We start from the raw sequence: 69,163 nt of genomic DNA on the forward strand, positions 1-69,163 counted from the left end.
GATCATCCCCCTCTATTCAACTTTGGTGAGGCCTCATCTGGAGTACTGTGTCCAGTTTTGGGCCCCACACTACAAGAAGGATGTGGATAAATTGGAGAGAGTCCAGCGAAGGGCAACAAAAATTATTAGGGGTCTGGAACACGTGAGTTATATGAGGAGAGGCTGAGGGAACTGGGATTGTTTAGTCTGCAGAAGAGAAGAATGAGGGGGGATTTGATAGCTGCTTTCAACTACCTGAGAGGTGGTTCCAGAGAGGATGGTTCTAGACTATTCTCAGTGGTAGAAGAGGACAGGACAAGGAGTACTGGTCTCAAGTTGCAGTGGGGGAGGTTTAGGTTGGATATTAGGAAAAAAATTTTCACTAGGAGGGTGGTGAAACACTGGAATGCGTTACCTAGGGAGGTGGTAGAATCTCCTTCCTTAGAAGTTTTTAAGGTCAGGCTTGACAAAGCCCTGGCTGGGATGATTTAATTGGGGATTGGTCCTGCTTTGAGCAGGGGGTTGGACTAGATGACCTCCTGAGGTCCCTTCCAACCCTGATACTCTATGATGGAGTAAATTGGCACCATTGTGAAGGCATTGTAGAATTCTCATTTATCTTTGTTGTAATTTACTAGATTGTCCAACACCAACCAAAAAACCTTCAAAAGTTCTATTTGCTGTACTTTAAACTGCATCCAATCTTGTTAAATTTTGAAGAAACCACATAACCCAATATACATGCCTGTTTTAGAGTTTTTGTAGCTTGAAGGGTTGTCTCTTTCACCAACAAAAGTTGGTCCAATAAAAGATATTACCTCACATACCTTGTCTCAGTTAAACAAAGACTTTCTCCAGACTCAAAACACCTGCTACTCCAGAAAAAAAAATAGACAAGCTACATTGATGTTCCAGGTGTTTCCCTATCTGAATTTATTGCCTATTGCATGAAACAATCATGGCAGAATTCCCTTATGCCTAGTGCATGTTATTTTTAGACTTCACTTGATTCCTTGATTTGTCTGAAAAAAAATTCTAGGAGCTTTAACCAATCAGTTTCATGCTTTTGCTACTAGGTAAGTAACTAGGGACGCAAAACAATCCACTGCGCAACTGATCATTTTCAGGTGAAACTGAAATAGTTAAGATGCTATTTAGTTACCCTTCTTAAGTTGTCTTATATATATTTGAAAACATTTTCGTTCATATCAGCTTAATACATATGGAACTGAAGGTCACAATCCATAACAAAACCAAGTTTCTGAAAAATACAATCAATGAAGTTTGGAAACTGACATGCAACTCAACAAGTGACCTAGTGTGCTTTGTGGGGTATTAATTAGGATGAGATCTTACACCACCACCACTTTTGTGTGTGTTTTTTTAAAAAAAAAAACACAAGACTTGCTAGACAAAGTGTTCTCTTTCAAAGACAGACATTCCAGCATGAAAGGGGACCAATATACTTTCAGGTTCATCTTCATTAAAAGCTGGAGCATATATTTGTGCTAAGTACAGCATGCAATTCTTGTTTTATCTTTTCAGATTAAATAGCTGGCATGATTTATGGAGTGAGTACATGTAAACACCATTTCTTAAAGAAGAAAGAGGAGTTTCATTTAATATATACACAACTTATTTTAATCATGTACTGAAAATAAATTACAGGAAATAACTTTAAAATGCAACAGAGGACAATAAGTTTCACAACCAACATTCCCATTGATTTCCCGGGGTGAGAGATCGCAGTGCTCAAGGCAGGTAAATATCACAACTATATCAAAAACGTCGAACTGTTGATGCATTCACACGTTTACATGAGCCACAAGCATTCCATCACAGGGACTGTACTTAGCCTACCGAAGAACCAGGTTTTGCCATAAACTACAAAACTTTGATACAAAATTGTATTTATATATTTATATTTCATGTACACGCCCTATCTGACTTCTTAAAAATAAAAACTCAACACGCTGTACAAACCACCCTCACTCACTGCTTCCTAGCTGTAGGCAACTTTTTTTGGATGGAATTGCCCTCCAGGAACGTCAATGGTGTATTATTATACGCACGAAGGCTAAACTGCAGAAAAAGACAGCTCAGTTTCCTGATGTGCCTCTCCGACAAAGTGTGTGAATCAAAAAGGCAAGACAAATGTACACTTGGAATCACTTCCTTAGTTACAATAGTTAGTTCTAATGTCATTTTTTGTAAGGAACCAACATGCATTCGGATAACACTGGTGTAAAAAGCAGTCAAGCAAGATCCTCTTTATACAGTGGCTCAATAATGGCTTCACTGACGTTTCAATTTGACTCTTGATACAGTGATTTTATAAATCCTCCAGAAGTTAAAAGTTCCAATGGGATACTGGGGGGCTAAACACACTGTTACATGATTTCCTTGTACACATTTGACAATTACTTCCCTGAAATATCCTTGTAGAGAGGATACGTTTCCATTGCACGCCAGACTGCACCATCTCAGGAAAGGCGGAACGTCACTCACCCTGGGACACGTGCACAACACACTAAAACTGCATGTAGAGTCCCCGCACTTACCAGTCTCCATGGCACTGGTCTGTCTTAGAAGCAGATTAAAGAGAATGCTTAATGTTGACAAACTTATTTTTCACACTTGATGGCACCAATCAGTGAAGCCAGTCACACTAAACTACTTCTATAGTTGATTGTAAACTTTGGTTTATTTTTATTGAGTTCTCATTGTACAGCATGTCTAGGATGAGAGGGCAGAGTTGAAGAGGAGATGAATGGTCAGTCTGTCTTTAATCGGGCACGATGAGACACCTGTTCGGTCAGGCCTGCTTTGATAGAGTTTGTTACAGACTGCCTCATGTTATCCTCCATCAAATTATCACTCAGGGGCTTCAATACCTGTGGTATGAGAAATGTGCAAAATAAAGAGGAGGTAAATAAATAACCCTTTAAAAATATAAAATACAAGAATTCAAGTAATGAAAAAATTAAGATCTTGGAATCTGAAAAATAAACAAGAACATGATGCACTAAAGGAAATGGTGAAAAGCTGTGCTGCTATAGTAATGAGGTGAATCATGAACAAAACCGATCTCCTCCTACACAGCAGCATTTCACGGAATTCAAACCACTTTACAGTTCCTAGAAGATGGCTGTGCAGTTCCATACCCTATATGCAGCATCAATCTGGTATGTTTACAGCATTTATGCAGACCGGCCCAGACGGTCCTGCTTATTGTCCTATATGTGTAAGTGTGAACACTTCAGATACAGAAAGAAATGTAAAAATACTGTCTAATTTTTCTTCTTGTTATTGTTGGACGAGAGTCGCTGTCGCTGCGCTGATGTAAGAACACGGCGAATCATTCGACGTCTAACAACTTCAAAGAGTTTGGAACACACCTAAAATATGAATTCAGTGGTTAGGAAAAGGACTCGCAGCAAGCAGCAGGAAAATAAAGGCAACTAATTAATAAGACTAATTGCTGCTAATTTCTCACCTTCCTGGGATTCCTCTGAAGCAAAGAGAAAAAAGAAAAGCAGAGAGATTTAGAAGTGGTCAGTAGCAACAACATGCATGAGACATGGGACAAAGGAATCCACCTTCAGTTTCAGAATGATGATGGGCACATCTACACTACAGCTGCTGCAACTGTACCCCTAGAGAGCTATAGTGTGGACGTTTCTTACATTGGGAAGAACCCATCCATCACAGATGTAGCTAATCCATCTCTCAGAGGTAGGAGCTAGGTCAACAGAAGAATTCTTCCATCAGAGGAGCCACGGCTACACTGAGGGCTAGGTTGAACTAACTACAGCTCTGAGCAACACAAATAGGTCAATCTCATTTTTAAGTGTAAGCCAGGCCTTAGGCTAGCAATCGGAGAGGAACTGGTTCTTATCTCACAGTATAATGCATAGTCCAATGGCAATGACAGGTGTTGTCCATGACGTTGCACTCCGTATGTTTATGGAAATATGCTTACGAGTGTGGATATGATGTAATTGGAATATGCTTCATGCAAAAGATCCCTTGTAAGGTATCATTACAAAGCTTATAATCTACTGAGTGTGTTCATCTGATTTGTATGCATGTATCAGTCTTATACTTTATATTTCTAGCTTCAGATACAACTCTGAGGTCCTATTTCAGAGTAACAGCCGTGTTAGTCTGTATTCGCAAAAAGAAAAGGAGTACTTGTGGCACCTTAGAGACTAACCAATTTATTTGAGCATGAGCTTTCGTGAGCTACAGCTCACTTCATCGGCTACATCCGATGAAGTGAGCTGTAGCTCACGAAAGCTCATGCTCAAATAAATTGGTTAGTCTCTAAGGTGCCACAAGTACTCCTTTTCTTTCTGAGGTCCTATTGTAATTATGCAAAGTGTGGGCCATTGATGATGGCTTACAATCTTGATGGCTCCCATTGACTAGGACAATTGGTTGTAAATGGCTCTGTTTACTTGCAAGCCCTCCTGTGTTCATGTAAGCCAATCCAGAGAGAATGATGGAATCCATCTTAAACCTGGTGCTTTTCCATTTAGGAGGGGTGGGGATCCAGAGACACAAAAGATTCCTGCTTTGTGCAAAGCTATAAGAGGGGGGTGGGAGAGAACAAACAGGTGGTCCCAATCATGAGAAAGCCACTGCTTTTCACTTAAGATGCCTGCTGGAACTAACAAGGAATGTACTGAGGAAAGGATTGGGCCCAGACTAGGAAGGAGTCTAGTCTGTGAAAGAAGCTTATGGGAACATCTCTAAGGGTGAGATTTACCTGTAAAGAGTTTCTTAATGTATTAGGCTTAGACTTGTGTGTTTTGCTTTATTTTGCTTGGTGACTTACTTTGTTCTCTGTGTTATTACTTGAAACCACTGAAATCCTACTTTTTATACTTCATAAACTCACTTTTGTTTATTAATGAACCAGAGTAAGTGATTAATACCTGAGGGAGCAAACAGCTGTGCATCTCTCTGATTTAGTTGGGGATTGGTCCTGCTTTGAGCAGGGGGTTGGACTAGAGGACCTCCTGAGGTCCCTTCCAACCCTGATATTCTATGATTCTATGTTCAGTGTTATAGAGGGTGGACAAGTTATGAGTTTACCCTATGTAAGCTTTATACAGAGTAAAATGGATTTATTTGGGGTTTGGATCCCATTGGGAACTGGGTTTCTGGGTGCTGGAGATAGGTGACCTGCTGAGCAGTATTTGGTTAAAGTCTGCAGCTTTGGGGGTGTGGACCAGACCTGGGTCTGTACTGCAGCAGGCTAGCATGTCTGGCTCAACAAGGCAGGGTTCTGGAGTCCCAAGCTGGCAGGGAAAACGGGCTCAGAGATAATTTCAGCCCATCAGGTGACAGTCCCAAGGGGGTCTCTGTGATGGGTTCGGTCACAGAGTCTACACTAGAAAGGGTTAGTCAGTACAGCTGTACTGGCAAACCCTCGTAGTAGGAATGGAGCTTTCACCAGCAAAAGAGTTCCCAAGCAAAGTAAGTGACACCAGGAAAAGGCTTTCATGCTAGTATAACTGCATCTATACCAGAGTCTTCGTCAGCACAGCTAGGTCAGTTAAGGGTGTGATTTTCCTTCACATACCCTGAACCAACATAGCTCTGCCAGCAAAACTGAAGTGTTGATTTACTATGACCTGGTCTCTTCCTTGGAGTAAGGACCCAACCGCATGCTTAGAAACCCTAGTTTTACATGTGAAGCTGATGAAGTCTAGACTCGAGGAAGCCACTTCAAGCTAGGACAAAACAATTCTGAAGTCGGAATTTATATCAGACTGCAGGAGGGTATGGATTTTTTCAAAGCTTCAGGAATTAGGACATAGAAAGTAAATTACGAGAATTTAACTGATTTCCTCAAGTTACAAACCTATTGTCTAGTTTTGCTTCCTGCAATTTAAGAAAAAAAAATCTGTCAAAGGTAACCTACATAGTTAAGAACAGAGATTGATCATCCTGCACATTGCCCCGTACCATCTCACATACAGTAATCCTGAACTGAGATTCAGTCTTTAAACAACCAGTTTCCATTGTAAGGCCTTAAGTATTTATTTTCTACCTCACACAACTATTTGCTTGTCACTTTTTAGCATCACCTCTCTCATCTGAGATCTCAGCACAAGTCATTGCCTATTTTTACTCAAAGCATCACATCCACTCTACTACAGGTACTAGAACTATAGAATCTCCAGTAACCTTTCCTAAAGGCATTCCCTATTCAGTCTCTGAAAAGCAGTCAAAAATCCTATGTTCTAACCTCAAAGTTGGACCCATATAGTTGGCCAATCAGATAAAGTAGTCACAAGATTGGCTTGAGGCTATAAAGGCAGAATTACATGTTCCCAGATTAAGAGTTGAATGAAAATTCATCTACCACCATTTGCTACCTTAATGTAAGGTCATATCATATGTTAGCTTTAAAAAGAAAGGCAAATTGTTCCAGCCAGTGGTTCTCCAACTATTTACCATTGTGGGCCACATATGCAGCTTTCTGAGTTATATGGACCACATCCACGCAAAATATATATTACTTGTATGGCCCTGAGAATGTCGCATGGGCCACAGCTGTGCACTGATTAGGCCACAGGTTGAGAACCACTGGTTCCGGCAAACGTTTTTACGTGGGCAACTATACTAGCCACTATGCTACTCAAAATAGTAGTAGTAATGTTTAAAACAGTCTGTCTTCCCAATATGAGAAAACACAGCCATCTCTCCTATGGAAGCTGCTGCAAGCTGGACTCCTTGCAGGTATTCATTACCTCTAATTTTCTTCCCTGCAGTCTTTAATTAGCTTTCTCTTCAGTGCCATGCATGCTGTCCAACAGCAAGGGGATGACAGATACAGAGATGATTCTGGGCAGTGTTGTGGCATCACAGTTCTTGCTCCAGTAAATCAATGGAGTCTCACATGCACCATATCAGAAATGAAGACGTTCAACAACTTCAACTTACCTCTCTAAGAATTCTTCACCGGGTTTTCAAACTTACCTTTTAGAGAAAAGTAAACAACAAGGATTTTTTTAAAAAATCCTTCCACTTTTGTGCTACTCTCAGAACTTAGTGTCAGCAAAGACCTCAGGTAATTAGACACTGGATGATATCCTGGGCTGGTTTTATAGTCTAATTTCTCCAAGGTATCCTCCTTGAAAGTTACACAATGTCTATACTTCTGAGTTCATTTTACCTTCCAGAAGAACTTGAATTCTTTAGTCTGCTCTAGAACAATTTTTGATTAACAGCATTAAACAGAAATCGTAATTGGCAAGTTCATCCAAGAAAGGACACTTTCATAGTTCAATAGATACCAACCTGTTCCCATAGTGCTTCAGCGATTTGATCAATGGCTGTTCCAACTTCTCTGAATTCCCCAGAGTACTTAACATATGCCCAAGTACAAAGGGATATCAGTGCTAGCCCCATGACGAGATTGCACAGGCTAGCGATGGAGTTCATACCAAGGAAGCCAGTCAGTCCTGAGATGATGTACATGGCAAACATAACAGCAAACAGAGTGGCAGGGGTACGAGCAGCATAAAAGATGTTTTTGCCATCATTGTGCTTCACAAAGTTTGCATAGATTTCATCCAGCTCCGCCTCAAGCTGGTCCTGGTAGCGACGGCAGAACTCCTCTCCTCCCATTTTTTTCACAGAACAGAACTGTCTGACAGCTGACTCCTTAAAATCCTGGTGCTGTCTCTCCAGGTCTGACGGAGCAATGTAAGGCTTATCTCCTCCACAAACCTGTGAGAAGAATAACCAGACGTGAGGGGTCAGGGTACAGCAGGAAGAGCTTGTGCTGTCCAACGTTGCATTCGAAACAACAAACCATTACCTGCTTGATGTTCGATCCTTAGAGGGCAGTAGCTCGAGCACCACACTTGCCTGCAGCTGACCACGGTCAGAACACTCCAAAGCTCAAGGTAAGCAGTTAAGACACTCCTGCTTCAGACTGAAGCTTAAGAATCAGAAATGGCCTCGACCATCTGGTAATGTTCACTCTAACATGACTTTATATTCTCCAGCATCTTTTGTTGGGGGTTTTTTGGCAGGGGGCTCAGTGGCAGCAAGGAAACTGTGGACCTGCTGTAACATTCACCTTCACAGAATAAGTACACAGAAGCAAGTCTCTCCTTTTAGGTGAAACAGAATCTCAGAACCTCTTGGCTGTTAAAACAGGTGGAAAAGGGGCAACGAACTCTAGCCTTCGCCTCAGCCTCTGTTTTGGACCTAGCCGGGTTAACCTACCCACGGATGCCATCTCGGCCTCGTCTATCCCCAGTTTTCACTGGGCTGCAGCTGGGCAAAGCTATCAATAGTGGCACAGGCTGTAGCTGTGCCTGCAGACTTGGGAAGACAGCACTGCATCAAGCGACACTGTTCACTTAGGGGTGGAAAGCTAATGGCCCAGAAGGGTTAGAAACATTCCCTCCCCCAGTAAAACCAGAGATTCTGCAAAACGTGATGGCCCCAGCCTGGGAGAGCTTCCCTTTCTCCCTACAGAAGAATGGATTTTTTTAAAACCCTGCTGGCAGCTGTGACTGCATCCTGTAGATTTAAATATTCCATATCAGAAACTTGATTTCACAGGACTCTAATGGCTCAGAGTCTGAAATATCAGTCAGATCTCTGAAGGTGCCGTCTCTTCATTTCTGGACTACAGAAAGTAATCAAGTTGCTTGGGGGAGCAATTTAAAGGGATTCACCAATCTACCTCCAATTAAAGTTATGTGATTTTCTGGTCTGTTAAAAGGACTCGTAAGACACCGCTTGCACGACTTCAAACTACTCAATTTCCACCCTCAGCAGCCTGGTTAACAAGAACAAATCCTAAGCTAGGATGCAAAGAGATGCTCTGGTTCTAAATGATCAGATGTGGAAAGGTAGCTAGCTTGATGGATCAGCCACTGTACCACCTCCAGCCAGACTAGGAGGCTACTGGGTTTAGCTAATGTAAGCCACTAGGACTGTACAACCAGTGTCTCATGAGCTTGGTCAAAGCCCTAGCTGTGTCCATCTCTCTGCTTGTGTTGCAGCCCCAGCCCCCTCTTGAAGGGGGCAAGTGTCCATTGCTGCCATGGGTCCTTTCCAAAAGAGCTTTTAAAGGAACAGAGGAAATGCTATAAAATCATTTAAGTGAAACCAGAAAATGGGACCCACAGCATGGAGTGCCTCTCACTAGTCAGTTGAGCAAAAGATGACCGAACCAGTTATGATGCAACAAACAAGAACCAGAGGCTGGGGAAGCGTTCTTAAATCTGCTCAGAACTTCAGCTTTGCAGTATTCTGAAAAGTGTCCAGCCCAGAAACACACATCCATAAGAACAGCTCTTTCAAAGTTGGGATGATTTCAAACACAGCAGATTTAACAGGTCTACCCAGAATCAAACACACTGGGCCATATTCTGAGTTCACAAAAACAAATGCTGTCAATTCCTTGGCTCTTGGTAAATTCAGCAGTGTGTGAAGACAGACCGCAAGGAATACGCCAGCTGCCCATCCCATAACATTACCTTTTCATGAGTGCATCAGAGACTCACTAAGGGCAAGCAGGTGATTTGAATGATAAAGGCCTCCCTCTGCCTGAGGAGGTACTTGGGCATGCTCAGTTTCCTATTCAGTGAGTTTGCTATGAGCAGCTTTACTGAACAGCTGGGCTGCTAATCACAGCACCCTGCCTTTACAATTCTGAATTTGAAGCCATGGTCTTCAGCAAGTCGACATGTCTGGTGCCATATTCTGAAGGACCATGCAGGAAAGATGGGTTTCACTCCTGCTCTCTTGCACCTGGGTAATGGGAACCAGGGATACGGGAGAGAGGACAAGTACCTTGTGCCCCAGGGACCCTTTCTGGCAGATGATGGAGCTAGTCAATGCTGCTCTAAGGAGTCCCATCCAGTTTTCTTGAGGTAAAAAGGTGATCTGGGAGAGACTTAATGCTCTCAAGGGGAGATTAAGGACAAGAGTTTATACCAGCAACATGCACCTGCCCATCCATCCTGCCCCCTTCAAGGGAGGCATAAATCAAACTATCATTCTGGATTGTTTATCCTAGTCTTCTTTCTTTACATGGCTCCTGCTAAAGATCGGTCTGTAGAAGAACTCCTCTAATCTCATCCTGACCCTCTCCAATCCGGCATCTGCCCCTTACACTCCACCGAAACTGCTCTTGCCAAAGAGCAAGATGAACTTTTCCACACCAAAGCTCAGAACCAGTACTCTATCCTCATCCTCCTTGACCCATCAGCTGCCTTCAACACCACCAACCACTCTCTTCTTGAAGTCTTGTCCTCCTTTGGCTTCTGTAACTATCCTCTCCTGGTTCTTCTCCTACCTCTTTAATTGCTCCTTCAGTGTGACCTTCAGAGGATCCTCCTCATCCCCCCATCTGGCTCTCTGGGGTGATTCCAGAGGGCTCCGGCCTTGGTCCCCTTCTCTTCTCCCTCTACACCTTCTCTCTGGGTAATCTCATCCACAAATACAAATTCAAGTCTGCTGTTGACTCTCAGATCTCTCTCTCTATTCCAGAACAGTCGTCTTCTGTCCATACTAAAATTTTGGTCTATTTCTAATATCTTGTGGCTGTCTAGCTGTCAGCACAAGCTAGTCACAGCTAAAACAGAACTCCTTGCCTCCTCCCTCACCTTCTCAAACACTGTGGACAGCACCATCATCCTTTCAGTCACTCAGGCCCATAACCTGGGCATCACCAGACCACTCTAGGTCCTCACATCCAGGCTATGGTTAAGTCATGAAGATTCTTTCTGCATAACATCTCTAAGCTAGGGCCTTTCTTATCCATCCACAGAGCTAGAACTCTTGTCCAGTCTCAAATCATCTCAATTACTACAACATCCTTCTTTCTGGCTTGACAAATGTAACCTAGCTCCATTTACCTCCAGTCAAAATGCTGCTGCAAAGATAGTTTTCTAGCCTGTTGTTTTGACCATCTCTCCCCTCTTTGCATCCTTCACTGACTCACCCTTCTCTATCACCTCAAACATAAAAGTCGCTTGTGTTTACTGTCAAGGCCGTTAATGAGCTCTCTCATTCATTATCAACGTACTGACTCCCACCTTTGATTGGCCCGTGATGTCAGCATCCATCAACCACAAGTTACATTCTCAAACAAGTCCCTTCATGCTTCTTCCCATGCTGCCCCTCATGCGCTCGCCAGCAGCCTAACTGTAGTGAGACCATTGCTCATCAAGATGACCAATATGGCCTCATTGTTTCCTTGTGCTTCCTTGTCTGTATCCACCTGTTCTTCCTTGTCATACTTAGATTGTAAACTCTTTGGGACAGGGACCGTCTTCAGTATTTATACAGCACCCAGCACAGTGGGGTTCTGGTCCATGACTTGGGCTCCTAGGCACTATGGTAGCACTGATAATAAAGACTTAATTAAAACTAGTGTTAATTAAGATAAAGACCAAAACAATTATTTCTTCTCTGTTCTTAGTGTCAAAAGTTTCAGACCCATCTGTCACACCAAGACTTGGTATAAAAAATGTTCAAAGTTATCCAAAAGATGTTTATAAAGACTTGTTTTGTTTAGCCACACTTATTTTGTACATAAAATATAACACTTGGGAAGTTCCTATGGAAACAGGATCTGTAAGAAAACATCTGTTCCTGTTTATTCCTTACCTGAAGTCTAAATTCTCCAATATTTCAATCATCTCCATGGCCAGTCATGACTTCAGGTGAGAAATAATTCAGCTCTTTTATAACAATTCATCTGAAAACCTCAAAGGTCTTCACAAAATGGGAATACTCCTACTCCGTTTTATTACATAGGTATTGCCTGACTGGATCAGGCCTGGAGTCTGCCTAGTCCAGTATCCTGTCTCTGACAGGCTCCAGCACGAGATACTTCAGAGGAAGGTATAAGAACCCTGCAATGGGTAGATGTGGGGTAATCTGCCCACATTAGGCATCATCCTGATCTCTAATACAGAAAAGACAGGCTTAAACCCTGAAGCATGAGGTTTAGTATCCCTTCCAAAGATTTTATCATCTAGAATTATCATCAGTGATAATCTTGATAACCACACGTACCCAATCTTTTTGAATCACGTTAAGTTCTTCGCCTCTGACTTTCTGTGGCTGTGAGCTCTACAGTCCATTTACAAATTGTGTGAAAAAGGATTTCCTTTCATCAGTTTTGTATTTACCACCTTTTAGTTTGATTCGATGGCATCCCCTTGTTCTGGGGTCGTGAGTCAGGGAGAACAAAAATTCCTGATCTACCTTCTGGGTACCATTCATTATTTTAATAGACTCATTCCCCTTTAGTCTCCTTTCTAAGGCAAATAATTCCAATCTCTTCTCTCATAGGACAGTTTTTCCATGCCCTTCTTGTCAACCATCTCCAAGCTCTCATCATCTGCAATGTTGGGAATCATTAAGAAAGGGATAGATAATAAGAAAGAAATATCATATTGCCTCTATATAAATCCATGGTATGCCCATACCTTGGATACTGTGTGCAGATGTGGTCGACGCAGCTCAAAAAAAGATATATTGGAATTGGAAAAGGTTCAGAAAAGAGCAACAAAAACTATTAGGGGTATGGTACAGCTTCCGTATGAGGAGAGATTAAGTATGGGGCGTTTCATCTTGGAAAAGAGATGATTAAGGGGGGGGATATGATAGAGGTCTATAAAATCGTGACTGATGTGAAGTAAATAAGGACGTGTTATTTACTCTCTCATATAACACTAGAACTAGGGGTCAACAAATGAAATTAATAGGCAGCAGATTTAAAGCACACAAAAGGAAGTATTTCTTCACACAACGCACAGTCAACCTGTGGAACTCCTTGCCAGAGGATGTTGTGAAGGCCAAGACTATAACAAACTAGATAAATTCGTGGAGGATAGGTCCATCAATGGCTATTAGCCAACGTGAACAGGGATGGTGTCCCTAGCCTCTGTTTGCCAGAAGCTGGGAATGGGCAATGGGATGGATCATTCCCTCTGGCGCACCTGGTATTGGCCACTCTCAGAAGACAGGATACTGGGCTAGATGGACCACTGGTCTGACCCAGTATGGCCGTTCTTATGTCCTTATGCAATATCCTTTTTGTGGTGTAGTGGCCAGTACTGCACACAGTAATCCAGAGGTGGCCATGGCACTAATTTACAGTAGCTACAGGAGCAGATGAACTCTTAAGTTGATGCTGTTTTCATGGGCACATGCTTCACAGTAAGTGAAAGACCTTCTGATATCTATAACATAGATGTACAATTGTATTTCAGAATTTCCCACATGGTGTCAATGGTTCTGTGATAAGTGGCTTTAAACTGTTGCCCAACTTTGTGGTCTGAAGATTGCAGTGGGCCTTGGTAGTGTGTTCACTATAAAAGAGTACCTTCACAATGGAGCTTGAAGTAGCATATGGTGAATGAAATTGTTAGCTACATGTAGCTATTTGGAAGAAATGTTTTGGATTTTGCAAATACTGAATATTTAAGTACCTTTTAATCTTCACATTTTACGGCACATTTATGTTGCTCTATAGCCTTACAGAAAATCATCAGAAATCAAAGTAGTGTAATATCTCCAAAACCCAAACAATTTTTTTTATATTTTTTAGTATGAACACTGTACGGTGATACTACTACCAGATGTATCTGTTCATTCTACTAGCTGCTTCGTATCTTTTTAATCAGCAGCTGTTAACAGAATTCTCAAGTCATTTAGCATGTAGAGAATACATCTCAATCCCACCCCCCCACCTCACCATCAATTTCCTTCTCCCTCCTTCACGAGTGATCTTGTAACTTTTGCAGCATGTGTGATCTTCACACAAGGGAGTCCTGATGCTCAGCCAATTTGTCCATTAATATGTTAACCGTGTAACTGTTTAACACCACATTACGCATAACTCTACAACAGAGGCCTTACTACACGTACCACTGCCTTAATTTCGTAATCAACATACCTGCTCCATGCCTTTGTTGTAGGTGTCTTTTGCTCCTGCTACTGCAGCAAGATTGTTGGCTTCAGCTGTTGCCTTCAGAAAATGAAAGCATACAGATATTGATCAAGCACTGCACATGGTCGTATCTGACTTGCCAGTAACATTAGTTATACATTATGAAGCACCAACACCTTTAACCAGTTTTGTACCATTTAATTTTGAATGTTTACCCATTAACTTCAGACCTGAAGAAAACCTTCCTTGTGAACAGAAAGGATCTGCTGTAAAATAGATTAAAATAGCTCACTAGAAGCAAAGATTTCAGCCCTGGCACTCTAGAAAAGCTACGTATGATACATCCATATACCTGTACATGATCTTTCCATCATGAGATAGGTATGGAAGAGACTATTTTGATGGTTACCAAATGGAAAAGGATATCCAAATTAATGTTAGAAAGCGGTCAGGAAAAAATTCCATCGCTATATAAAAGGCAGTTTCCCCCCTCCCCTGAGTGTATTACCTCTGGTCAGGTCACAGGCCTGCAGTTGCGGGCTCAGAATTTATAGTAAGCAGTGTCTTTTGGGGTCATGCATGTGTCCATGTCAGAGCCAACCAGTCTAAATAATGTTACAGGAGAGAATGTGGTCCCATCCTCCCCCTGAAAGTCACAGGAGGAAGGGAAGTGGTGATCCACTGGAGCCTATCCCTTGTCTTTGGATCTGAGGGAGCACTGGAAGTGGCTTTCTGAACCCTTACACAAGTCCAAGGAGGAGATGGTTCCTTGAAGGGGAGGGTACCCAGAACAATTTCAGATTCTAAACCAAATAACTCCTCTGGCTTCTTTCACTAGAGGGGCTTTCAGCCCTCAAGACCCAAGAGGTAAAGCCAGCATAAAGTGAGCACCTCCCTTGTTGCAAGTCCTAAACCCTAAACAACGTAAGCATTGCACACTTGAGCAAGGCATGACTGGACGGCACAAAGCTCAATCTAAATCTGATTTTCCTCTCTGGATCAGCCATGGAGGGGAATATTGGTACAGTTACCTTATCTGACACAGACCCACAGAGTGAAAAGTGGCCTGACACCATGTAATGGTGCAGACATGTAACTAACTAAGTGCACCTATCTATTAGCACTAGATACTAAGCTAATAAAAATAATACCGGAAACTGAGTCAAAATGTAGACAACATGGCAAGGTTTCGAAGGAGTGTATACGCTAATGTACAGCAGAACCCCAGTGGCTACCACTTCAGGTGGTTCTGAGCCCACACAAGTCCCCAAAGTGGGTAACTGCCTTGGCCCTTCTTGAAGAAGCACAGCTCCCTGGGTGCTAACACTTCATTCACAACCTTCAGTCTCTTGAAGAAATACAATCCTTAATGATAGCACAGAATTTAATTTTTATTTCTTCACTTCGCTTATGTTCAAAGGATAAGGAAATACCTGGAGCATTGATTTAGGATGAGGTAGCGCCTCTCCCTGATAGATTTTAATGTAAGCCTGAAAAACAAAACAATTAAATTTTGTTTTATTGATTTTTTTTTACCTGAGCATTTATGATGGGAAGAAAGCCAGGGTCCAAATCAGTCCTGCATGTTAATCCTAAATATTCAATTAAGCAAATCTCTACATGTAAGAGTAAAATAATCTACAACTGACATTTACACGTTTCCCAACACTTTAATCCCTTTACATTCCAAACCCCTTATAATAAATGCTGTCCCTACTAATCTCCATATTGAGTGAATCAAAGCAATACTGTAGTGACACATGGCAATTAATATGTGCTTTTACCAAGATTAGAGCTATATGTCTATCATGGTATTAAAACCACTTTCTACTTCAGTGGTTCTCAAACTTTTGTACTGGTGACCCCTTTCACATAGCAAGCCTCTGTGCACGACCCCCCTTATAAATTTAAAACACTTTTTAACATATTTAACACCATTATAAATGCTGGAGGCAAAGTGGGGTTTGGGGTGGAGGCTGACAGCTCGCGAGCCCCCCCATGTAATAACCTTGTGACCCCTTAAGGGGTCCCAACCCCCAGTTTGAGAACCCCTGTTCTACTTGCTTCATTTGAAGGTTCTTCTCACTGACACGTTTACAATTTACACACACACACACACACACACGCACAAAGTGAGTTAGGGATGAATCTTGGAGTTTTATTTTATTAAAAATACATCTCTGTTCAGAGACACCGCACCCCCCTGTTCAGGTGCGTCTGTGCATCACCAGGGCTGAGGCCTGCCGCACAGAAGAGGGTTTTGAAGAGAAAAGAGGCTACTACTGTTTCAAGGAGTGGCAGCCTGGAGCTCATCAGGGAAGAATGAGCACTTATGCCCCCCACATACACACACCCCCAAATGTATGTGGGGGGAGTCTTTGGAGGGCTGGGAAGAACCCCTCTTCTGAAAGATGGGGGGGGAAGACAACCCTCCTCCCCCCCCCGTGCCCTCCCCAGAATCTGGAGCAGCAGAGAGTTACATCCCATCTCCAGGAGGTGAACAAGTTTGGGGTGGAGGAACACTTATGTCCCCACCCCGGTAGGAATAAGGGATAATCTGGGGGAAGGTGAAGAAACTACCAACTTTGGGACATGGGAGACAACTGTTGGGGTGGCAGGGTGTGCTAGGGAAGCTAAGTGGGCTGATTACAATTGAGCTGGACCTCAGCTCCCCACCCCTAAGAGCTTCAGTTGTCCTTTGTCTGTGCCTAGGAGGAAAGGAAGAGGACAACGCACTGTGTCCAGTCTGCACACTCCTCAGAGGTTGGTGAGGAGCAACGCCCTGTATGCAGTGAGCTGGGGAAGGAACTTAGGCCTTCTGGGTCAGATTAATGGGAAACTGGGACTCTGGTCAGCAACATGGAGTTCACTGCTTTGGGCCAGTGCACTAGCTAGCACACTGAACTCTTTTGTTGTTCCTCCTGTATTCTTCTTCTCCTTCATAGTTATTCATCTCTAGGAGTGGGGGAGGGAGAGAAAGATGGGATTTCTCCTTCCTCTGCCATTAGTCCTGGTCCCTGATGCTGATGTACAGACCTCTATGCTTGGAGTGGGACTTCCACTTTCAGAAAGGAAGTCAAAGAACAGGGCACCTGAGCACCCAGAGTTTTATGTTATGAGACAAGTGGCCAATCTGCACGGAACTCTTCTGAATAACGTACAACATGAACTAAATCAGAAGAACAGCAAAGTAAAGCTCTCAACTTCACTATTTTCTGACTTAAGGCTGCCCTCCTAATCTTAGTTCTACTCCCTTGTGCCTATATGTTGGGAATCTTTATTTGCATGATCACATATTAGTCTTTTCACAGCACCCCATGTCATTCATTGCATAGGTTGGACAGTGCAACGTGAATCAGGCAGCTGTTCTTAAATATTTATATATTTTATCCTCACTTTTCAGGGTGTGGTCTCTTCCACATTCACTAAACATTCAGTCCCTGAACTAAGTGCGGTAGAGGTCCTATGGAGAAAAAAATCTGCATGCAATCATGTAATTAAAGACTGTCCTACTACACTGGCTCACCAGGGCCAGGGTTTTGGTTATCAGTGCTGCCTTAACTTTGGTATTTCCTGACTCAAGTGCTTCACTTTGAAACCGTCACATTCTTTTAATGTAGATTTTGATCTGGAATTTCCAAGGGGATTTTGTTTTAAAGAGAAGTTTGATCATGAAGAACTATTTGCTAGGTAGCAATCAAACATTGCTGGGTGTGCATAGTGTGCAGAACACAAAGGAAGGGTTGCTGCAGGGCCCCTGCCTCATGCCCTACATGCCCTCACAGATCCTACTTCGCACACCCCCTCATATTACAAATTAAGTTCTTCAGAATTTACCCACACATGCACAAGTGGAGCCAACACAACATGTGAGGTTAGGAAAAACAACCCTTTTCTTCTCTGACAACAGCAGTGCGCCTGCATGATACAGACGTGTTTAAACCCTTGCAATTTTCCCCAGGTCACAACAGATTTTTCACCAGACCACCAAAAGGCACACTGGAAACTTAGGAACTACACACGGCTTACTTGCAAGTTCCTGCTGTAACCCCTGAGACACCACAAGCCTTCAAAGGTGGCAGAAGTGTTTTGCTTTGGTTAAACAGCAGCAGCATGTACTCCCTACACATACCATTAAAAACAGCTATGCCATCTTTATTCTAATGTTTCAAAGAAGAAGAGTTCTCAGGTTGAGAGAGAACATGGACAATTTCAGCCCAAAAATTTGATTAAGTTATGAGCTTGGAAAACAGGCCTTCAAATGGAAGTGCTTAGACAACTTTAATTACAAGTGTAACTACACACAATACCTATATTTAAAGTTATATCAGGACCAAGATTGGCACTTTGCTCTAATTTGTCTCAAACTCAGTTTAAGGACACGAAGTAATAATCTCTATTCAAGAAAAATATGTCAGATTTGCCTTTTGGTCCTACACCTATCTAAAGGCACAGCCAAAACAGCAGCTCACTTAGGGCAGGTCTATACTACGGGGCCCAGTTGAACTAAGTTACGCAACTCCAGCTACGTAAATAACGTAGGTGGAGTCGACGTAGCTTAGGTCAAACTTTTGCGGTGTCTATACCGCGCTGTGTCGACAGGAGAAACTCTCCCATTGACTTACCTTATGCTTCTTGTTCTGGTGGAATACCGGAGTCTATCAGAAAGCAATCAGTGGTCGATTTAGCAGGTCTTCACGAGACTAACTAAATCGACCCCCAGTGGATTGATCACCGCATGCCCTCAAGTAAGTGGAGACAAGCCCTTAGAGCTGTACTGGTGGAAAACCATGCATACCAGTTTCAGCAGACGTGCTGAAATTAAAGTCAAAACTACCTAAAGCTCATCAGTGAGTGGCAACCTAGATACTATCATCTCTTCTTTGGGAACGTATTCTAAAATTAGGATAAATTTGGTAAGGCGTGAAAAAATAATTAGTACAAGAGTTTGCCTACCTTAAAATATTCTACAAGATCTCTACAAGTCACCTTGGATCCACTGATCTCTTTCTCTACCAAGTTTTCAGGAGCAAGTAGTAATGGAACCAGATTCCGCAGCTCTCTCTTGAAATCATCATCAATGTCTGGTGGAAATTGAATCAGCCGGAGAAAAAGGTGGTACGTCTCAATTTCAAGCAATAATGAGTTTCTCCTCTAGAAAAACACACTGACAACAAATCCCTTTAAAAAAACAATGCTTCCTGACTCAGAATAATTTGCTTATCCTGAAGAAATTTTTAGGGCTTAAAGAAACACTTTGACAATTGGAAACTATTGTAAAATTAAAGTAGGGTTTTTTCCCTTCATCTATATAGTACTGGAGTAACTAGAATAAATTCTTTGAAGACCGCTCACAGTATAACCGCTCAGGTCTCTGCTCCCAGCACATAATTGGTGGGAACTCCACAAGATGCAAGAATTTTTTCTCCTACACCACCCTTTGGCACATTAGCAACTTCTCACCCACCAAAATGTGAGTGGAATTCCTAGGATTCTGCTTGTAAATCCTCTGATTTTAGGCACCGCATAATCCCACAGCTGGCCATCTTGGATAGTGTTAAATCTGCAAGGTTACAGCCAACAGCTACCTGAGAACTTAAAAAGCAACACAGAACCAGGAAAAAAATAATCACTTAATTCCTCCATATGTTTAACAACCCAAAAAGAGAATATGCCAATGCACACTTCTAAGTTTTACCTTTCAACCCCAAACTCTTCAATAAATTTAAGGCAAGATTTAAGGCAAGTTCTATGCTACAGCAAAACAATTCCAGTGATATATATCCAAAGCAAATTAACACAATGGAATGCTTCCTACCATTCAACCTCCCATCAAAATTTGGATTAGTCGCAACTTTAAGACCAGGGTGGGGCAATAGGAAACAGCCAAGGTTGCTGAAACATGAGCGAATATGCTTCCTTACGTTCTGTAGCTCTTCGTGCTGGTTTTGCTTTACCTGAAAAAAGCAAAGTAAGAATTCTAAATGGCTCTGTGGAGCTGACTGCAAGATTTATAATTGAATTTAATGGCGGAAAGTTTATGAATAGATTTAACATAGTCTAGCCTTTTTCTGAACTTCTATAAAAATTTAGATCGTACAAAGGCAATCACTTGATGTCACATATTTAAATATCATTTGTATTGAGAAAATAGCAAGCAGAAAATATTTAGCCAATCGTGTGTAGCTATCTCAAACACAGAACAGCACCTGAACTAAGGAACCAGTGTGGGTTTTGTAAGCTGTAACTTACCTGCAATCGCTTTTCTAGAAATTTTTTTCCTCCTTCCAAGCCATACGAGTGTTCATAAGGATAGCTCCAATCTCTGATTAAGAACATTAGTGTCTACACAGAAGAGTACAATAATAATGAATGGTTAATTTAATATTCCTTATAGCTGCAGAAAATGGCAGAGAATCAAGAATTCTACATCTGCGGCTGGTAATTCAACAAACTATAACCCCAAACCTGATTAAGCTGAATACAAGACGCTTGTTACTCCTCTCTGCTGTGAGAAAGAACAGCTGAAGGAGCACCTTCAAGCTAGCATGTACTTGTGACCTTTGATAGCGAAAAGGACACTCTCACCTGTTACTCTAGTTTTTCTGTCTCTTGCCAGCCCAGATATAGGAGTGTGATCCTCCCTTCCATCAACTGGAGACATGAAACAGATCTTATAACATCACTCCCCTACCAAGAGGGGAGCTAGCTGGATGGCACTAGCTATGTACACTTACAGTATTTTGCATATTTAGTTCCTAAGTAAAAGCTAGGACCTAGTAGAACCACAACACATGGAACAAAAAGAAGGATTTGGGAGACACCAAATTAACAGAGAGAAACTGCAAGGGAACCCTAAGATCAGGATGTTCACAGTCCCTTGGTTTAAGCCTGCCTGGAGCAAGCAGATATGAGCACCAGAGCCAGAACACCCATTCACCCTACAATTTGCTATTAAAAGATCCACTGTGCTGAAACCCTGGCTTTGTCTCTCCTCAAAGATCACTGCTTCAGCATAAGGCACAAAACAGGATTGCCAGACAGTGTAATATTGTTGACAACACAGTCTGTTTAGGCTTTTAAAATCTAGCATGAACTATGTAAGGGCACCTACAAAAGAAGAAGGAACTTGAGAGGTTCCAAGTCCTCTCACCTCCACAGCCAAATGGAATGGGGTGAAGCTGAGCTACAGCTCCTATGTAGTCCCACATTGAACATTTGGTTCTGTACATGAACACGTGAGAGTCCTAAACTGCTTTCCAGAGGACTTCAACATTGGTAACTAGTGCACACTCCCTCAAGAGTGGGGATCTATACTGCCATAACTCCAAGGAGAGTAAGACAATTTGAAGGATTTAGTGCAAGCTGTTTTGGAAATAGAGTTAAACATAAAAACCCATCACTACCTTAGGAGGGCTAAAAAGCAGAAAAAAAATTAAAAACACTTTGTATCTTTAACTCCTTGTCAGATTTCCTTCAGCCTTTTCAGAAAGATTCTATGCTAGCCTAAGTTCACCTACATGAAATTCCATCAGGCAGTTACCATGGTTTGATTTTTCACACACATCTCACCCAGACCTATAAAAAAAGACTACGAGCTTCAGCCCAGCTAATTTCTCTCCATAATGTAAATTAACTGATTTCCTACCCTTATGAACAGGTGTTGAAAAACTAGGTCAGCGGTTCTCAAACTGTGGGTCGAGACCCCAAAGTGGGTTGCAACCCTGTTCTGATGGGGTCGCCAGGGCTGGCTTAGACTTGCTGGGACCTGGGGCCAAAAGTGAAGCCTGAGTTCCACTGCCTGGGGCTGAAGCCCTGGGCACAGGACTCGGGTTACAGGCCCCTTGCCTGGGGCTGATGCCCTTGGACGGTGGGGTTCGGACTTTGGCCTCCACACCCTGGGCAGCAGGGCTCAAGCGGGCTTCGGATTCAGTCTCCTCTCCTGGGGTCGTGTAGTAATTTGTTGTCGTCAGAAGGGGGTTGCAGTGCAATGAAGTTTGAGAAGCCCTGAACTAGGTAATTATGTAAAAAGGTTAGAGTTTAGAGTATATATTACCTGAAATGGCTTTTGGTAAATTTCTTCCATAGCAAGTCTTCCATACTCTGTAAACAACTATTAAATGAAACTGTTAAGAATAATGCCACATACAGATTACAAAAAGAATTTGTGTTGCCATTAAGAATACCATTTTTTATCAATGGTAAAATTAGTGGCTTCCAATTTTTAATTGAATTATCAAGAATAGCCCTGAAGTTAACCCTCGGCACCTGGAGGATGGGAATACCAATGTTCAAGAAATTGCACTGAGGGAGGACTATCCTTTCCCTGGTCTCTCAAGGAAGTCTGCATGTCATTCCAGCAAAATACACTCCTCTTCATGAAGATCTCCCCTCCACCTTCCAATGGTCTCTGAAAAGCCCCCACCCCGCATAGGCTTCCAGCTTCATTATCCAGATCATCTGCTCTCACATAGCTGTTACCTTCCCACCCTGTGGTTTCTTAAGCTAAAGGAGTACCCCTGCCCAACCTCTCCATCCAGGCCTCCCTGGGCAGCCACCATCTGACATAGCACGCACCCAACTCCCCCAAGGAGTGCCCCTCCAAAGTGCTGCACGTTGATTTGGGTTTCTACAAAACATTCCTCATCAGAGGCTCTAGATGCCTGACATCTCTTACAAATAAAAGCCAATTTAGAATTGCAGCAGCTTCACCAAATCAGAAAGGACAGACCAACCCTCACACCAGCCAATGATTCCTACCCACCAGATACCCTTCCCAGCCTGCAACTCCTCCCTCCCTTTTCAAGAGCATAGGAAACAGACACAGCAAGCTCTGGAGATCAGCACATTTCTATTTTAGCTTGGGAAAAGGGGAAAAGAAGGGGATCCAGTTTGCACTCTTCACCATACAGTTGGACAGAGATATGGTCACTTCGAATCATAGGACTGGAAGGGACCTCGAGAGGTCTTCTAGTCCGGTCCTCTGCACTCAAGGCAGAACTAGGTATTATCTAGACCATCCCTGACAGGTGTTTGTCTAACCTGCTCTTAAAAATCTCCAATGACAGAGACCTCAACCTCCAGAGTCAACATACAGACAACTAAAGCTGATCCTTGAACACGTATTATATCACAGCAAGAAACTCAAACAAGCCACTGCCTTTTGCGCAAGCTTCAGTAACAGAACTGATTAAAGGCGTAGCCCCAGGCAGTGCAGTAGTCTACATGAGACTACAAAGGCTTAGATTGTGGTTGCGAAGTGTGCATTCAAGAAAATGATTGCAGTCTCTTGGCCAGGTGCAGATGGAAGAGAACCATCCTACTCACTGCTGCTATGTGATCTACCAGGAGCAACAAGGTATTAGACTGCAAACTCTAGTAACAAATAGTAGCACACACCCTTAATTTCATCTTCTCTTCTAGCTGCTTCCACCATCTTACCAACATCACTCATCTTGTATAGCTTGAGCTTTCAGCCAGCTTGTTGGTTCAATGCAAGTAAGACAGCTGGATGTCATCAACATAGTGAAGATACACAGTAGCCTTACATCTCCTTACTAGCCCTTCTAGTGGACCCATGTCCATGTGGGACGACTAGGGAAAAGAGATGGAACCCTGTGAAACCCAATTCAAGAGCACCTTTGACAGAGAAGAGCAGTTATACAAAACTAGCCTCTGGAGCCTCTCAAAGACAGGAATGAAACCACATTTGGGAGGCCCCCAGCCTACTTCCATTGATCATAAGGTGGCATTGATTTGGCTGTAAACTCTAGCAGTATCTAATATAAACATGGATTTACCCGGGGCCTATTCCAGCCACCATGTCACTCTGGAAGGGGACAGGGCCCATAAAGTGGACACTAGAGGGACACAGCTGATGCTGCCAAGTACGCAAACAAGGACCTTCAAGGACAAGCCACAGATTCCATTTCCCTAATACAAGTATCTTCCTGCCCCCACCTCAAGGCCACTGGAGAGAAGAGCTGACACGGCTCATATCCTATCAACCCCAAACTACTTCCTCCAACCTGTGATTGCATGCGTCTCCTATCCCCCTTTCCAACTTCATCCACCAGGCAGTTTCCCCTCCCCAATCATGAATCTCACCCTCAAGGTTGACAACTGGGATCCAATCAAAGTACCAAAGCCACCTGGGAAATCAGTTTCCCTTTAACCTCTAAGAAACTGCTCAGTTCTTTTGCTCAGCTTGTACTCTGAAAGGTCAAACAGTAAGAAGCACTTATGTATTAGTTGTGAAATGCATTTCAAAAATGTTTAATTATAAGTTGGCTCCTACTGTTGGCAGCTGTCACCTTTTGCGAAGCTGAATGTGTCGGGGAGCCTGGTATCAGGTGACGTGTTAACCAGTTTCAAGCTGTGGCAGGGGCCATGGTCTGAGCAGCTGGAGATGGGAGACAGAGGTTTGGCTAACACAAAAGCCAGTCTCTTCGGGACTTCATATTTATTTGAAAGAGACCAGGCTCGTGTTCCATGCACAAAACCAAAACCCAGCAACCTCTGGCCACTCTCTCCTCATGTGACTTAGGAAGAAGAAAACGCAGGTTACAAACAAGACAATTCTTCCATCACTTGGACAGCTTCTTGTCTGTCTACAGTCTTGCCCACACTAAAAAGGTGTGCCACTTTAACTAGATAGGGGTAGTTAAAGCAATACAGCCCCCACAATGTGAATACACTTATCGGTGAAAATGCATCCACACTAGGGCTTGCACTGATAGAACTATTTCAGTAAAACAAAGCAATCACACTATCTAAACACAATTACACTGGTGCAAATATCAAGTGCAGGCTAACCCGAAAGTTCCGAACCTTAATCAGACACAGCTGTGCCTAATAGTATCCCAAACTGGCAGTGCCTCCCTGAGCCAACTGTGACTCCTGCTGGAATTCATCTAAAATAAATCCATCAGTCCCCTCGGTCTGATTTGGCAGACCCTCTGCTTAGCAGCATCGCTGGGTAGATGTGCCTCTTAGCCAGGGAGCCCCCTCCAAGGGAGACAAAAAGACTTTCACACCCCATCACACTAACTGCCTTTGCTTTACCAATACCTTAATTGCTTTTTAAAAGATCGTGCTTACAACCAGTTGAAAAAAAAAATACATTTAACCTGATCCAAAAGTTGTTTACAATCCCTTAAACAGGGTTCCAAGAGTTTCAGATTGCCAAATCAAGCAAAATAGGAAACTGAAAAAATTCTATGAGGACAGCACTTCAATAAAAGCCATATTAAGTAAACTCAGTTTATATGTACCTGCAAATGTTGGAGATCGTCTTCTTGAATGTTCTGGGACAAGTTGTAAACCTGTAAGAGATATTGCAGTTCCAAGACTTAGCAGAAGAAAGGTTTATTCTTTATCTTTCCGTAACACAGATTTAGTCTATAGTGGAGAACTTGAGTATTCACACCACCTCTGCTGAGGTCGAAACAGCCAACGGTCACTCTTTAGTCAAAGTGGTATCACGTACTGCATTTTCAAAAGCGCCACCTGGGCATACCAACGACTTTGGACATAACTGCTGTTAAGGGTGATTAGTTTCCTAATCCTAGCTCGTAAAAGTTCTTCCAAGAGTGAATGAGCTGCAAACTTTTTTTTTATTTTATTTGCTGAACACCCCCCCCCCGTTGAATAAGAGGGGCACACGTTTAACATTAGCAGCTTGAAACTCAACTCACCTCCCTCTCTATCCCCAACTCAGATTGCTTGGGGCAGGAATAGGAGATGCCTCAGCACATGCTACTGTGGTAATGTTGCATCAGACAGAACCCCACTGGTGTTGGCCCACATAGAGCTGGATAGCTCTTTGCTATATATTGCTTGATTTTGCAAAGTTCTGTTTCCTTTACTTTTAAATATCCCAGCTGACATAGAACTTTGCCAACATGGCAAATAAATCATTACCTCTCCTGAGCCCCCAGGATTGATGAGACAGTACGAATACTGAATGTTGAGGCATAACTCAAAGCAGAGTTAGTGATCTATGGCTAGATTTGGAGTCATACAAGCCAAGGGTTCAGGAGAAAAGGATAAGATAATGTATTAAATGCCTGATATTGTGGAAGGTCAGCACAGTATTTCAAGGTTGTTAGAATGCTCTGCAATGTACCTCTAATTAAAAAAGTGAAACCCACAAACCAATCTTCTGAAAGACTGATATACTATTGTTATTTGCAACAAGCAAGATTTCCCTTTCTGTTGAAGTAAAGTATCATTCCCACCCCACAAAAAAGTTTACTTTGTGAAACTGACTATACACAGATTTCAGAGTAGCAGCCGCGTTAGTCTGTATCCACAAAAAGAAAAGGAGTCCTTGTGGCACCCTAGAGACTAACAAATTTAAACTTATGTTCTAATAAATTGATTAGTCGCTAAGGTGCCACAAGTACTCCTTTTCTTTTTGACTATACACAAAGTATCGAATGCACCGATTCCTGTTTGTATGGGTCTTTGGACAGCAGCAATGAAGGGAAAAGCCAGTTAAAAACAGACAAGACTGTAAAGTCATAAAAGGTGACGGGGGACTCCAGGGCAAACATATAGTATCTCGTTTTTTAAAAGTGGACTAGATTTCAAGTTGACAGTGTCTCTGTAAACATAGCTACAAGAACTCATTTTTTATTCTTAAATGTTAAAAGTGGGTAATAAAAATGATAGTGTGTTTTTTCCCCTCATGACTTAAAATTTATACCGATAGATTGAGAAGATGCCTTTGAAGGGTACTGTCACCTCCTGAGAGGCGGGATTCTGTATATGTAGGTATTTGTTAACAGATATATACAGAGGCCTACATTTTCAAGAGTTACAAATGAATGAGTGTCCAATTTAATACTCCTTAAAAACACCTGGTCATTTTTGAAAATTTAGACAAGCCTCAAAACCGTATTCAAGAGACATACTGCAAGAAGTTTGACAGAAGTTTAACTGTCGCAGCAGTAGTCCATTTACAGCTTCTTGTGCTGGGTCAGCCCTCCCTTTGGATAAGCTGGGCTGCTCAGTGATTTTTGCCATGCATCTTTGTGGAGGTGTCACTACATACATACAACATATATATATATATAAATAAATCAATTTGGGATTCCCCTAGTAGAATCTGCAGTGCAACAGAACTAGGGACCTGAAATGGGGGTAGTGTTTGGGTAATCTCCGCTCCAAAGAGAGATTCATCTGCGATACTCTAAATGAGCGATGGAAATCTAAAAGGTCTGCCTATCCCTTTAAGGCAGGACTACAGATATATTTTTAAGATGTCTTCTAAGCCGAAGAGGTTTAAAAGCTGCCATTTATCAGCACAGCTATTCTCACCTGGACAGAACTCGTCATGGTGCTCAGAGCAAACACCGTCGCACAGTCTTTGATAGTGGATTGGCTATCGAAGGCACCTTGGGTATCCATAAGTAGTACAGCCACCTAAAGATTTTTAAAAAGCAGCAATAATTAACCAAGATGTTATGGTTTCACCTCTAGGCTGCTGGGTCAGATCCAGTTCAGGTAGTGGAAGTCATTGCCCCTCTGTTGACTCATTAAAACTGCGTTGACAGTCTTACTTCAGCTCCCAGTGGACAGGTGTCCACAACTCAAACCACTACCCAAGAGTGACACCCTTACTGGCATTCTGCAGAGAGGCCAAGGATACACAGATACAGAGTTAGCCTCTCCCCCCAAAGTATCCTCAACCTTGACCAATGAGGCACTCTTACAGGGCACTGTAGCAAAGCCGACCCTTACTGTTGACTGTGACACACCAGAGGACTTCAGTCTCTGGGGCTAACACTCCAGCATTTTTCATGAACACTAGATGTGTGACAAAGCTTACTTCAAGAACATATGAAACAAACATTTTCTGAAGGAAAACTAGCTGTTTCCTGCTAAGTAAGTTGACAATTAATTAAGTGATGAAACAGTGAAGCAGTCTTGACTCCAAAATGCATCTACTGTCTGATCCCCTAGATCTTTGAAATAGATTCATATTTCCTTTTCTTTCAGTTATAAAAGGCAGAAAAAAAAGAACAAATGGGTAACATTACACAAGCTGCTAGAGACAAGATCCCACACTTTGACCATTCTACAATCACAGAACCAGTCAGCTAGCCCTGAGTTAAAAATCATGGAAGTTACAGAGGCAACTCTATACCACTCAGGATGCAAGGTTCTTTCTAACATTCACTGAGGCCACCATCTACTTAAAACTTGTAACATTATCCAGCCAATGAAGCTGCCAACTCTCCCTTTGGGCTCTAGCAGTGCCATGCCTATGAAAAATATCAGTCAAGAGCTCTGGGAGGCGGGGGGGGACAGGCTTAAGAAGATTTAATCCTTGTTGTCAGCAGTCACTGCATATTTCACTACACACAATGCAACACGTGAACCCTTTGCTTCACTGTGAAGAGGTTATACATAAAACTTAAATCTCAAGAACCACACATCCAGAACCATACAGAGAGGGATCAACAACTTCCACACACACTTAAAGCCTGGCCTCCAGGGATTTTGTGGCCATGTGTACATTCCACTGGAGCCTAACTGCAGGCTACGACTGCGTCTCACTTTTGCAGAATTCACTAGCTTTTTCTGCAGAATACTTCCAGTTGCCAGAACATTTGGCTATGCACGACGGTCAACAGCAGTCACTTCTAGAAAGCCTTCCACAATAGCCACAAAGTATCTGAACAGCAACAGGGTGGAAAATATAAATATATATATATTCTGGCAAAAGGCTTTGGATCAAAGCTAGAATTTCTCCCTTTCCTCCCTCCTGTACACCACCCCATCTCATAAATAAATTGAAATTTTATTCTTAGAAACTATTAGGATTAATACAAAGAGGGTGACTGAGAAACCTGGGGTATCTGACCACTTAAAAAAAATTAATCATAACCAAATTCATGAAGGCAACAAAAGCTTAAGAGGTCATAAAGAAGAATGAGTCCATTTAGTCATAGAAATGCTTACCTTTGTCCCATCAGACTTGTCAATTACAAACACTTCGCTCCAAATCTGAATGCCAGTTGTTTCTCTTTCACATCCACCTCTCCATGTAAATCCAGTCAATGGCTCGTTGTTCCCACCTATCCAACATGAGGAATTCTGTTAAGAGAAAGACACACACTTACTCAACAGCAAGAGGATCACTTGTAGGATTGTATTTTAGCACACTTCCATATACTTCTCTGGTTTCTTAGAACAGGCTTTCAAGTTACAAAAAGTATTAGAAAAAGAGGTTGCTCAGCTGTACTTGGAGTCTGAGATAACTACCTGCAGGTCCTGTGGTGCTCCAACTCCCGTGTCTTGACTGCTTCCCTCGAGAAAACTTTGGCCTTTAGGGTTGTCCACATACCCCCACCCCATAAGGAGCTGCGACCAACAGTTATTTCATAGAATGATAGAATTGTAGGACTGCAAGGGACCTCAAGGGATCATCTAGTCCAGTCCCCTGCACTCATGGCAGGACAAATATTATCTAGACTATCCCTGACAGGTATTTGTCTAACCTGCTTTTAACTTTCAACTTTATACCTTTGACTTCAGAGTAGGGATGGAGAGTGGGTCATATGGATATGCACAGAACACCTCAAAAGAACTACAGAAAGACTCATTACCTGTACCATTTTGAGTGCATCCACGGCTGCAGTATTGAAAACACCTACTTCACTCTAGAAGGGGCTGAATAAGGGAACTTCAGCCTCATGTCCCTAAACACATTTGTCCCTACATCCACTCATCAGGAAAATAGATTTTAGCCCCCTCGCCCCCACCCACGCCTCACTAAAGCTCACGAAGTGCTCAGGTCCCACAGCGAGAGGGGAAATACAAGACCCTCAAAGGGCAGACAGACTACTAGAAGCACCCAAGAAGAAAAGAACAATGGTAGTGACCAGCAAGTGCTCCACAAACCAGTTTGGGAGTTGCTGTCTAGGTTTCAACCTGCCCCGGTAATACTTAAGAGCTCCCTTTATAATGAATTTATGAGCTAGCATCTCCCAGTAGTGGTCAGGATTCAGGGAAGTAAACTGTCAAGAGAGTGGTAGGTAGAAGTCAGAAGCTACCTTAGAAAAAAATTTAAGGCGGGGACAGCCTCTCTGTCCCTGCAGAAAGAAGAATCAGCCAGCAGAGCCCATACTTCAAACTGTTCTAGCTGATGCTCCTGAGAAGAGGAAATCAGTCTTCAAAAACTGGCAGCATAAAGAGCAGTGGCTCATAGGGGAGAGTCCAACAGTTTCATAAGCACCAGATTTAATCCACAAATGCATCTGTTTACATAGAGGTGGGAAAGAGCAGGAAGAGATTATTGATGAATCTTTTCACTGTGGTGTGTCTACATACAAAGAGGTAGATGGTAGGCATATACAGGAGTCAAGTCAAATCTTAATAAAGGGACGGCTTGATTTTAAAGGTTAGGAAATGGCCCATTGGCAGAAGACTAGATGCAGATGTTGAATCAATTTATTTTCCCTGCCTGTGTCCCAAGAACCCCTTACTGGCGGCTAGCCAGGGGGTTATAGGAATATCTTCTGGTATGTACATCCTGGTTCACCAAAAAGCATCATGTGAGGTCATAAACAAAAGCCGTGGTCACACTGGTCATTAATATTATTCTGACATGTATGTACAGATATTAGTGTGTGTGTGTATATAAAAAATATGATTTTGAAGTCTTTATCAAGGCATTCATCACCCGCAGAGGTGAAAGACAGGTTTTCCTTCAGACAAGAGGTAAGAAATGTCTCTCTCTTTTGGGATGTAAATTATAGGTGCCGACTTTCCAATCTGCTGGGGGTGCTTGAACCCTGGCTCTGCCCCAGGCCCTGCCCCCAACTCCACCCCTTTCCCCAAGTCCCCATCCCCACTCTGCCTCTTCCTGCCCCCCCTCCACCAAGTGTGCCATGTCCATGCTCCTCCGCCCCACAGCCTCTTGCACACCACGAAACAGCTGATCCCAGTGGGCAGGAGGCACTGGGGGGGAGGAAAGGGGAGGTGCTGATCGCAGGGCCGCTGGGGGAGGGGCTTCCAGTGGGTGCTTAGCACTCACCATTTCCCTGCGGATGCTCCAGCCCTGAGCACCCATGGAGTCGGCACCTAGGATATAAATTAAGCCTATTTACAGAGGAAGGTAAATTTTAACAAAGAGATGTTAAGTCAACAAAGAAGCACCACACAGCAAAACACAAGCCCTGTCTGAGGACAGACAATGTACTTTGAGGGCACATGCACGAGGCAAAGATGACACCTTGTCATCCTGCACCTAAGAAATAAGTGGACAGCACATTTACATTCATGGAAACAGGACCTCAGCCAATCTGGTTGCAAATGCTGCAATGGACTTTGTGTGCGAAGCTTCTTTAGACAGGATGTTAACCTGTTAGTAAGTAAATATATTGGAAACAAACCATTACATGTAAAACAAATCATAACGTGCTTTCTAGAGGTTAAACTTAACTATCACTTGAATCTGGAATGTTTGATAAATACCTTTATAGTGAAAACAAGAATAAGTTTAAGTGCTGTGATATTAAGCAATGCGCTGATCCTAAATTGAATCCATACAAGCAGGAGCGCACTGTTCCTTTGGGAACAGCAGACTTGATAATTCTGTAAGTAGCCAGCGTCAGGAACTGGTAGCACAACGGAATGCTTCAAAGGGACTGGGGTGCACCAATTATTAAACTGCAAGGCAAAGTCAGGGCTGACATAGCCCAGAGGAGAGTGCTTGAGTGACTAACAGGCTGGTGCTGTTAGAGAGCTGATACCCAGCTAAGCAAAGGCAAGACTCCCTCATGCTGTAGGCAGGGGTAACATAACTCATTACATATCTTTCTGTAACTGTTGTTCTTGGAGATGTGTGTTGCACACGTCCATTCTGCTGCAAGCGTGTGTGCGCCTCAGGCATAGCTGCTGGAGATTTTTCCCTTAGCAGTAAATGCTGGTGGAGCGAAAGCACCCTCTGGTGCCTCATGCCACTGAACACAGTACAAAGGGCCATGCTGCCCACAGCCCGCCCCTCCCCCCCAGTTACCTCCTACCAGAAAGACTGATAAAGAAGGGACAGAAAGGGAGGGGTCATGTGCAACACATCTCAAAGAACAAGAGTTATAGAAAGATACGTAACCATTTCTTTGGGTGATTGCCTCCCACTGTGCCATCTTTCATCAATCTAGAGACTCTGCCGGATTTGGACAGGTGGTCCAACAATCCCTGTTCATGTAGGCTCCGAGCCCACTTCCACTTCAAACATCGTGTGAGCCACCTACAGTGGAACAGATGTGCAAACATGTGACAGGCAATCAGGTTTCTCCGTTCCAAATGTCCAGTATGGGAACACAAGCCAAAAAGGCCATGGAAATTGCCCAAGACCTGGTTGAGTGAGCACCCATTTTACTTGGAGGTGCAGAATCAGCCAAATCGGGGTCTCTCTCTGAGACACACACAAATCCAGGAAGAGATCCCTCTGGGTGGATAGTAGGTGGCCCTTTACTCTGTCTGAAACTGCAACAAACAGCTGAGACAAAGACCTGAAAGGCCTAGTCTGATCCAGGTAAAAAGCCAAACCTCTTCTAACATCTGGAGTATGGAACTTTTCTTACCCATTACTTGAATGAGGCTTTATTTTCTGACTTTCTTCCATCACACTGCCTAAAGTCAATCTCTTCCATTTTGCTATATACATTTGTCTGGTAGATCGCTCTGGTTCAAGATCTGCAGCACTGGTCTGAAGAGGGTGAAGGAGAGGTCATTCTGGACTTTGAAGTTGTGGTGTCAACTCTGTTAGCTCTGAAGTAGCAATTGTCTAAACAATGGAACACGGGGCTCTCTCTCAGGGCAAACCCAGTTAACATACTAAACAACAGCTGCAGAACTTGAAGGCCTATGGAACACAGGCTGCTATTCCAAATGAAGTAAGTTTCCTTATTTGAATCAAGCAAAGATGATTAGTTGCCTTGCTCCAATGTTCTGCATGTTCCTCATTTGGTACCAAGAAGTGATACAGGCAGTCCTTGGACTTGTGACAATTGGTTCCTGAAAATCACGTCTTAAGTCAAAATGTCGTAACTCAATTTTCCCATAGGAACATCGGATCGACGTTCTTCAGAGGAATGTAAAAAAACACCATCTCCCACCCCCATGGTGCATTTAACTAGTTGCACAAGGGTGTATAGGTGGGATCAGTTATCCATCTCTTTTGTAAAATCCAGATACAGTTTTGGTCTGACCACTACAGAATAAAACAAGACAAGCGGGGTGGAAAGCCTCCATATTAGATCTAATCACAGAGGAAAATACCCAAACCAAATTCAGGTTTTACTTACATGGCGCTATTGGCCATACAGATGAATACAAGATAATGAGGTCATGGGTATGGAAAAGCTTACACTCCAAATTTACAAGAGAGTTATTTCACCTAACTCTTAGTAAGGCCTTAAACTGTGGCAATATCTTGCTCTCTTCCCCAAAATGCTCATTAATCAGCACATCTGCCATTATTTTAAAGCAGCAAATAGTTTGACAGCAGCAATTTGAAGTGGTCTAGGATTGAGTGTCAAGATTTAGGATGAAATCTGGTTCCCTTGAAGTCAATGTCAAAACACCTCATCAACTTTCGTAGGGTCAGCATTTCACCCTTAGATTACTTTTTAAAAAGGCAACAATTTACCCTGGTTCTCACTGTCAAGGACTGATGAGCACACACCAGAATGCCTTTGAGGCCCCCTAGCATGGCAGTTAATTTTGTATTACATATTGTTTCTACTGTCCATGGGAGATGGCTGTTCAAGGTCACTGTTCAGTGAGCAGATGAAAGATACTTGAACACATGTGCACTGTTGTTAGCTTATATAAGTACTGATATGTAGATTACAAGTTTATTTTCTGTAACTGAGAAATCTAGAACACATTTAATTGCTCTTAACTGCCGTTAAAACTTTGCCACTCTTCCCCTTACTTAATTCAATGTCTGAATTGAAGCCATTTATCTTCTTTTTAAAGGCCACAAACTGAAACAGTAAACAGTCAAAAATTACAAGTATTATGCAATCATGCTTTTTTAAAGTCTGAAATATTGTTGCTATAGTGAATTAGTCCACCTTCTCCACAAATCCATCTTCTTCCATGCTGCACCTTATACATATAGCATTCTCCCTCATCTCATCTGGAAGCCACTACCCTCTCTCAAATCCTTCCTCCATGCCAATTTCTGCTGTGACACCAACAATAAGTTAAGCTAACCACTGTAGGAAACAAAAATACTTACAAAGAATATCTGAACATTCTTCAGAACTGAATATCAGTATTACTAATGCATCACACGTCATAGCTTCTGTCAGCTGTGCTCACTGCACCCAGCAGGGGCTCCATGCATTCTTCCATTCCTCCCCATAAGATCCCTGTGGGCCATCCCGCCACCCCCTCATATTTCAGGGCCTGAAATGCTATGTGCCCCTTTTCCTTCTTCCTCCCTCACATGGCAGAGGTCTGTGTGCACCCCTATTCTTCCCATGCCTCCCCCTATATTAGGATACCCTAATTCCCTTCCCTGCTATCCGCTGCCATTATTCTCTTTCTGGGAGGAGATAAGTGATTCAGGATGTTCAGAGCAGAGATGAGATAGAGGCATTGTTATGTTGCAAGGAATTAACAGGCATCATCAACCAATTCTTTGAGACAATTGCAGAGGTGCTTGCAGATGTGCTAATCTGATGGTCATGCTCCATTTTTCCTCTTTAGGTTCCCCCAAAATCAATAGGGCTCTGGTTATTGATGCCCAGACTATTCCCTGAAATACTTGAATTGAATGGATGCTATATTCAAATGTTATCACATTACAGACAGAGAAATGGCATCATGATGAGTGTAAGGCCTTCACAAGCTCCACCAACTTGACACCATGTCAATATTTCTGGAGTCAAAAGGGCAGGGTTTTGGGGTTTTTTTGATGGTTTACTGTTTTTTTGTTTTTTTTTTTTAAAAAAGAGTATGGTATATAAACAAGGTCGCCAAAGCAGAGAGCTAGCAAATTAGGTGGTATCTTATTTATTCCTGCAGGAACAGCCTTCAACTACTCACCTTGTTGTACATATATCTAAGCATGAAGTCCAGTAGAAATGATTTCCCTTTGCGGAAAGCCCCTGCTACAGAGACAACTACTATATTGAGATCTTTTATGTGTTCCTGAAGCAAAATGTTCTCCAACGCCTCTTCATCAAGTTCAAAGTTATGGTCATCTTCATGCGCAAGAACAATTTGTATAGGGCAAGGCGTCTTCAAATCTGCTTCATCTTCCAAGTCGACCAGGGCATCAGAGTCTACCAGGGGATCCTCCTCAAAACTCTTATCTAGAGATTAACATTTGAAAAGACAATTAGTGAATCAAGCTAAACATATAACACTTTTCTGAATTCTGATAATGAAATTACAGGTCACATACTTTTGCCAGACCTGACGAACTCTGTAGCTCAAAAGCTTGTCTCTCACTAAGAGAAGTTAGTCCAATAAAGGATATTTCCCCACCCACCTTGTCTCTCTAATACCCTGGAACCAACATGGCTACAACACTGCACATATACTTTTGCCATGACTAATCTGATGACTCCTATGTGGATATTTATAAGGGAAAGACTGATACAGGAGAATCTGGAAGGGAGTACACAAAATGCTATCACATGCACAGTCAACTGAAAAAACTGGGGAATTTTGTCTCGATAACTTTCCAGTCATAGCGGGAACAAGTCCTGTGGCACCTTATAGACTAACAGACTTATTGGAGCCTAGTCTATGAAGGTGCCACAGGACTTTTTGATGCTTTTACAGATCCAGACTAGCACGGCTACCCTTCTGACACTTTCCAGTCATAGTAATCATGGGTTTTGCTTGTAAGCACACTAGGTACCAAAATTTCAGACAAGTCTGTTTTAAAGTTTATAGTGGCCCCTTTTAAAGGGAAGTTTATTATGATCAGAAAGTTTATTATTTGAGCTTTTGGATGTAAAGTTTGAGCTAAGATTCCAAGCTAGTTCTTGTTGAGTCTTGTACAGTGTGAAGAAGCATAATTTAATTTTTAAGGCTCCTGTCAGACCTTTTCACCCCGCTAAAGGACCGGCATTTTTTAGTCTCTCCCCTTTCTCTAGCGAGAGAGGCCTGAGTGTGGTTAGTGTTTTGGGGTAGTGAACTGAATAGAGAAAGTGTAGGCATGTGTGAAATTTTAATAGAGAGTTACAAGTTCCCTTAAGGGTCAGATGCAAATAAAATTTACTTTCCTTTAGTTAATTTATAAGCACATTTACAATATCTAGACAAATAATTCATAGTTCAGTTATGAGACAGTGCTGCTACCCTAAGTGATAAAATATTTTTTTTAAAAAACAATTGCTATCTGCCCTTTTTTCCAGTGGCCTCATTTTGTAAATTCACAGCAAGAGTCGCACGAAAGCCATGGCGCCGCTGCCTTCCTACTGCCGACTCGCAAATGCTGCCAAGCAGCTCATTTTAAGGCCAGAAATAATTAAGTGTTTTGAATATTTCTGCTATAAATAGGGCGGATGAGTTAAGTTCCAAAGACTTGTTTGGATATCCAACAGGAATGAGGGGGAAATGAATATTTAATGCTGCGCCTCCCCCCCCCCCCATCCCTTTCTAATTACAGAATTTCTGTTTCTTATGTTTGTTAATTCTGGATTGGTTATATGAAACCATAAAAAGGCAAAGGACCTGAAGCTGCATGGCTACAAGGGAATGGGGAGAGAGAAGATATTCTGGTGACCAAGAAACCCAAGAAGTGTCACAGCTAATTAGACCATAGGTCTATCTAATCTTAGATAGCCAAAAGAAATCAAAGGTCTGTTTATGGAAAGGTTTATATAAAAGGGCAAAGGAAGAGTCTTTCCCATTAAATGGAAATATTGGAAAGCTAGTGTTTTGTTGTGTGTTTAATTGAAGAGGAAATGCAGAAGACTTTTCTGCAGGCAGTACATTACTGCAGGATAGGTGGCAAAAAGTTTACACTCCTCCCCACCCCAATATATTCAGCAGTTTGCTTCCACACAAGTTGGGCCTTGGAAAAATGCTGCAGTAAGTAACTGCAAAGACTGTAGTGGCATGAAATGTGACACAAACCCAGTCATATTTCACTATGCACTTCCTGTTTTGGGGACACACTATGGATCAAGCCCCTGAGACAATTATGTTCATCTACTACACTGAAGAGGAAAGTTTGGTTTGGTTTTTTTTAGGGTTGGGGGTGGGAAAGGAGGAGACAGAGACAAACTTAAAGTTTCTCTTCCTTCTCACCTAGAGGACTTTTATTAGCACAGGACTTCCACACATAGCAAGACCCCAGCAGCAACAGCAAAATGAGATCTACCAGGACAGTGCCAAGCTGCATGATGCTGTTCTGGGAAATATTATGGTAAGTTAAGACATGTGAATGAGGAAGAAAAAATGCAGCATCTCAAGTTCCCCTGTCCCCAAAGGAGTCTTGTTTACTGCCTCCAGAAATGGTCAGATCCCATAAAGCACATACACATTGGGAAGGCAAGCAGAACTTGTCCAAACCTCAGGCAACCAACTTCTTGTATGCTGAAGTAGATTTAATAGCATGCATTATCAAACTGGGATTGTATTGAAATTTGTTACTTCTCCAAGGCCAACTTGGGTTCTGTATTTGATTGTCCAACAGGAAAAGCTGATCATCCTGATTTTTCCTAGACAAAGATGAATGTTAAATTTTAACTGGTTGTGGGAAACAATGTTAGTGAAACTACCAGGTTAACTTTTGCTAGACGAGGAGGAGAAAGCTATGTGTAGGAAGGAACAGCACAAGTTCTTCCAGTAACAGCAGAGGACAGGGTGAATACAAGTTAATGATTTTTATTTAAATTAGATATTTTGATTTATTACATTTTTTTCTTGAATCCCTGAGTCTCATCAAAAAATGAGGTAAAGGCTGCTTTCTATCTAATGAAAGAATGGGGGAAAACATCTAACTTTTGAGGTCAAGCTTTATAAATATGGCACAGTAGGTCAGCCTAAGTCACTTGGGAGACTGTCTCATTTTCAAAAGACTTAGATGAGTAGGAACGTAAGTTCCAGTCATTTTACTCAGGTGTATTCGAAAAATTTCCTTGGCTAAGCTGAAATAATCAGTTTAATTAATGGAATACAGTTAATCCTCCTGTTTAATAAATCATTTAGTTGTACATGTGGAACACTTTGATAAGAGAAGTTTCTATATCCATAACATTTAAGGTTGTTTTGTTAAATAAAAATAAGTTTTATATGCTGTTTGGAATTTAATTACACAGTTACCATCTTAACACAGCTTGACAATTCATGGCAAAAAGTTAAATATCTAGTAAGTGAGCAATATCTCATTCACCACTTTCTACCATACTAAAAATGTACATTTAAGAATCTGAAAATGTTAAATTATATAACTGCTTAAATGAATGTATATCGTTATAGAGTATCCTCCTAGGTAGTAAAAAGAAGTACCAAATCTAGCATAAAGGCTATTTAGTTGTAAATCAGTGTTTTAATAGTTATATCATCCAATGAGAATGCACCTTTCTTTAGAAGAGAACTGAAGTACAAATGGAAAAGCTGATTAAAGTTTATTTAAATCGAGGCTTTCCACTTGGTGATTTAAATCAATCTGGCCTCCCAGAGGACTACTCAAGATAGAGAGAATTGCAGCCAAACAAGCAAATTTCCTTTCCCTGGGTCCCCTACACCTTCCCCACATGAGAACAAAGAAAAATTCTTATGCTGCTCCTGCATGAAGCATTTCTTCATCATAAAGGTATTGAAGTTCTCCAGGATCATGTCAGTTTCACTCCATTAGGTCCTGTTTACACTACAATTTAAATGAACTTTGTAACCAGTTGGTGGCATGGATGGCACTAATACAATTTATGTCTACATACAATGTGTATTTCTGTTAGGCTTGGTCTACACTAGTAACTTATGTCAGTATAACTATGTCACTCAGGTGTGTGGAAAAATCTACACAGTTATACAGACCTAACTCCCAGTGTACATAGCGCTATGTCAACAGGAGGACTTCTCCGGTCGACACAGCTAGTGCTTCTTGTGGAGGTGGATTAACACGACACCAACGGGAGAAGTTTTCCCATTGGCGTAGTAGCATCTTCACTGAAACGCTACAAAATTGCAGCTGGACAAGTGCAGCTGCGCTGCTGCAGCATTTTAAGTGTAGACTTGCCTTCTAACACCCTTTTTAAAGGATGAATAATGTGGAAGAGAATGACAAGATGGCAAGGATTATGAAAGGAAGACAGGAGGGAGCTGACTGTTTCCCTCTTTCATCAACCAGGTGAGTTTGAAATACTAATCCAATATTGCTATAATTATTACTGACCTTCACTTTTCTACACAGTGATCATATACACACAGCAACCCTTTATCATTGCCCTTTATAGTCTTTAAAACCTTGTTTTCATTTGAAGGGACAGTCGCCTTAATCATGCTTCTGTCTGAAGATTTACTAACCTATTATTATAGGACCTTAATATCACTATAACCAATACATGGAAGCTTCCCCCCCAGTTTATTTTGGGCACCTAAAAGTGTATTCTCAGTTTCCTCAGTTTGTGTGGGTCTTTTTTAGACATTTCTTCCCTGTTGCTGTGTAAAACACAAACATTACAGTCACAGAGCTGACACAAAGACCCCAAGCAAGTACAATAATGGATTACTTTTTACTTTTTGAACTCCACATCTAGCCAGTTCTAATGCTCTATAAAATGGGAAGCTAGTCATGTATTTTGTACTACAGAATAGTCTAGTAGGATATTTGGTTAACAAAAAGGACCAAAAGAATGTTATGCCTGCAATGCAAAGTACTTAAATGGCATGTTATTCTTGCTTATTCACATTCTATTAGATGAGCCAAGTTAAATCCTCTTCACACTCCATACATCATTTTTTCATAAAATCAAGATTCCTGTGTAGTGTCTGAATGCTCCACAGATGTCTCCATTTCCATTCTCTAAGTTTTGTCCATGAAGTACTGTTTGCCCGTTTTTATAGTTGATCTTGAAATACTGCTATTAAGATTAGTTCAACTTCCATGTATAATACCATTAACCTCAGTTTATACTAGAAGATTCTTTTCTTCACTGTTAAACCTTTAGGAATGTGCCATGTGATAAGGATTCAGCAGCTGACCCACACAATTACTACTTATTTCTACAGTACTTTTAGTACTAGCAGATTTCTTGCATGAAGCTCTAGGAACTTTGCACTTTTACAAAAATGTACATCTTAGAAGTAAAGCTATAAATTTGTAATAAGATTACGTAACACATGTAAGGAAGCTCTACCTTTCTAGAATTAAGGTTTAAAAGCCTGTTAGCATTTAGAGACAATACTTGCTTTTAAATATTTTGTATTTTACTTGAACCCAATAGATTTCATTAACTGCACAGGTTTCCCAAACAGAACCACTTCCAGGGTGGTCTTTTTAATGTAGATGAGACACCCAAGTCTTACAAACCCCACAACGGACTATAAGAACATAGGGCACATAACACAGCCAACATGAAATAAGGTCCCAACTTGATAAATTTTAATTGAAGTTCCACTTCCAACCAACAGAATAGTAACAGTGATAAGACGAAGTACCTCGTTAAAGCTAATGGCATGGAAATATAATATTTAGCATTAAGTGTTACTTTATACATGAACAATTAACAAGAACTCTTCTTAATAGCTCAGTAAAGTAATATAAGTGTATTTTGTATGCTTACATTTTAAGGAAAATGTTGAGGAAAAGTTCTCTCTCTTTTAAATAGAAGATATTTGATCACAACAGCCACCAACACTACATGGCAGGCTTTGCAGCTGAAATTCTCAGTGCCATTCTGTGTATTTGCAGGAAGTCAGGATATATGCATTTAAACAGGATCTTAGCTGTTTAGAAATTCACCTGCTTCCACTGCCTGCTCCTCACCTGAAACGGATACTGTGAGTTTCCACAAGTTGTCAGTCCTCTGTGCTGTGGCCAGTATGCTTCTGTTCCTAATTAACTCCTAAACCAAAGGGATCTCAAATCAAACCACATTCAGGCCTTGTCTACCCTGGCAAGTTTCTGCGCAGTAAAGCAGTCTGCTGCATTGTAACTCCCGAGTTGAGCACACGGCCACGCCACTGAGTGCACAGAAACTGTGCAGTTGCAGTGCTGTAAAAAACCCACCCCGACGAGAGGCGTAGAGCTTTCTGCGCCGGGAGTACAGCACCACAGTGCCAGTGTAGACACCCTGGTCGATTACAGAGCTGCTATCAGCCTCCAGGAGGTGTCCCCCACTGCCTTTTCTTGCCTCTCTCTGGTCATCAGTTTGAATTCTACTGCACTGCCCTCAATAATCCCCACCCCGTATATTCCTTGGGAATTTTGAAAGTCCCCTTCTTGTTTGCTTGGTGACTTGTGCAGTGGTTTCAGTGCATCTTTACAGCAGACCATGCCTGCTCCATGCACCAGGCGATCCCCATGTTGGGGTAATGCTGGGCTGCTGGACATCAGCAGCATTTGGGGAGAGGAAGCTGTCCAGTCCCAGCTATGCTCCACCCATAGGAATTATGATACCTACAGACAGATTTCACAATGCATGACAAAGGGGCCATGACCAGGACACACTGCAGTGCAGGGTCAAAGTAAAGGAGCTGCAGAACACCTACCACAAAGCGCAGGAGGCAAACCGCCGCTCTGGTGCTGTGCCCATGAGCTGCGAGTTCTACAAAGAGCTGGACGCAATACCTGGTGGCAAGCCCACTTCCACTGCGAAGGCCCCTGTGGATACTCCATTGGCTCACATGCCCAGCCGAGAATGGACTGAGCCAGGAGGAGGAAATCTTGGACAAGGTTGTGGACGGGGACACAGAGGCAGAAGATGACTTGGAGGTCAGAGATGCATGCAGCCACTTAGTGCTCTTTTCTACCCCAGAGGAGCCTAGCCAGTCACAGCTGTTGGATCTTGGTGAAGTGCAAACGGAGGCCCCCTGGTAAGTGGGTTTGATTTTGGGAATTGCTGAAGCGAGTTGTTGGGGGCCGCAGGGTTGCAGAAAGCAGGCTTGTGTCTGTATGATGTGCGTACCACCACATGCCTAGTCTGAGCAGCGGAACAGGGTGTTGACTGACTCCCTTACTTCACAGGAATCTGCATGACACCATTGCTGCACAGAGGCAAGACACATAAGGAAGCTGCAGTCTTGGAGAAGAACCTCCCTTGATTCCCTCGCTCACCCTCAGCAGCGAGATATCTTCCATAATGAACACAGCCTGTGGAAAATGTGGGGACAGGGATGATTATAAGCCACCCCCTACAGTGCTGGCTCTCCCCAAGAGCCACTCCTGCCCCCATCACAGTCCAGTCCTGCAGACTCCCAGTACCCACTGCAATCAACACCCATCCCTCTGCAGTTTAGCCCTGCTGAAGTATAGTACCCGCTGCACTGTACTCCAAAGGACAAGGTTTGATAGGATACCTGGACATACACGAATCTTTAACCATCCCAGGACCTCACCTCCTCTTGCGACCCTCCCTTCCCCCTCAGTGCAGATATGTTTTATTGTTTCTCTCCCCAATCCAGTAGTTTAATAAAGTTGTTTTGGTTTGAAAGCAATCGTTATTCCCTTACTGAAAGCAAACAGGTAATTTTCTTACACCTTCATAGTGCATTGTCTGCACCAATCACTATCACCTCCGAGCATTACAAGCACTGCACTCCCGAGCATAGCAACAAATATTAGTGGCTTTCAACTTCAAATCACTGACTCAAGGCATCCCTGATCCTTATGGTACCACACTGTGCCCCTCTAATAACTCTGGTCTCTGGCTGTCCAAATTCAGCCTCCAGGTGCTGAGCAAAGCTTTCACCTTTCCCTTCACAAATATTATGGAGCATATAGCACACGGCTATAAGCATATGAATACTGTAATCAGCCAGGTCCAGCCTCCCATACAGACAGTGCCAGCAGGCCTTTAAATGGCCAAAAGCCCACTCAACAGCCATTCTGCACTTGCTCAGCCTGTTGAGGAACCGCTCCTTGTTGCTGTCAAGGTGCCCCATGTATGGCTTCATAAGCCATGGCACTAGGGGGTAGGCAGGGTCTCCCAGGATCACAATGGGCATTTTGACTGCCACTACAGTGACCTTCTCGTCCAGGAAGAAAGTCCCTGCTTGCAGCTTCTTGAACAGGACAGTGTTCCGAAAGATGCATAAGTCATGCGCCTTTCCGGACTAGCCTGCGTCAATGTCCGTGAAATGCCCACAGTGATCCACAAGCACCTAGAGAACCATTGAGAAATACCTCTTGCAATTAATGTACTCTGTGGCTAGGTGGCCTGGTGCCAGAATTGGAATATGCATACCGTCTATTGCCCCTCCACAGTTAGGGAAGCCTATTTGTGCAAAGCCATCCACAATGTCACGCATGTTGTCCAGAGTCATAGTCTTTCAGAGCAGGATGCAATTAATGGCCCTGCACACTTCCGTCAACATGAGTCCAATGGTTGACTTTCCCACTCCGAACTGGTTAGCGATCTATTGGAAGCAGTCTGGAGTAGCCAGTTTCCACAGTGCAATCGCCACGTGCTTTTCCAACAACAGGGTAGCTCTCATTCTCATGTCCTTGCACTGCAGGGCTGGGGCAAGCTTATCCCACAGTCCCATGAATGTGGCTTTCCTCATCTGAAAGTTTCTGCAGCCACTGCTTGTCATCCCAGAGGTGCAGGACGATGTGATCTCCTCTCAGTGCTTGTTTCCTGAGACCAAAAGTGGCGTTACACTGCGGTTAGCACCTCCGTGAATGCCACAAGCAATCTCATGTCGTACCTTCCATGTGTGGCGAGATCAATATTGCACTCCGCTTGCCTTTGTAGTTAAAAGAATAACTCCACTGCTACTCGTGACGTGTTACAGTGAGCAGCATATTGGTCAACAGTGCAGGATCCATTCCTGCAGACCGAAGACACAGAGTGCACAGTACACAAACCACTGAAAGATGGCACCAAATGTATACAGAAACACAAGGATTGCTGGGATGCAAAGCAATGCATCATAGGCCATTGGGATGGGACAGGACCCAGGACGCCCCGTGACTCCTTCTGCCTTCCCACAGCTCCTAGCAGCAGCAGAAGAGATGCTCTGTGGGATAGCTGCCCAGAGTGCACCGTTCCGAATACTGCTGCAAGTGTGAACATGCTATTGTGCAGGCAGCTGACAGTGTGAACACACAACAGCGGTTTCCTTTCAGCACTCTGAGCGGCGCTGTAACTGCCGGCACTAACTCTGCCAGCGTAGACATACCCTAAAAAGATTCAGGAAAGCAACAGCCAAAAGCAAGAAGTAGAGAAAGAAAAGGGGCTCCTCCTCCTATCTTTTTACCTACTCTCAAGAAAGAAGTTACGAGACGTAAGTGGTACAAGCCAGCCCCTCAGGAGTTTGGAGGGGGCACTAACAAGATTTGGCTTATGTACTAGGTTAAAATAACTGCACTTCACGCCACACCTTCTTTATCCCAAACTGAACTGTATCACTGAGTGAGAACAACTTTCCTGGGAGCGTGCAATGTAAAAATATAGACCCTGTATCGCAGAACAGGCAGTCAACATTATTTCTACAATAGGATTTTCCACACACTTTTTACAGTTTGACTGAAAATGAGGTTTCATTTTACTGGTAGTCATGCAGTACAAACTGCACCAACATACATGTTAAATATTTTCCTGATATCAATAAGAAGTTGTTTATACAATGTGGATTGTTATAATATAGACAAGGTTATGTTAATCTACTTTTTCCTTCCATCTTAGTGTGTGACTGCAGCTTTATTGAAGATGTTTTGGGGCCTGATTCTGATTTCACTTACAGTTTTGCAAGAGTAAGACTTAACATAAGAACAACCATATTGGTCAGAGCAGTGGTCCATCTAGTTCAGTATCCTATCTTCTGACAGTGCCCAATGCTTCAGAGGGAATGAACAGAACAGGGCAATTTCGAATGATCCATCCCTTCATCCAGTCGCAGCTTCTGGCAGTTGGAAGCTTAGGGACACCTGGAGCATGGAGTCATGTCCCTGACCATCTTGGTGACTAGTCACTTCATTAAGCATAGATCATCACTTATCTAGTTCTTTTTTTAACCCAGTTATGCTTGAATAATTATGTGCTAGTTCTGATTTATATCTGTGTCTATGCCCACACTTTGAAACCTATTTCGTAGATCTGTGGATTTTTATTTGTGCAAACATGCAAGAAAAAAAAGTTGCATGCTCAGGCTGAATTTCAGAGTCTGGTTTTCATTCCAGTTCTTGAAGAGCAATCCATGGAGATCAGTGGTAATGTGCATGTTCCATCTTGCCATACAGTAGTGCTACATTCCAGGTCAGTTGTGCAACAGCAATTAAAGCAACCATGTGCTCACTCTCTGGTCAGAAGATAAAATATGAAACTGAAGTTGTTAAAGAGAGAACAGCTAGAGAAAAGGAAAGATATCAAGAGATTGGGAGGGAAGAAGCCTGCATCCAACAAGGAGAAAACAGCAAAATATTCCTCTTTCAGAGAGCAAGCCATGAGCAAGACATGCCAAAAAATGCAAAAGTTACAATTTAAGTCCCTTCCTATGACTCCATGTGTAGCCTGGAATAAGTCACCAAAACCATCTCCAATCCCCAATCTAAATACCCTGAACTATAATATGGAGATCGTATTTACATTCCCCACAGGATTAGTTTTTGTGAGGCATTTTGCAGATGCAAATAATGCACTTACATAGCACTTTACATGTTCAGTTTTCTAGTGTCTGCTCATGACTACCAAATTACTTACTGCTAGCGAGTGAGCTGCAGAAAGAAAATACTCTTTCCCCCAACTACTCTTTGTAGGACCGCCCCTTAGCTTCTGAATAGCTTAACAGTCTTGATTGTTTAATTTTTACCCATCCCTAAATAGCAGCTAACCACTAGCCAATACTGAGAGAGGATACAGGGATACACAAGCACTTCAGAATATTTGATCTGAGATTGATTAGTGGGAGGGTCAACTGCATTTTTAATGTATTTTCGGAGAGAATCTTGTTTTAGTCCAGTTTCAAAGGTATAACTACACATTCCCATGAGCACTGACAAATTTCAGACAGACAACCCATACAAAAACTTTGGGCATTAACAGGAAATGTTGACTTTGAAGTTGAGGAGGCTAGCTTTCTGTTTGGAGAACTTTCAGGCAGTTTGTTGTCTCTAACACTGCACCTCTGGGTGGGTCATCGGCAGCATGTATCAAACCTGGGACCTCCAGTTCTAAAAGAATATGCCTCTACTGAGTGAGCTAGACGACCCAGCTATACTAAAACTGTGGCATGTTCATCAATCTCCCTATGTGTGGCCCACTGAGTGGTGTGTTACATCCAGCTCAAATTAACTTGACTACCTGCATCTACCCACTATTTGAAAGAGTTTCCGTTTCCCAGATGTCAGTTTAATAAACAGATATATATTACAGCTAGTCTTATGAAATACTTGCTTTTGAATTGACTTTTTTGCCAATCCAGGATTTCACAGGAAATTAGTACTAAAATGTGATCGGTCCACTGAAAAAAACTGATAACTATATGCTACACAAACCTGGCTGTACGCAGTGGTAAAATAATGATAGTCTAAATTTCTCTGCTAGGCACATGACAGCTATCATGGTTTGCACTTGAACTTGAAAAGTTCCTCAAGACAATGGTTAAAGAACATAAGAATGGCCATACTGGGTCAGACCAAAGGTCCATCCAGCCCAGTATCCTGTCTGCCGACAGTGGCCAATGCCAGGTGCCCCAGAGGGAGTGAACCTAACAGGTAATGATCAAGTGATCTCTCTCCTGCCATCCCTCTCCACCCTCTGACAAACAGAGGCTAGGGACACCATTCCTTACCCATCCTGGCTAATAGCCATTAATGGACTTAACCTCCATGAGTTTATCTAGTTCTCTTTTAAATCCTGTTATAGTCCTAGCCTTCACAACCTCCTCAGGCAAGGAGTTCCACAGGTTGACTGTGCACTGAGTAAAGAAGAAATCCCTTTTATTTGTTTTAAACCTGCTGCCCATTCATTTCATTTGGTGGCCCCTAGTTCTTATATTATGGGAACAAGTCAATAACTTTTCATTATTCACTTTCGCCACACCACTCATGATTTTATAGACCTCTATCATATCCCCCCTTGGTCTCCTCTTTTTCAAGCTGAAATCTTGGTCTCCTCTTTTCCAAGCTTGCCTCTAATCTCCCCTCATATGGGGCCCGTTCCAAACCCCTAATCATTTTAGTTGCCCTTTTCGGAACCTTTTCTAATGCCAGTATATCCTTTTTGAGATGAGGGGACCACATCCGTATGCAGTATTCAAGATGTGGACTACCATGAATTTATATAAGGGCAATAAGATATTCTCCGTCTTATTCTCTATCCCTTTTTTTAAATGATTCCTAACATCCCGTTTGCTTTTTTGACTGCCGCTGCACACTGTGTGGACGTCTTCAGAGAACTATCCACGATGACTCCAAGATCTTTCTCCTGATTAGTTGTAGCTAAATTAGCCCCCATCATATTGTATGTATAGTTGGGGTTATTTTTTCCAATGTGCATTACTTGACATTTATCCACATTAAATTTCATTTGCCATTTTGTTGCCCAATCACTTAATTTTGTTAGATCTTTTTGAAGTTCTTCACAGTCTGCTTTGGTCCTAACTATCTTGAGCAGCTTAGTATCATCTGCAAACTTTGCCACCTCACCGTTTACCTCTTTCTCCAGATCATTTATGAACAAGTTGTGGTCTCTGGCACTTTCTGGTGGTCCACAGAATGAAAGCAAGGATCACACAGTGGGAGTGCTGCATGGACCACTTCATATAAGCATTTATAGGACCAATGCCAAAGGAATACCAATTGAAAATAATGGGGTTTGTTTTTACTGACTAGTAGGATTTAATAGCCAAGATTACGGTAATTGAAAGCAAAAAAACCAGCCTATTTACTTTGTGCACAAAAGCACTGTATGAAGTCAGTTTCCCTGTGCCCCTTGCAGTCAGTTTCCTCCCTTGTTGCCCGAATTTTTTTTAAACTTATGTAAATAGTGCCCTTTAAACAGTATGCCTCAAATCTATCAGACATGGGAAACTTTTTAAAGTTAGTATATTTCAAGAAGTTTGAGTTGCAGGTCCCTTTAAGATACTGCAGATAGCTACCAGATATTAGAAATGTGACTGGCCCAATCTGCATGCCATTGCATGAGGCAAACTTCCAGTTTACACAGTGCAAACACAACTTTCTGATTTTATTTTGAACATCTTTTTAAAAAATCAATATAGTTAAACATATTGGGGGCTTTCTGAAAACCCCCAAGATCTTCCATAGCTTTAAACTCACAGACCTGTGTAGTGTTAATCATTTAGCTTTACAGGAAATTATTATTAAAGAAGAGTAATATTAGGGAAGTCTTACAGCTGAAGCATGATATGATCACCTACTGATTCCCTAGATAAGTACTCAAAAACATTTCCTGTGAAATTAGTTGCCAAGTACTATAGCTGAGTTATTTCTATTTGTACAGATACCCGTACTCCTTTCAGAGTACCACATGACAAATGAACTGAAAGACTGTTCTTCAATATCATTAACCTGCTTTTATCCATAAAAGACGACCATTCCTTAGAACAGATTAGTTTGCTCTAGTATTCATGTGACTAGCATAAGTTCCAATACTGCAATTGGATTCACATGGGCAAACCCATGCAGAGTTCCACTGACTTCAACACTCAACTGCAGGACTATGGCAAAGCTCTGAACACATGAGGGAAACGATCCATTAATGCTCAGGGTAAAATATTTTCATTTTAACAGGAAAGAGGCACCACTGCCAGACAGCTTGAACTCAGATGCTGGTTTATAAAAGTGTTTTTTGTTTTCACAAAAAACTAAATAGACTTCTTCACTGCAATGTTTAGAAGTCATGTTAAGTTTAAGATTTTAGTACAAGTGTAGGTATTTCAAAATTCCTCTACAGTATTTGGATTGCAAGAATTGCAGCATGGTGTAAACAAGAACTATATTTCTGGGATTTTACTCAGCTTGGACAATAAGAATGAGAAATAGAAAAGATTAAGACGTGATCTTTAATAACTTAAACTGTTAGTAAATCAAGTTTAAAATGTTGGTCCAGGATGGACTTAATGAAATGCATGCAAGTTGGAGAACTGCAAGTGCACAGTGCAACATTGTGTACACACACACACACCCCGAGTGTCGCATGCAAGCAAGAATGCAAACCACTTCAAACTCTGAATTTTAAACTTGATACTGCCCCTTTGAACTTTTGCAGATCATTCTAAGTAGTTCAGGTTGTTAAATGGACACAGCAAATCTGCATGTTTATTGTTACAATGCAATCTTTTAAGTGACTGGAAATCTTAACTTGGGACCTAAAGTATAAGACATCTGTCATCTTGCCTGATCTATAGATTATGCATTAGGCCTCAAGTCTTCAGCTAACTGTAGGTTCTTTGCTTTACTGCTGAATATAATAAAGGCAAGCTAGCCCGAGGGGCTACAGTCAAGAGCAGTCAAAGCTGGAACAGCTTTGGTGGTATCCTTTAAGTACGGAGTTTGTCCTATGTCCGTGACTCCTCAGAACTGAGCAATCAGATTTTGACATGGTATAGTGTGTTTTGACAAAGGATATGAACAGTCATAACTTTTTATTTCCTCTTATCCTAACCCTGGTGAAAGGGTTGCAATTTGTGATTGTCATATAAGACTGAATATTCAGTTATGTTTTACGCTAAGTGAGAAGAACATGCATTTAGTTTGGTTCCAATTCTAGTCTGTACTTCAGAAGTTCACTGCCACCATTTTTATTGTACTTGGCAGTATGATCAAGCAAGCTTCATGATTGGAACAGCTCAGATGTTGCCATTAAGAACATTAGCAATGTGAGGGAGAAGACCTAGCAGCACTTACCCCTGCTATGGCCAACTTACATCAGTAGTACTAGTCTCCTATTCTAAAAGTGTTATTTTAACTTGCTCAAGTGTGAGGTAGCAAGAGAGGATCAATAGCATTTCACTAGTCTATTTAAGTATTCAGCAACAGTATCTTATTGTAGAAACAATGAAGAGGTAACATTTTCACTAACTTTACTGAAACATTTGTGCCAAAGTTTTCAGAAGTTGCCTTTGATTATGGGTTCCTAACTGGAGAGGTCTTGGGCCTGAGTCTTAGGAGTGCCAAGTCAGTGGAAGCTGTAGGTGCTCAATACCCCTGAACTTTAGGCCCAAGATGTCTTCTGAAATTCTGTATCTTCTTATCTGTATTTGAAGGACTGGTGGCTTTCAGACATGGATATTGGCCACAGTGCAAATGTTTTACTTCTAGTTTGAAATAATTTCATCTAAGAGCTTTTAGGCCTGTATTCCCTTAAGTCAGTATGACTTTTTAGTGGAGTTAATCATGTTTGAGTTTGTCTAGTATTTCCTTAGACCACCACCTCCCTATTTTCTTGAACGCAGCACACTTTACCCTGAAGGACAGAATTACTGCTGAACAAATACAGATTTTTGATGAGGAAGAACATCATTAAAAGCTGTAAATTAAGGGAAGTGTTCAGGTTATTTCCCCCTTTCAACAGGTTTGCAGAGTATCTGATCTGTAAGTTCCAGTTTCTACTTCTGCCAAGATGTCTCCATATCCAGTGGACTAGCAAGTGTATCACCGCTAACCAATGGCAGCATATGGTATCTACCAATCAGCTTTTGGTTAATGCTGAATTCAACCACCTGGTTTTCAAACTAAGTGTTCCAATCATGCAACAGTGTAATTAACAAAATGTTGTAAGTATGCCCAACATGCACTGAGACTTCAACATTTGACTGAAGATATTACATTGTATTTTAACTCCAAGAGCCTATGACTTAGCAAAACATTGCCTGTCTTTCTAGCTCTAAAATCAGACAGTCACATTCTCAAATGTTTGGTTTGTTCTTGAGCCATACCGTACGACCTTAGACTCAAATATATAGGAGTCTAAGTAGCAAACCCTTGAAGACAGTAGGTCCCATTATTAAGAGAGGACTTGCTACAAGAACATTGATGCTCCAGTGTACAAGTCTGCTTCCATGACAAACAGTATATTAGTACAAGCATATTCTTGTAAAGGGGCAAGGAAAGTCTAGTTTATCTTCATCGGATCTCTTCTCAGTTGGTCAGTAAAATTTCACAACCAGACCCCACTTTAAGTGCTGTAACCAGAACCAGTAAGCACATTACATATTACTAGGGCTGTTTTGATTTTATTTGAATGAGAAAATAAGTTGCTCCCATCATTTAGAATTTGAGTCATTAAGGTTTTACACGACTTAACATTTTTATCTATATTACGTTTTCTGCATTTCCCATCATGATAGTGTCCAAATGCTATCCTTTGCCTTGGCTTATTTACAGAGTTGTAGAGTATTACAAATGTATTCTCCCTGAGAGATTTGGCAACAATTATGCACATAACTTATGACCTACACAAAGGCAAGGTCCCCAGGTCACCTGCCAGCTAGAACCACGTTGCAGCATAGGGTAAGGTCACTAAAACGTTATCAGTTCAATTCAGTGTTTCCACCCAACTCCCTCTATGCACACACTGAAGGGGTTGTTTCAGACTCACTACAGGAACCATCTGCGCGGGGCAAAGCTCAAAGAGCCTTTCCCTACGGAGGGCCAGGAGCTGAGAAGCAACAAATGAGGGAGTTGGAAGGGATAAAACTGGCACTTCAGGATTTCTGTTCTACTTAAAAGTAGGTCACAGCATAAATGAACCGCCAGGACCGCGCTCCAACGCGAGCGGATTCCTCCCTGCAGCCGGCTGCCGCCACCACGGGCAGGGCGACCGGGGGGGACGGGGGCAGGGGAACAGGCGCCTCTGCAAGACACAGCCCCGAATACAGGGACTGCCCCCATCGCACCGGGACACCGGCTCCCTAGCTACAGGCCTCGGCTCCCAACGCCCGCCCGCGGCAGCTTTCCTGCCCACCCGCCGACACGGGACACAACAGGACCCACAAGTGTACGGGCCAGACCCTGCCGGCCACCCCCCAAAACGTGCCGGGCAGGCCCTGCGACCTGCAGCCGCGCCCCCAAAACACTCATGAGAACCTGTCACCCCCCGCCGCGCCGAGCCCCCCCGGCCAGCGCGCCCCCCACCGAGCCCCCCCCGCCGCGCCCCGGCCAACGCGCCCCCCCCCCGCCGCGCCCCGGCCAACGCGCCCCCCCCCCGCCGCGCCCCCCCCGCCGTGCCCCGGCCAACGCGCCCCCCCCCGCCGCGCCCCGGCCAACGCGCCCCCCCCCCGCCGCCGCCCCGCGCCGAGCCGTCCACCCCCGCCGTGCCCCGGCCAGAGCGGACCCCCCGTCACCCCGCGCCGAGCCCCCCCCGCCGTGCCCCGCCGCGCCCCCCCCGGCCAGAGCGGACCCCCACCGCCGCCGCCCCGCGCCGAGCCGTCCACCCCCGCCGTGCCCCGGCCAGCGCCCCCCCCGTCACCCCGCGCCGAGTCGCCCCCCCCCGTCACCCCGCGCCGAGTCGCCCCCGCCGCGCCCCGGCCAGAGCGCCCCCCCCCAGCGGGCCCCCACTCGTGCCCCGGCCAGAGCCCGCCCCGCCCCGCCCGACGCGCGCCAGAGCCCGCCACACCCGGCCCCGCCACCCCCGGCGCTTGGGGCAGAGCCCGGAGCCCCGGCCCGGCCGCTCGTTACCTGGCGGCCCCGCGCGCTGGCCGCCCCGCGCCGCGTCCCCTTCCGCCATCTTGTCCGGGTTTAAAATTAACTCCGCGTGACGTCAAACGCCGCCGCGAGACCTTTATCGGCCGGCAGCGCGCGGCGCCGCCAATCCCGCTGCGGCGCGTGCCCGGCAACTGCGCCGCCGGCTCCGCCCCATCCGGGCGGGCGGTCCGGAGCCCGCGGGGTCCGAGCGCCGCCGGGTTCCCTGCCCGCCGGGCGCCTGGCTGCCGGCGCTGCCGGGTCCTAGCGCCCGCTGGGGCGGCCCTCCCCCGAGCTAGGGGTGCCAACCCTGCAGGATTGGCCTGGAGTGTCCAGGACTTAAAGATTAATCCTTAATGAAAGATTATGACATGTTGTGACGAAGTGGGACTCTTCTTAATGTTTCCTCTGAATAGTGTGGGGGTGCCTCAGTTTCCCCTAGGCAGTTCTTAAGTATCTAGGGGGTGGGGTAAGGGTGTATGATCATTGCAGAGCCCTAGAGGGCCGGTGTGTGCAGGAGTCTGGACCTGAAGCAAATACTCACCAACAACCACATACCACACAACAGAACCACTAACCCAGGAACTTATCCTTGCAACAAAGCCCGTTGCCAACTGTGCCCACATATCTATTCAGGGGACACCATCACAGGGCCTAATAACATCAGCCACACTATCAGAGGCTCGTTCACCTGCACATCCACCAATGTGATATATGCCATCATGTGCCAGCAATGCCCCTCTGCCATGTACATTGGTCAAACTGGACAGTCTCTACGTAAAAGAATAAATGGACACAAATCAGATGTCAAGAATTGTAACATTCATAAACCAGTCGGAGAACACTTCAATCTCTCTGGTCACGCAATCACAGACATGAAGGTCGCTATCTTAAAACAAAAAAACTTCAAATCCAGACTCCAGCGAGAAACTGCTGAATTGGAATTCATTTGCAAATTGGATACTATTAATTTAGGCTTAAATAGAGACTTGGAGTGGCTAAGTCATTATGCAAGGTAGCCTGTTTCCTCTTGTTTTTTCCTACCCCCCCCCCCAGATGTTCTGGTTTAACTTGGATTTTAACTTGAAGAGTGGTCAGTTTGGATGAGCTATTACCAGCAGGAGAGTGAGTTTGTGTGTGTATGGGGGTGGGGGGATGTGAGAACCTGGATTTATGCAGGAAATAGCCCAGCTTGATTGTCATGCACATTGTGTAAAGAGTTGTCACTTTGGATGGGCTATCACCAGCAGGAGAGTGAATTTGTGTGGGGGGGTGGAGGGTGAGAAAACCTGGATTTGTGCTGGAAATCACTTTAGATAAGCTATTACCAGCAGGACAGGGGGGTGGGAGGAGGTATTGTTTCATATTCTCTGTGTATATATAAAGCCTGCTGCAGTCTCCACGATATGCATCTGAGGAAGTGAGCTGTAGCTCACGAAAGCTTATGCTCTAATAAATTGGTTAGTCTCTAAGGTGCCACAAGTCCTCCTTTTCTTTTTGCGAATACAGACTAACACGGCTGCTACTCTGAAACCTGGACACAGAGAATGGCCGACACCCTGTTTCCTGGCAACTGATGGCCTGGGCCCTTCCCCCCTGCGAGGTGAGAGCTAAAGGGTTGGAGAACAAAGGAATCAGGTGACCACCTGGCCCGGGAAAGGAACAAAGCCCAGAGGAGGAGGGGCTGGAGGGAGTTTCAGTTTGGGGCTGGCTGGGACATGGAGTGAAGTGCAGACGTGGTTGTCTGGCTCACTGCCCCCCAAAATGGACCCAGCTGAGGGGTCCCGTTCTCTGCACCTGCAAGCTCTGTTTTAGACCATGTTCCTGTCGTCTAATAAACCTTCTGTTTTACTGGCTGGCTGAGAGTCACGTCTGACTGCGGAGTTGGGGGCAGGACCCTCTGGCTTCCCCAGGAGCCCCACCTGAGTGGACTCACTGGGGGGAAGCGCACGGAGGGGCAGAGGATGCTGAATGCTCCGAGGTCGGACCCAGGAAGGTGGAAGCTGTGTGAGCTGTGTGTCCTGAAGACAGGCTGCTCACAGAAAGGCGACTACCCCAGAGTCCTGACTGGCTTCATGGGGAGCAGTTCCAGAGCATCGCCCAGGGACTCCGTGACACATGTGATGAAATTTCCAGAAATACATCCAACTAAAATTGGCGTCCCTACGCCCAGCTCCAGGATCCCGAGCGGCCAGGGCCCGGAGCCCTCACGGAGTCACCGCGCCCGTCCCCCAACTCACCCCCACCCACCTCCCCTGGAGTCATCCCACCAGAACCCCTGAGTCACTCCACACATCTCCGCTAACTCACCCCACCCATCCCCACACCCCCGGAGTCACCCACCCATCCCCCCCGACTCACCCCTGCCCACCCCCGAGGCCTCCCCTGCAGAATTACCCTTGCCCAACCCTGAAGTCATCCCCCTGAAGTCACCCCTGCTTCCCCCTCCCCAGAGTCACCCCTGTATAAACAGAGTGAAATGGGAGTGGGTGGGACCCCAGCAAACATGAGGTATCAGGGCCCCAAATCTTTCTTGTTGGGCATGCTGAATCAGCACCTGGTGTGGCTGCAGTCACTCATCCCAGCTGACGTGTCCTACCCAAGTCGGGCTGCAGGCCGTGCTGGTTCCTGGCGACACTAATTTCCTATGTGGCCTTGGGCAAAGTCAACTGATCACTCTCTGTGCCTCAGTTCCCCATCTGTTGAATGGGGAGAATAATTCTGACCTACTGCACAGTGAAGATCCTGGGAGGGAAGGTGCTCTGGAGATACCAAAGAGCATCCTCAGGATGGGTGGAATCAAAATTACGCCTCTCACTTTCTTATCTGTGACACATCATCCAGGAAGCAGCCCAGAACCTGGCTTTAATGCCGCTGGATTCACACACCACTGCTGCAGCTGGCAGGCATTGGTGGAGATGGGTCTTTGCTACCTTAGGGAGCATGGAAAGGATGTTCAATGTTGCAGTCGTGGTTGTCACCAGTGGGGGAAAAGGTTGCGGCTCTTTAGTGTCATTTAGAGTCGCTGTTGAGACTGAAGCTGGCATTAGCTACACCAGCCCCCAAGGAATGGCTTGCATGACTGCTTCACAATCTTAAAAATATTGCCCCATAATTGTTACAGATCTGGATTTTAAAAACATGGGCACCATAGCAACTCTTGTATCGCCTTGATAAATCTTGCCCTTTCAGATTTCAGCAATCAATAGGGGTTGCTAATGGCATCAGGAGTGCTAAGTTCTGCCTCCAGTGCAATGTGATTGGGTTGGATTTGCCCATGATCATAACGAGTTGTTTTCCACATCTTTTTCTTTCTTTTGCACGAGTTTATGGCTGCTTTATGTCACCGGACTGTACTGGTGAGTCTGGCCAAAATGTCCTAATCTGTGTTTGCAAAAAGAAAAGGAGGACTTGTGGCACCTTAGAGACTAACCCATTTGTTTGAGCATGAGCTTTCGTGAGCTACTGTAGCTTATGCTCAAATAAATGGGTTAGTCTCTAAGGTGCCACAAGTCCTCCTTTTCTTTTTGCGAATACGGACTAACACGGCTGCTACTCTGAAACCTAATCTGTGTTGTGACTCCAGGCACCTTTTTGCATTTCTGTCTTCTCAGACAATTCAGACTGTCAATTTCTCTTTATGGTTCTCATGCAGTATTGCAATGCTACAGTGTTTGGTTTGGAAACACATAAGGGGAACATTTAACTGCAAACAAAAACCACACAATTTTCAGTGAAACTAAAAATAATTAAGGAAAGTTGGTGTTGGTCCTGCTTTGAGCAGGGGATTGGACTAGATCAGAGGTCTCCAAAGTGGGGTGCGCGCGAGACGATCCATTGGGGGGGGCAGCAGGAGGAGCACAGCTGGAGCAAAAGGGCGGCGTGGCAGGAGGAGCGCTGCCCTAAGATTGGCCGGAATGCCGCCCCTTACAGCGTGCCGCCCCAGGCACGTGCTTCCTACGCTGGTGCCTGGAGCCGGCCCTGCGAGGTATCCTGAGGGAAGAGTGGGGGTTCCACAATGCGGAGCGGTTGACAGTGGCGCCCTCACTCGTTCGTTCGCTTTCAGCGTATTGTGACGTATTGCAGTTTACATGTGCCCGGTTACGGGGATTTACGGATTATATTATCTAGTTTTAACTCACCTAACCCTCACAAAATGGACAAGTGGCTTAAAAAGATTCCTGCAGAGAATCCGCGGATTGAAGATAATACTAATAATGCGAGCACAAGCGAACAACAAGAAAATGGCAGAGCTGACACTTCCCCTACTCCTCGTACCAGCTCCTAGTCAGCCACATTACGAGGTAAAAACGACGATGACCTAATCAGATCTGACAAGAAGTCGGCCAAAAAAATTCGAAATTATCAAGACAACTATTTGAAATATCGATTTACATCCACTATCGTTAATGATGAACCTCGCCCTAAGTGTATATTGTGTCTTGAGATATTCGCTGGTGAGAGTATGAAGCCATCACGATTAGCAAGACATTTAAAAACTAAGCATTCAGAACATGAAGACAAACCTCAACAATTTTTTCAGCGATGATTAAAGTCATGCGATACTCAATCCAGGACTTTACAAAATTTCACTAAACTTAATGATAAATGTTTAGAAGCCTCTTTTGAGGTTTCTTACTTAATAGCAAAAGACAAAAAGCCACATACCATTGGGGAAACACTTCTTCTTCTTGCCGTGGTAAAAATGGATGAAATAATACACGGAAAACAATATGGCGACAAACTAAAATGCATTCTTTTGTCAGCAAATACTGTTGGAAGATGCATAGAAACCATTGCTGAAGATTTGAAGAAGCAAGTTTTAGAACAAATTACGCAGCATGGGAGGTTTGCTATACAGTTGGATGAAAATACAGATGTTTCTAACATGTCTCAGCTTATGGTATTTGCCAGATTCCAAACTACTTTTTTGCGAGCCACTAAAGGAAAGATGTACGGAGAAGACATATTCTCAACAGTAAATGACTTCTTTAATAAAAACAATGTTTTATGGAAAAACTGTGTAAGTGTAACCAGTGATGGGGTGGCTGCTTTGACTGGAATAAAGAAAGGATTCCGGGGTAAGGTTACAGAGATAGCACCACACGTGAAATTCATTCACCGAATCATTCATAGGCAGGCTATTGCAGCAAAGAAGTTGGAGCCAGAAGTGCACAAAGTGCTACAGGACGTCATCGATGTGGTTAATTTTATAAAAACAAGACCTTTAAATAGTAGAATCTTTATAATACTTTGTAATGAGACGGGGAGTGACCATGAAAATCTTTTGTACCACACAGATTATCACTGGTTATCTTGTGGAAACGTGTGTAAGCAGTGTCAGGATGAGCTCCACCCTGACATCTGGTGGTGAGGTGTGGCAAGTTGTGGAAAAGAACTTCAGGGGCCGATCTCATTTGCATAGGCACACCCACCACGCCTAGAATGAGACCATAGCTGCCCAAATGGTCACTTTGGCTGCTGTGAGATCCCCAGTGTCTCTGTTATTGGGGCAGGAAGAATAAATTGTTATTACCCTGATTATGGGAACTGTGCTTGGAACTGTACGTGGCCTTTTGTTACGATGGAGGGATTCACCATCATCTAAGTAGCACTCGCTAGGCAAGGGTCATGGGTTCCAAAACTGTGTGAATGAAGAGAGGCTGGGGACAAGTATTAATACTTGGTGGCATGGGCCCCTTGGTGAGGGCCTTACATGCTAATTGCACTTCCTCCTCTCTCCACTGTGGAATATCAGAGCTAATTTTAATTTCATTAGAAGTCTAGTTATAGGCTGCTGAGCTCACTTTGGGCTGACAGTGCACCAGCACTGGGGCTCCCCTACTATAAGCTGAATTCACCTAAGCGCTGAAATCACTGAGTGTTGTGTTAAGTAGTGGGGGAGCCTGAAGATATATTGTGGAGCAGTTTGCGGGACGGCTGGTGAAGCAGTTCGACACGGAGCAGTGTGTGGATGGCAGGAGCTGCTTGTGGGCCGTGGAGCTGAGCGAGGAGTTCGTGGGGCGGCTGGCGGAGCGGAGCGCAGCTGAGCGAAGGAGTTCGTGGGGCGGCTGGCGGAGCGGAGCGCAGCTGCGCGAAGGAGTTTTGTGGGGCGGCTGGCGGAGCGGAGCGGAGCGCCGCTATGGAGCTATGGGGCGGTCAGCTTCAGATCACGTAAGGTGCCTCTTACCCCCGTCCCATTTCCACCCAGGTTGGGAGGTAAAGCTCCGCCGATAAACTTTCGAACTCTGGGGCTGCCCTGACCAGGGACAGAGACTTTTGGGGCATTGGACTTTTGGGGTTGCTGGACTCAAGAACCAAAGGGAAAAGGGCATGCCCCAATTTGCCTGGGGTGGGGTTGTTTTTGCTCATGGGTTGTGTTATGAATCCGGTTGGTGGTGTTTCCCCAACATAATGCCACATTGTTTCTCTCTGTTATTAAAAGACTTTTGCTACACTCAGACTATGTGCTTGCGAGAGGGGAAGTATTGCCTCTTGGAGGCGCCCAGCGGGGGTGGTATATATTTGTCCCAGGTCACTGGGTGGGGGCTCGAGCCGGTTTGCATTGTGTTATTGGAATGGAACCCCTAGATATTGAACCTGGCCCTTGTTGCTGCCAACTCTGACGGGCAGAAGGGTTACACGTGCTTAAAAAAGTTGTCGAACTTAAAGATGAGTTGTGCATTTTTCTTTTACAAAAAGACAAGTGTTCCAAATTTTGCTGACCTTTGCTGTGATGACAAGTGGCTGTCAGTAGTATGCTACCTAGCAGATATTTTCGAAAAAATAAACACACTTAATCTGTCCCTTCAAGGTAAAGGTGACGTTTGAACGATGAGTGAGAAAGTAACTGCTTTTCAAAAGAAACTCGTGCTATGGAAAGAGCATTTTGAAAACGGATGTTTGGAAATATTTCCATCGTTATGTGATTTTGTTGCCGAAAACGATGTAAGTGTGTCACCTATAAAAACTCTCATATCTGCAAAAAACTTGGAAACAGAATTTTCTAACCTGTTTAAAAATCTGCCAAATGAAGAGTTTCAGTGGGTTTTGAACCCATTTGTTAAAAATATAAAAATGGAACACCTTCCGATTAGTTTGCAAGAACAGCTGGTCGACATCAGGGAAGATGGAAATTTACTAGCTGAATTTCAACAAAAACACTTTGCATAATTGGTGGATGGGATTGAAAAATGAGCATCATGATTTAGTAAGCGCAGCCAAGGGTGCACTTCTTCCACTGGGATCTACGTATCTTTGTGCGGCATCTTTTTCAGCTATGACAGCCATTAAAATCAAGGTGCGAAATAAACTGAACTTAGAACCAGACCTTCGAATCGCTGTATCACAAAGTGTTAAACCAAGATTTTCAGAAATAACGAAGCATAGTCAATCACATTGCTCCCACTAAAAATATGATTAATAATAATATTTTAGTGAGAGCCAAAAGGTTTTTTGCACCGTTAATAAATAAAATTTTAAAAAAATTATTTTAAAAATATTGTTTATTTCATCTTTATCTCATCCTTTTTTAATTTCCATCTTTGTGTATGTTTTATAATGTACATAATATATTAGTACAGTAGTACATGTATATAATTTATACATAAATAAATATACATGTATTGGGGGTGCGTACTCAAAACATTTTTTACTGATGGGGTGCGCGATCAAAAAACTTTGGAGACCACTGGACTAGATGACCTCCTGAGGTCTCTTCCAACCCTGATATTCTATGATTTTATGAAACATTTCTGCTGTTCTTGGGTTTTATAAAACCTTGTTTATACAAATCTGAAGTTGACCTCACAGTGTCCCTTTAAATGGATAACTGTATAAAGAGTTGAGTTTGGCACATGAAGGTTTCACCTCAAAAATGCTTGCTATTGCTAAATGTCACCTGAACATGCACAATTAAATTAGCTGGGATAACCTTAAGCAGTCACTTGTTACAGTAATATACTTGTCTGGTAACTTAGCTTCTTTTATTTCACTGTGGCAAACTTTTTGTAGAAGCCATTTTGTCAGAATATTTTTGTTCTATACTTACCAGAATGCCATAGGGTATATCTACACTTCAATGAAACACCCGTGGCTGGCCTGTTTCAACTGACTCAGCCTCGTGGGGCTCAGCCTATGGGGCTGTAAAATTGCAGTGTCGACATTTGGGGGACCCCAGGAGGTGGGAAGGTCCCAGAGCCTGGGCTCCAGCCCAAGCCCGAGCACTACACAGTAGTTTTGCAGGATCTGGGTCTAGGACGCACCATGAGTGAATGTATCAGACTCTGGCTCAGTAAATTAAGCTACATAGTCAGAATGTGAAGCAATGCAGATGAACTAGTCAATGTAAAGCAGAGATGTTATCCTAAGACCCTTCAAAATCAGCGATGTTATTAGAAGCAGAGAGAAGAGAAATAAATTCTTTCAGACCAGAAGCAGTTTTGTGCGGCCTTGCAGCTGGTGGTAATGCATGTGTATGACAGATGCAGAAAGCCAGCTCCTCAAATACCATTCATTTGTAAGATACCATTCTTTCTGGTGATGGTCTGGGAGCTGCTCTGGGGGAAAGAATAAAATAATATTAAATTTAGCTATCATTATAAGGATTTGGAGCATGTGTTGCTAGGCACCAGCTGCAGGAAAGCCTATAGGTGCTCTCACCTGCTGGGTTTGATTTGTTTGTGGGGATCCCACACAAGTGAAAACTGACAGGCGCAAAACAAGAGTGGAAGCCAGGCACCAAATATATTTAAAAAGGGGCATAATCCGTAGTTCTCAGATTGCAGCCATTGCTGCAGAGTTTACATAGGACTGTGCCTTTAAACCCAAGGAGCAGTGATGGAACAGAAGAGGGATGGCCTGGACAACACTACAATGCTTTATTTTCTGGCAATGCTTCATGAGGCAAAGGAATACAGGTTCACTAGAAGTTTGTAGGTTGTCCTCAGTGTGGGTGATACACAACTGCTTGTGGATTTAAAAGCAGTGTTAGCAAGCTTGCAGGACCAGATGTGGATGTGAAGGAAGCTTTCTCCACAAAAAGAAAAGGAGTACTTGTGGCACCTTAGAGACTAACCAATTTATTTGAGCATAAGCTTTCGTGAGCTACAGCTCACTTCATCGGATGCATACCGTGGAAACTGCAGCAGACTTTATATACACACAGAGATCATGAAACAATACCTCCTCCCACCCCACTGTCCTGCTGGTAATAGCTTATCTAAAGTGATCATCAAGTTGGGCCATTTCCAGCACAAATCCAGGTTTTCTCACCCTCCACCCCCCACACACAAACTCACTCTCCTGCTGGTAATAGCCCATCCAAAGTGACAACTCTCTTCACAATGTGCATGATAATCAAGGTGAGCCATTTCCTGCACAAATCCAGGTTCTCTCACCCCCTCAACTCCCTCCAAAAACCACACACACAAACTCACTATCTTGATGGTAATAGCTCATCCAAAGTGACCACTCTCCCTACAATGTGCATGATAATCAAGGTGGGCCATTTCCAGCACAAATTCAGATTTTCTCACCCCCATACACACACAAACTCACTCTCCTGCTGGTAATAGCTCATCCAAAGTGACCACTCTCCCTACAATGTGCATGGTAATCAAGGTGGGCCATGTCCAGCACAAATCCAGGCTTTCTCACCCCCCCTCTTTTTTTTTTTCCCGGGGACACACACACACACACACACACACAAACTCACTCTCCTGCTGGCAATAGCTCATCCAAACTGACCACTCTCCAAGTTTAAATCCAAGTTTAACCAGAATGTCTGGGGGCGGGGGTAGGAAAAAACAAGGGGAAATAGGCTACCTTGCATAATGACTTAGCCACTCCCAGTCTCTATTTAAGCCTATATTAATAGTATCCAATTTGCAAATGAATTCCAATTCAGCAGTTTCTCGCTGGAGTCTGGATTTGAAGTTTTTTTGTTTTAAGATAACGACCTTCATGTCTGTGATTGCGTGACCAGAGAGATTGAAGTGTTCTCTGACTGGTTTATGAATGTTATAATTCTTGACATCTGATTTGTGTCCATTTATTCTTTTACGTAGAGACTGTCCAGTTTGACCAATGTAAATGGCAGAGGGGCATTGCTGGCACATGATGGCATATATCACATTGGTGGATGTGCAGGTGAACGAGCCTCTGATACTGTGGCTGATGTTATTAGGCCCTGTGATGGTGTCCCCTGAATAGATATGTGGGCACAGTTGGCAACGGGCTTTGTTGCAAGGATAAGTTCCTGGGTTAGTGGTTCTGTTGTGTGGTATGTGGTTGTTGGTGAGTATTTGCTTCAGGTTGCGGGGCTGTCTGTAGGCAAGGACTGGCCTGTCTCCCAAGATTTGTGAGAGTGTTGGGTCATCCTTTAGGATAGGTTGTAGATCCTTAATAATGCGTTGGAGGGGTTTTAGTTGGGGGCTGAAGGTGACGGCTAGTGGCGTTCTGTTATTTTCTTTGTTAGGCCTGTCCTGTAGTAGGTAACTTCTGGGAACTCTTCTGGCTCTATCAATCTGTTTCTTCACTTCAGCAGGTGGGTATTGTAGTTGTAAGAAAGCTTGACAGAGATCTTGTAGGTGTTTGTCTCTGTCTGAGGGGTTGGAGCAAATGCGGTTGTATCGCAGAGCTTGGCTGTAGACGATGGATCGTGTGGTGTGGTCAGGGTGAAAGCTGGAGGCATGTAGGTACGAATAGCGGTCAGTAGGTTTCCGGTATAGGGTGGTGTTTATGTGACCATCATTTATTAGCACTGTAGTGTCCAGGAAGTGGATCTCTTGTGTGGACTGGACCAGGCTGAGGTTGATGGTGGGATGGAAGTTGTTGAAATCATGGTGGAATTCCTCAAGGGCTTCTTTTCCATGGGTCCAGATGATGAAGGTGTCATCAATATAGCGCAAGTAGAGTAGGGGCTTTAGGGGACGAGAGCTGAGGAAGCGTTGTTCTAAATCAGCCATAAAAATGTTGGCATACTGTGGGGCCATGCGGGTACCCATAGCAGTGCCGCTGATCTGAAGGTATACATTGTCCCCAAATGTAAAATAGTTATGGGTAAGGACAAAGTCACAAAGTTCAGCCACCAGGTTAGCCGTGACATTATCGGGGATAGTGTTCCTGACGGCTTGTAGTCCATCTTTGTGTGGAATGTTGGTGTAGAGGGCTTCTACAGCCATAGTGGCCAGGATGGTGTTTTCAGGAAGATCACCAATGGATTGTAGTTTCCTCAGGAAGTCAGTGGTGTCTTGAAGGTAGCTGGGAGTGCTGGTAGCGTAGGGCCTGAGGAGGGAGTCTACATAGCCAGACAATCCTGCTGTCAGGGTGCCAATGCCTGAGATGATGGGGCGCCCAGGATTTCCAGGTTTATGGATCTTGGGTAGTAGATAGAATATCCCAGGTCGGGGTTCCAGGGGTGTGTCTGTGCGGATTTGATCTTGTGCTTTTTCAGGAAGTTTCTTAAGCAAATGCTATAGTTGCTTTTGGTAACTCTCAGTGGGATCATAGGGTAATGGCTTGTAGAAAGTGGTGTTGGAGAGCTGCCGAGCAGCCTCTTGTTCATATTCCGACCTATTCATGATGACAACAGCACCTCCTTTGTCAGCCTTTTTGATTATGATGTCAGAGTTGTTTCTGAGGCTGTGGATGGCATTGTGTTCTGCATGGCTGGGGTTGTGGGGCAAGTGATGCTGCTTTTCCAAAATTTCAGCCCATGCACGTCGGCGGAAGCACTCTATGTAGAAGTCCAGTCTGCTGTTTCGACCTTCAGGAGGAGTCCACCTAGAATCCTTCTTTTTGTAGTGTTGGTAGGGAGGCCTCTGTGGATTAGTATGTTGTTCAGAGGTATTTTGGAAATATTCCTTGAGTCGGAGACGTCAAAAATAGGATTCTAGGTCACCACAGAACTGTATCATGTTCGTGGGGGTGGAGGGGCAGAAGGACAAGTGTGCCAGGATCCCTGATCAGGATGACTGAAGTTTTCAAGGGATTAAATAGCAAATTGAATTTTTTAAAAAGTAGAGTTTAAGAGTCCTAACTGGCTAAAGCTTAAGCATTTGCTTGAATTAACTAATTTCATGCAACATCAGGGCAGGATCTTCCCAGAGATAGCATCAGCAGGACAGAAATTGCATCACATTCTGATGCAACATTGCATTAGTCTGCCGCCTTTTAAGTATTCATCTAAAGAGAGGGCCAGATCATGACCCCAGTAAGGGTGCCGTGCTCTGGTCCTATTGTGCAAAGCAGCCTTACCAAGCTACAGGGGCTTCCCATCCCCTGCCCTAGGAGAATCCCTGGGTGGCATAAAGCCAGCGTCAGTCACCATGTGGAGATAGTGTCTGGAGAACCACTGTGCTGGAGCAATCTCCTGTTGCTGAAAAGTCACTTAGGAGCTGTTGTGGCTAGGCACAGCTTAGAGCAGCCCTGAGGCTGCTTTTACCTGCATTGATGGACAAACTGGCCCTCACGCAGTCTCAGGACTAAGGAAGGGAAAAGGTGGCATAATAACCCACGGCCTGCTTCGATGCTGCTGAGGACCCAGCCTAGAGGCTGAAAGAATAAAAGTATTGCATTTGCACTGAGCTTGCTGACTTCCCCTTTCTAGCAGAACGCCAGTTTCCCAGCATTGTAGCTGGACAGCAGTATGTATGACTCTCTGTAAAACTTTGCAGCAATCTAAGGTGTGCTCTGAGCGTGAGCAGAACGATCTGGCAAAAGAGAGGGCTGCAGGGCCAGCCCCACAACAACAGACCTGCACAAATGCCACAGGGTGTGTCTATCCTGCACCGCAGACCGTGGTCTGTGGGGCCCACGCCTGTGGACTTGGTATTTCCAAGCCTGCACTTGCACTGAATTGTAAACCTAGGCTCACAGTCGCTGTACCCCTGTCTCACAGCCGTGCTAACGCACTCAGGCAGCACTACACAGGCCTTCTGACTCAGGTCTGCAGGCTGAGCTGCGTCCATGCTGAAAAATGGCCGTGCTTGGACCCGAGTCAGACTGATGTGTGAGTGGACACAAGTGGGTCTTGGGCTAAAATCGGAGTCAGAGCCCAGGGTTAGTGTTCAATGTAGACATATCCATAACGGCCAAAACATTCCTTACCTGAGCTTGCAGTGGTTATCCCTACATGGCCTGGGCCTCTGGGTACACGGAGCGAGGCCAGAGTGCCACAGGGCCCATATATGGTTCCACAGTCCGGACGGAACCATTGGGGAGAAGAAACCTGTTGATCTTGGCGGAAGCCATGTTGACGCAGGGATTGCTGGCTCAGGAGCATCATGGAAGCTTCCCCAAAGGCCACAACTAGCATTGCACGCAATGGCTCCTGCTCGGGAAGGCCCCCAACAAGGGACCTGGCACAAGCTTGCAAGGACTCTGCCAAACGTGTAGTCGTTGCCTCCAGACGGTGCCCAGAGGCAACCCCCCATCCCCAGCTAGGAGGACTGTTATGAGACAGGTAACTAACAAGCCAGTTAACAGCCACAGCTCTGGCTTTTCCCCTTTTGTTCTGCCTGCCCCAACCAAAGATGAGTTACTGCCACTCCCACCCACTTCCTGTCACGTCCCAGCACAGTTTGCTGGTGGCAACACCTACCGCTCTGCCGTTGCTGGCCGGTGACGGCCTATGTGATAAGGATGTTTGCAGTGTCATTGTAGCCCGGTTGGTCCCGGGATATTAGAGAGACAAGGTGGGTGAGGTGATATCTCTTATTGGACCAACTTCTGTTGGAAAGGGAGACGAGCTTTCGGCTACACAGAGCTCTGCTTCGGGGCTGGGAAAGGTACTCTGAGCATCTCAGCTAAACACAAGGTGGAAGAGATAGCACATCTTGTGTGTGATAAGGAGCCAGTTCTGCTCCCTTTAAATAAATGGCAACTCTCCCATCAAGTTTCCATTCGGTCGGCAGAGGAGTGGACTCAAGGCCTGCTGTGGTTATATCCAGTATTGTGCTTTGAACGTACACTAAATAATTGCCATTGCTTCCCCTCTGAGATAGAATAGAAAGATCAAGGCTTACCAAACACGACACGGAGAAAATACAGGGTTCAGCCATTACATATGTGCTTTGGATCAAACCGGAAAAACGTGGGGGCCTTTCGTTTCTTATAACAGTAAAATCAGCTCTGAACTCTTAGTGTTTCCGTCAGTTCTTCTCAGCATGGGAAATGTTTTCTTCATCATTCAGCGTCACTTTTGGAATTTCCCTTGGTCTCTTTGGCTTGTCCTTGTCCTTGCACCTGGATGGATCTTTAATCTTATGCACCAATATCTCAGGCGGTGTGAATTGCCACCGTTACTCTGACGTCAGTGGAGAAACCCTGACGTACAGCAGCTGCGGCTCTGCAGCGTCACAGCTCCCTGTGCACAGGCCCCGTTAAGGACTGTGTAAGTGGTTGCATTGTTATCTGCTGGCATGCAAAGGGTGATCATTATGCAGTGAAACCCTATTTGCACCCTTTGCTGTGATGTGGGCCTCCAGGGAAGTCATATTCCACCACAGGACAAGATTTACAGGCTCCACAAGCAGGTGGATGTTTTTAGCAGGCAAGTTCAGACAAGCTGCACAGAGACGCTGGCGTGTTTAAAACAAGGATTTCAGTGTCCATTCCCACAGCAGCATGGTAGCTCAGAGCCAGGGTAATTGCAGCTTGAATTCACCGCCGAGCATTGCTCCATCCGGCTGCTAGCGAGGCCCCCTCTCCCCATTCAGAACAGCAGCCCCACGGAACTGTTCCAATTTACTAGACTAAGTCCTTGGCTATACCAGCCAGCACCCACCACTTCCCGTTCAATGGTGCATGCCCTAACCTGCTGTGGAGGCAGGGCTGCTCCCAGTGAAGAGACTGGAGTTGCAGAAGCCAAAAACCGCTGTGGTTAGAGCATGCACCATGGAATGGGAGACATGCAGCATGCTGGGGCTCTGCACATTGACTTGAAGGCCCAGATTTTGCTCCCCTTAGAGTAGTACCAGTCGCCTTGCACTGATCCCACAGGACCACCCAAAGAGGAAGGAACTACTAGCAGGGTCGGGCCCTAAGGCCTGGTAGGAGAGTCCAGTCAGCCTTTAATAGAAACAAGCCATGTGTGTCCTGGGACATGAACTGTCCAGCCCCTGTGCTAGGGAAGCACAGATTTTGATCATGATTCCCCAGTGTTTCATTTTGCTTTGGCACCGTTTTTTAGTTTCTTCACGAAAGGCTGAAGGTTCCCCTGCATCTCCAACATCTTGTCCCAGCTTCGGAGCAGCCCAGGAGGGTTGGGACTCGGGGGACCAGGCTCTGATACTTCTTGCAGTTTCAGGGTAACTGCACCCCTGTTTCCCACTCTGGGGCCCACTTCAGGGGAGGGAGAGGCAGTCAGGTCTCCAGTCAGGGAGCCATGCCCCACTCCCTTCTGACCGGGAGTGTTAACGGTGCGCGGCCCCCTGCCACAACCCGTGATATCCCCAGCAAGCCAGGCTGCCTAGCAGCCAGCCCCAGCACGTTGCTTTCTCTCCAAGGGCTATGAACAGGGCATTGCTGGAGTTACAAGTCACCACACAGCTCTTTCTAAGCAAGCGCCTTTATTCCTAAGGCTAAAGCAAAAAAAGAGAAAGCACCTAAAAACCAGAACGCGTTCCTATAGACATGCTACAAGCTTACCAGAGGTCACCCCCAGCCTATGGGGCCCTCGCAGGCCAAACCCTTCCCAGGGGCCCCCATGGACAGAAGGGTCTGGCCATTGTCTGGCTCAGGAGGAAGGCCCTGTGCCAGTCCACAGCAAACACCCTGCTTGGTTTGAGTCTCTGGAACACCCAGTGTGAACACGTCTGTGCAAACCTCTGCAGGGAGCAGCAGCTCTCTAGATTTGTTGCCAAGAAAGCTAACAGCATATTCGGCTGTATTAGTAGGAGCGTTGCCAGCAGATCGAGGGAAGTGATTATTCTCCTCTATCTGACACTGGTGAGGCCACTTCTGGAGTATTGCGTCCAGTTTCCCCCCCCCCCCCCCAGAAAGGATGTGAACAAATTGGAGAGTCCAGCGGAGGGCAACAAAAATTATTAGGGGGCTGGGGCACATGACTTACGAGGAGAGGCTGAGGGAACTGAGCTTATTTTGTCTGCAGAAGAGAAGAATGGGGGGGTTTAATAGCAGCTTTCAATTACCTGAAAGGAGGTTCCAAAGAGGATGAATCTAGACTGTTCTCAGTGGTGGCAGATGGCAGAACGAGGAGTAATGGTCTCAAGTTGCAGTGGGGGAAGTTTACGTTGGATGTTAGGAAAAACTTTTTCACTAGGAGGGTGGTGAAACATTGTAATGCGTTACCTAGGGAGGTGGTGGAATCTCCTTCCTTAGATATTTTTAAGGTCAGGATTGACAAAGCCCTGGCTGGGATGATTTAGTTGGGGATTGGTCCTGGTTTGAGCAGCGGTTTGGACTAGATGACCTCCTGA

The 69,163-nt window shown here is 44.1% G+C and overlaps 1 protein-coding gene across 2 annotated transcripts; it reads right to left on the reverse strand.

Moving 5' to 3' along the window:
* Positions 1-2,664: 2,664 nt before the first annotated feature.
* Positions 2,665-52,866, reverse strand: ATL2 (atlastin GTPase 2). Of its 2 annotated transcripts, XM_084623419.1 has the most exons (15): positions 52,719-52,866; positions 35,000-35,268; positions 28,895-29,029; positions 27,248-27,352; positions 25,198-25,248; positions 21,981-22,037; positions 20,177-20,269; positions 19,743-19,881; positions 18,881-19,008; positions 15,358-15,414; positions 13,931-14,002; positions 7,294-7,725; positions 3,476-3,490; positions 3,267-3,377; positions 2,665-2,873 (listed from the first exon to the last, which is right to left on the reverse strand). In XM_084623419.1, exons 1-14 carry the CDS (start codon positions 52,765-52,767, stop codon positions 3,270-3,272), a joined length of 1,710 nt encoding a protein of 569 aa, XP_084479545.1. In that variant the 5' UTR covers positions 52,768-52,866; the 3' UTR covers positions 2,665-2,873; positions 3,267-3,269. The 2 variants fall into 2 exon arrangements, with proteins under 2 accessions (XP_084479545.1, XP_084479544.1); XM_084623418.1 differs by lacking the exons at positions 3,267-3,377; positions 3,476-3,490 and adding an exon at positions 41,627-42,227 and having other exon boundaries at positions 52,719-52,753.
* Between the last annotated feature and the right edge of the window lie 16,297 nt (positions 52,867-69,163).

Source organism: Lepidochelys olivacea, assembly GCF_965140295.1.
Source record: "Lepidochelys olivacea isolate rLepOli2 genome assembly, chromosome: 3".
Lineage (NCBI taxonomy): Eukaryota > Metazoa > Chordata > Testudines > Cheloniidae > Lepidochelys > Lepidochelys olivacea.

Bases quoted from the DNA above. Each gene is read 5' to 3' on its own strand.
- ATL2 (XM_084623418.1), bottom strand. From the start codon at position 41,753: ATGGAGTATCCACAGGGGCCTTCGCAGTGGAAGTGGGCTTGCCACCAG. The intron at 22,038-25,197 runs GTACATATAAAC...TTCATTTAATAG, and splicing joins ACGATCTCCAACATTTGCAG to TTGTTTACAGAGTATGGAAG. The intron at 20,270-21,980 runs GTAATATATACT...TCTTCTGTGTAG, and splicing joins TTTACCAAAAGCCATTTCAG to ACACTAATGTTCTTAATCAG.